Source organism: Amphibalanus amphitrite, unplaced genomic scaffold (genome assembly GCF_019059575.1).
Source record: "Amphibalanus amphitrite isolate SeventyFive unplaced genomic scaffold, NRLGWU_Aamphi_draft 002033F_arrow, whole genome shotgun sequence".
In the NCBI taxonomy this organism is placed as follows: Eukaryota; Metazoa; Arthropoda; class Thecostraca; order Balanomorpha; family Balanidae; genus Amphibalanus; species Amphibalanus amphitrite.
In genome coordinates this window covers 6,561-75,037 of record NW_024883526.1, presented here as the reverse complement: position 1 = coordinate 75,037, position 68,477 = coordinate 6,561, and the positions used below count along the sequence as shown (strand labels likewise).

The 68,477-nt window shown below is 49.2% G+C and overlaps 3 protein-coding genes across 4 annotated transcripts in view; 1 reads left to right on the top strand and 2 right to left on the bottom strand.

Annotated features, from left to right (window-relative positions):
• The first annotated feature begins 8,106 nt into the window (after positions 1–8,106).
• Positions 8,107–56,701, top strand: LOC122376152 (rabphilin-3A-like). Its single transcript, XM_043355868.1, has 15 exons — positions 8,107–8,198; positions 19,147–19,290; positions 22,354–22,483; positions 23,384–23,666; positions 30,004–30,310; positions 31,929–31,990; positions 36,215–36,305; positions 37,015–37,184; positions 38,634–38,716; positions 39,435–39,506; positions 44,754–44,877; positions 48,853–48,962; positions 53,910–54,052; positions 54,702–54,871; positions 55,546–56,701. Exons 1-15 carry the CDS (start codon positions 8,113–8,115, stop codon positions 55,677–55,679), a joined length of 2,109 nt encoding a protein of 702 aa, XP_043211803.1. The 5' UTR covers positions 8,107–8,112; the 3' UTR covers positions 55,680–56,701.
• Positions 24,869–29,052, bottom strand: LOC122376153. Its single transcript, XM_043355869.1, has 3 exons — positions 28,946–29,052; positions 28,330–28,612; positions 24,869–27,110 (listed from the first exon to the last, which is right to left on the bottom strand). Exons 1-3 carry the CDS (start codon positions 29,035–29,037, stop codon positions 25,917–25,919), a joined length of 1,569 nt encoding a protein of 522 aa, XP_043211804.1. The 5' UTR covers positions 29,038–29,052; the 3' UTR covers positions 24,869–25,916.
• Positions 56,702–65,021: 8,320 nt separating the features above from the next.
• Positions 65,022–68,477, bottom strand: part of LOC122376154 (F-box/LRR-repeat protein 7-like) — a 6,542-nt gene continuing 3,086 nt past the window's right edge. For both annotated transcript variants that reach the window (XM_043355870.1, XM_043355871.1), the window contains exons 2-5: positions 67,709–67,804; positions 67,141–67,343; positions 66,761–66,831; positions 65,022–66,555 (exon numbers count right to left, since the gene is read on the bottom strand). In XM_043355870.1, the coding sequence (XP_043211805.1) occupies positions 65,314–66,555; positions 66,761–66,831; positions 67,141–67,343; positions 67,709–67,803 (1,611 nt within the window). In that variant the 5' untranslated portion in view covers position 67,804 and the 3' untranslated portion in view covers positions 65,022–65,313. The remainder of the gene's footprint in view (positions 66,556–66,760; positions 66,832–67,140; positions 67,344–67,708; positions 67,805–68,477) is intronic.

Genomic DNA, 68,477 nt, shown 5'->3' with positions numbered 1-68,477 from the left:
GCCGTATTCAAATATCACTGCCGGAGCAACAGAAAGTCCAAAAATTCCATTATATCTAATGGTGAACATGGAAGAAGTTATGTATAAGTCTACTGCTAAGTGTTTTATAAGATGTTTTCAGAGCCCGCCGCTTTTGCATTATCCTGTTGCTGCTAGAATCGTGCCTCTCACTCTCTCAAGTGCATTGAGGAAGTGAAAACAAACGACTTTGTTTTTCAACTTTTATAGTGCAACATGGCTTAGCCCTTTACCCGGCAGTTCTTCGATGGCGTGCTTTTAAGCAGATCTTGCGAAACTGCAGCTGCACGGCAATTCCGCCGGGAAATCATGCAATATTAGTTTCTATCCGAGATATAGCGTCTCGCCAACTACAGTTTTATTTCTTGCCGCCATTTGGGACCGAACAGCAGCGAGACCTGTTATTTGTCTTTGATACCTCATCAGACACTTTATGTTTACACAGGGATGTTTTACCCCTCCCGTCCGATGTGGAGGACTTTTGCCATTCTGCAACGCATACATAGAATGCTGAGCTTTCAATTTCAACACACCGGGTATTCGCCCACCAAGGTTCCTGATGCTGTTTGCCTATTCTTTTGAATTACCAATATAGCTGAACATATCCAGGCCTAAACGGTTATGCGTTTCAACAGCCATCCAAAACAACCCTCACCCTCTCCCCCCTTCCCCCAGACCTCAAATTCTATAACAGCGTTGACCTCCACAAACAAAGACTCCAATCCGACCCATCCCGTTCCTGTGTGTCTGTGAGACTGCGAACGGCTTTTGGACGCGGCCGTCTGTTCAGGCGAGCTGTTTTGGCCGCGTTGAGAGCAGCTGTCGGAATGTGCGTTTCACATTAGCTGCTGATGGACGGGCCATTTGTAGCCTGGTCTGTCTCCCGTACAAACAGCGGCACGTAACGCTGCTCGACTTCACAAAACAGCCATGATGGAAATGTCTTCAAACGCGGCTGCTCGCTGCGATAACAAGCAAACATTATTTCTGCAATGTATTGCGATATAACCAGCAAGTTTCAGCCATTTTTTACCGTCTGCCTGCCCGAGAGGAGAGTATGCCCACTTTAACTGGCGCTTAGCGACTTAAGCTCTTGTTTTTCAACGTGCATTTACCAATGAAGTTCCAACACAGTTGCTTTCATATGAAAAAGGACGTTAAAATTGCGACGATATGAAATGCTTCAGCTGATCAAACGTTGGATAGCTGCAACGGCAATAAATAACGCAAATATAAAAAACAATTTCGTAATGATTTTTGTACAATATATAATATATGATATATGATATAATATATGATATCATATATTCCCTAAGCATATCTAGTCCCTCAAGTAAGGTGCCCTGGGCAGGGTAAGTGGGGCGAATGTATTGACTTTGCAGCGCGCGCCACCCTCCTCGTGGTCGTTCGAGCCAGTTTACGACGTGGCCTGCTTACTCAACAGCACGCGTCCGAGGCGGTCTGAGTTGGACAGTGTGCTGCAGGACTCACCTGGTGCTGGCGGCGTGCTGGGCTTTGACCGGAGTGTTGGTATGCTGGAACTGAACCGGTCCAATGTCGATAGTATGTATGTCAGAGGCCATAGTCCGCCTGTTGCTGAGTGGCACACAACTGATCCGGTGTCGACAGAAACATCATTATGATCTATTTTTGTCTAAATATTACCCGGCGGTATGCTGATATCTCGCGCAAAATTTGGAGCTGACCTTTGCCGGCGCATGTCAGAACTGACCCAGTGCCGGCAGCATGACTGTAACATGCCGGGGCCGACACAGTGACGGTAGAATGTCGGCAACATGTCGAGCTGACCCAGTGTCGACAGAATGCCGGTAATAAGTTGGGGCAGTGCCGACAGGCGGACGGCTAATGGCCTCATAAATCGACTGGGTGGCGGGCGAGCAGCTTGCACGGAACTGACCTGACACGGCCAGACAGCCAGAGGCGCCCCCCACACAATGGCTGCGTCAGAAACAGGCAGAGCTCACCTGCTAACAGCACCGGAAACTTCTCAGAGCAGAAGTAGGCCGGCAAATCTAGGTCTCATATGCCGAGAAGTGATAGCGACGTTTTCTTGACAGCTCTCAAATTTCCACGGAAAATTGATGGTCAGGAAAAGAGCACTAAGTACGCTGGAACAGTTCCGTGTACTATAGCACAGCTGTGTTTCGGGCCGCAGTGACACTCACCGGCCCTTCAGCCTGGTCGTGCTCGAGTGTTTGTGAGCTCTGCCACCTCCTGCAGTTCCGACGGCTACTCGGTAACGCAGCACCTGACAATTCCGCTAACCGCTTAACGATGACTGCACAGTGGACCATTCCGTAACGATTGGCGAAAGTTGAAAATGGTGGATATATTCAACTAACCAAAGTAAGTAGCTGAGCCATCGGCAGGATACCTTCCAAAGATGCCAGTTATAATTGAAAAAATGAAGTCAACCAGTTTGCGTCAAAAAGTTTTGCTTCAAATTAAACTTACAAATTATTCGGGACACACAGTCTCTTATTCGGCATCCTAAAGGATGCCTATTTTTATTCACACTTCGCTGTATTGAAAAATCCTTTTAGATGACTTCCTTTCACCTTGTTGGTGACCTGTTTACCATGTATTTTCCTTGAACTGGTGATAAACAAGGGACAAAAATTGGATGTGCAAAGCTATAATCAAAAGCTTAATGCATTGATCGCTGTTAAACTTGTTAGCACAACTAAATGAATGGAAGCTTAATGACGACAAATTTCCCAGCGGCTATTCACACGGGCATAAAGCAAACGCAACGAAACATGGTGTCTGCTTCATATAGATGTAGTTTTGCTAGCTGGGAGATATTAAATGCTCAACAGACTCTGATCGAGCATGAAATCATAGACCATCAGAGTCAACGATAAAAGTGACAATCACGTGCACTCCAAGTGCACATCCTGCTCCGATTAGCAGCGTATCTGTCTAGTGTCTATTCTACAATTGTTCGAAATTATTCCGTGGTCAGCATAGATAACGATCACTAACCGTCAGCTAAGGTATTTCACTCGTGCTGGCGAAAACTCGGCTCGTGGACATTTCGTTCGTAGTGTTAATCCGTGCCGCCGGTGCTAACTTTATGGGTCGATTCCCGGTTCCCCGTCACACTGTCGACAGAGCAAATAGAGAAAGCTGAATAGGATGTCGTGGAATGTAAGTTAGACGGATTAGATGTCATTTGTGACAGGACATGGAACACTGTTTGAATCATATCATTATGTGTGTGGATTTGCGCAGATTAGAAGCTCACATATTCCCTTTTTATTAAATAAGCACGCAAAATGCAATGTTACAATACCAGTAAAACGCCTTTTGGGCGAAGAACGAGCGAGCGAGATAGTGAGCCCTGCACGTGCAGAAGGGCGAGAGGGTACTTCCAACGGGCTTGTGCAAAGCACCCTTCTAACCGGTCGCTAGCGGTGTACCAAATTTGAACGCAATCGGCCCAGCCGTTCCTGAGATCTGGAAACGGCATTCTGCACGTGCGCACGTGCAAACGGGGTCCAAAATGACTTTTGCACGGCACCCTACTAACCGGTCCCCAACCGTGTACCAAATTTGAGCGCAATCGGCCCAGCCGTTCTCGAGATCTGGAAACGCCCCCTGCACGTGCGCACGTGCAGTAGCACCCTAACCGCAACACATGGGAATGCATTGCCTGGTGGGTGCCTACCTGTATGCCAAGTTTCAGCGAAATCGCCCCATTAATTACCGAGTTACTGAAATGGGAACAAATTTGGCACCTCTTATTGTTGTATTTTGCACGTGCAGTGGGGGTCACTCACATAGATCAGGAGTATCCGACCTTTGGTAGAAGGGATGCAGCTACCCTATAAAAATGACCGCAAGACAATCGCTCAAGCCGCTGCTGAGATATGAGCCTCTCAAAATCATTACTTTTGCAAAACTGCTTGAACACCCTTGACTTTTCACGTGGCACGTGCCACGGCGGTCACTGAGACACTGGCGGATCCAGACTTGCGTTTTGGGGGGGGGCCAACTCGTGCAAGGAGCCAAACCTAGGGTACCCCCAAATCCTGTTTTCTCATCGGATTTAGGCCACTTATTTTTCGTCACAGCCCTGAAACGATAATTTTTTTAAACTAAAAAAAAATAGAGAGAGAAATGGTAGCCCACTCAACCCGTGCCTTAATATTACTTTGAAAACACTTCAAATTGCTTTTGTCGACCACCGCTCCGGGTCGGTGCTTGGCGCAGCCTTCGCGGGCTGGGAGGTGTCGGTTGAACCTCTCTGCCGTTCGGCCCCTGATCAAGCTAGAGCTCGCGGAAAAAACGAGTGTGTTGCCTGTGAGTGACGAGAGGAAGCCGATGATACCCGATTTTAAGTTCCTTGGTCATTGGTTGACCTTCCAGGGCGGTGTTTCACGATCGCGCTGCCAGCCGCTGCCAGCGCATTCCGCGAGCTAAGGTCAACCTTCGGTAGTGTTGTAGGTATAGGCTAGTTGATGTCTCCATAGAAACCAAAAGTGCCAACAGCGCTGGCAGCGTGCCGTGAAACACCGCCCAGGTCAGGTCACAGACCCAAAAGACGGGAAAATCAGGGCCTATCAGAACCTCCTAAAGTAAGGCTGTAATAGATTTTTTGTGCTGATCACGAATGTCATGCATTAGTTTGGATCATAGATGATGTCTTCATGCCTTTAGGCCATGTCGGGGCAGGCCAGGTCAGGTCAACCAGGTCAACCAGTACTTATGGGCGTCCGTGTAGCAGGTGTCCGACTACCACTGGCAGCTACGTAACATGATACGAAGGCATCAAAACTACTTCGTAAATGTTCAAATGGTTGCTAAATGCTAAATTCAAAATCAGCTAAACGAAACTATCCTAGAAACATGTTTAACTCGGAAAAGTGCACCGAGGTCATCAAAGGTCAATGACCTGACTTGACCCTAAGGTGACATTGACACCTACCACAATGGTTGGGACCAACATCATTTCACATGTTTGAGCGTTTTAAACCACGAAAAGACTGTAAACGAGCGGATAATGTGAGCCGACATACGCGGAATCGCGATTCCGGCCAAACATGGCCTCAAACATGGCCAAACATATGGTGCGTTCGGAGAGGCACATTCCACGTGGAATCCGTGGAATACTCCATGCGCGCGGAACATTCCCTGAGATTGGCCGTTCAGAGAGATACGCCTCCGAACGCGGCACGGGGAATATTCCAGGGGACGGTGAATATTCCATGCTCTCCGAACGCACGGATAGTCTCGAGAAATAGGCCACAGGTCAAAGGTCACTTGGGTCAGGGTCATGAAATTTTCAGACTTTGTCAACATGAGGGTGCTAAAGTTTCGTCGCGATCGGATTCATGATAACTTACACGATAACTTCACGCGTCGATCGAGAGGTAAAGTATGCAATAAGAACTTCTTGGGTGAAGACGAGACCAACACTCAAGCTCACATATTTTTAATGATACGGTAGTTTCTACCTACTACGCTACTTTCTCACATTCATATTTCTTAAGTGTTTTTGGGGGCCAAAATACATGTTGCCCCCTTTCAGGCTTGGGGGCATGACCCCGTGGCCCCCCTGGATCCGCTAGGCCGAAACTAACTAGGCCGTTTTCAAACGGTCTGATGCCAGGCCGTTTGCAAACGGACAATTTTCATACGGCCTGTAACATATATTCATATTTCACCATCTGTCGCAGCATCAAATGCTGATGTGGTGCACTCAAAAGCCGGAATTGGTCCTTGGATGCCGTAAGGACCCTTTTAAGAAATAAGTGACCCCTTACTGACCCCTTAGAGATTGGCCTGAGCTCTGACCGAAATAAGTCTTTTACCGTTTCACGGGAAGGGACAAAAAGGTCCCTGATATGCTTCTTGTACAATTACCAAACAAAACAAGCTTTTCAACGCCAACTCAGTGAGTGTTCCTAAAAAAATTATTGCGCATATTCCGTGAATGAAAAATTGCCGGGTCATGTCAGGTCAGGCTGCCAGAGCAAGTTTGTCTTGACAGTTCAATCGATATGTATGCAATAAGACCTTCTCGGGTGACGACAAGACATGACGACACTTTATGAAGGAAGCTAGTAAACCAGGTAGTTTCTCCATAGGCGCGGGAACCGGGGCAGTGGGGACAGCTTGCCCACCCCCCAACCATGGGGCCGTGGGGGCGGTGCCCCCACAACTTTCAGACGGAATACCCCATTTTTTGCAAATGTTTTCTTTTTTTGTTGAAAAAAGCCAAGGGATGAAAAATAAGTGGCCCAAAACCGGTGAGAAAACTAGATTCGGGGGGACCCTAGGTTGATCTCTGTTATGGTGTGCCCCCCCCCCAGTCTGAAAGTAGTTCCCGCACCCCTGAGTTTCTCTACGCTATTGAATCACGCCGGTGATTCTAACTTTTAGGTATCTACTACGCAACCTTCTCACATTAATTTTTCTTCAAGCGTTTTGGGAGGGGGGCCAAAAGATATGTTGGCCCCCCTTTCAGGCTTTTGGGGGGCCATGGCCCCGGTGGCCCCCTCCCTGAATCCACCAGTGGGGGGCGGTGCCACCACAACTTTCAGACGGAATACCGCCCTTTTTGCAAATGTTTTCTTTTTTTGTTGAAAAAGCCAAGAGATGAAAAATAAGTGGCCTAAAACCGGTGAGAAACTAGATTTGGGGGGACCCTAGGTTGATCTCTATTATGGTGTGCCCCCCCCCCCAGTCTGAAAGTAGTTCCCGCACCCCTGACTTTCTCTACGCTATTGAATCACGCTGCTGATTCTAGTAGGTATCTACTACGCAACCATCTCACATTAATTTTTCTTCAAGCGTTTTGGGGGGGGGCCAAAAGATATGTTGGCCCCCCCTTTCAGGCTTTTGGGGGGGCCATGGCCCCGGTGGCCCCCCCCCCCCCCTGGATCCGCCAGTGCACTGAGATGTATCAAAAGTAGTCAATTACGGGGTAGAAGGGATGGGGCTACCCAGCAAAAAAGACCGCAGGCCATTCGGTCCAGCGGTTGCTGAGATATAAGCCTCTCAAAAGCGTTACAGGCCGGGCCGGGCCGGGCCGGGCCGGGCCGGGCCGCTCATACTGAGATTTTTCCGTTATATTGAAAAGACTTCGCTTCGCTCGCTGCGCTCGCTCGCTCGTAATAAAACACGAGCAAATGCAGATGTCGCTTTCAAAACGCCAGGAGAAGGCGTCTATTTCGTACAATGCGACGTGTCCTTCTTTCAAGCATCACCTTCCAACGTCGTCCAATACCTCACGCCGGCGACCATACGAGGTTCATCTTCTCACTCCAGCGCGAACCGATAGCCACTGGCGCTTAGAGTGTGCCGCAATACTTGCCGGCGCTGCGGCTCAGTCTATCTCGCCAGGGCCCACAGCTCAGCAATCCCCTTTCACCGAAGCTCGGCTGAGCTGCCGCGGAGCCGCTTCGATCTGGTCGGCTTACGGTCTGCGGCGGGTCCACCTTTCGACAGGAGCAGCGGCGAGAACTTTATATAGCTCTAATAATGATGGTAGGCAGCCTGCCATTCAAGCGAGTGGAACTCAAAGACGGGTGACGTCTGAGACTGTGGCGAGACATTTTCAAAATTCAAACGGTATCTGCCGGTGAAAACTGAGCGGCTGGATGGTACTTGGCAAGGATATAAGGCTGCTTGTTTTAATATTGCTTTGTTGACATTATATTCAAAGGAATTTGACCTGCACTTGTCTCAACGGTCGGCACAGATGAAAATGTTGTAGCATTAGAAACAATTCTTAAACCTAAACAACACAACATAATGCACTACAAAACTACATTTATAATGGATAATGTCAACACTGTCAGTGGCACCATTACAATTCTGTATGCCCTTTAGGAAATACGGAGCTAACCATCTACCGCGCCTGACTTCTGACGTGCGACATTTCTATCTATAGGATCATTGTGCAGCGTCTCGGACTGATCTCTGTGCCCGAGGGATATCCGGCGGCGTCAAAGGCACTCCCAATCAGTGCACTCCCCTACCCCTCCCCCGGTCACATGACCACCTCTGACGTCACGTTCCCGTTGACCAATGGAGTGACGCGCTGTCTGTGCCGCAGGAGCGGCAATGTCGTCCCAAGTGAGAGGACACCGGCCGGCCGGCGATAACCCGTGGGTGTGCCCCAACGACCGGCAGCTGGCGCTCCGGGCCAAGTGAGTCGATCATGGCGCACCGGTGGCGGCCGTGACGCGCGTCCGGCTGACCCCTGCAGCCCCCGCCCCCTCGCCGGTGCCGCATGGGGACTGAATGTCGCGGACGACGCCCACGCAGCCGGGGTTCTATCGGGAGGAGAAACCTGTGCCTGTGTGTAACCTGCTTCCACTACTAGGGCAAGGCTACTGGCTATTTCGAACAAGGATATGAACTTTGGAAAAAGGTATGCAGAAGGAATTCATGTTCACTGCTGAGTATAAGTAAATTGGTACTGACTGGGCCTAACCAATTATTATGAATAGTAGTTAGTAAGGACCTACATCAATACAGGTTATTAGCCTCTGCAAAGTTGTGTGAAATAGCAATGCGTGAATTTGAGAACTGCCTTTCGTTGCGAGCCCTTTGATCAGTGAACTGGTATCGAGGACCAGCTGTTGGAGGTTAGGGCTTTTTTTATGCATTTTTCACAGCTGACATCCACCAAGCACCGCATTTAACTGATTGCTGGTTACGATGTAACGCTTATTGAGAAGCATGGAGCTATGCAGACCCAGGCATCATAGAGTTAGTAGGTCTCCTTCAGGTACGGCTGCTATTGAACAGTTTTTTTTCTGCGATAAACAAGGTGCCTGTCACTAGTCCCCTGAAAAACATGTGATGCCGACTTATGCGTTCGTAAATGTAATTTCAACTAGAAAGATGCAGTGCTGGTGTTGAAATGAACGCACACACGACGCACGCGACCTGCCCGATCAGTCACTGCACCGCCGCTTTGGCGACAAGCATCAAAGCGGTATCGCTCACCGAACCACTCCCCGACACTTCGCTTTATACAGCCGTGCAAAGTGCCTTGTAAGTGCTTTTCATTCACCGGGTACTCAGGGGCTCTGCTTTTTTGGTGCCCTAGAGAGTCCTTTCACACCTCCCGCGGCATATGTCAAGTAAAGACGGAACTGCTCTGACACAGTCTGCTATCAATTCGTGCACTGACACTGGTCTACTAATTATGGATAAAAGGCCATGAACAAAATTTAATCGACTCAACAGTATGTTTCCCGTCGCTAGCTTGAAACGCTTCCATAGTGCTCACGCCCGTTCCAAATCGTACTAGCTTTGTGATGATCAATGAATGCTTCTTGGTTGAAAGATTGTCGCCCTGGTCTTATCCCGTTGATAAAATCAACATTACATGTATGCCGATAACTACTTCTTAAGAAGTCAACCCCTGTTTTCCTTACTTTTTGGTATGGCTCCGCATTTCTTGATGAAGTGCAAATGACGAAACACAACCAAGTGAAAATTTGTTTGCGGGTATTTTTCCACATCCAATTTCAATTTGATCTCTATGGAGATTAGATTTTGCTATTTGCATGGTGGTGACGGTGTCCCAGGACGTGAAATGACCTGTTTTAGTTCTCTCATCCAGATGTTCCTCGTTCCATCTATTTTGGCCTATAGATGTGTCAAAAGTTTGCCCAGCGTAAAATTTACGGTCAAACTTTCAAACCCTTGACTGGTCCCAAGGGTTACACACACCTATGCCTCGAAAGTGAGCAGCGATCGGTAAGGTGACAGCTACTAACCGAAGCGTGAAACAGCATCGATCGAATGAACTAGCGTGGGTCTAAAGTGATAATTGGTCAGTAGTAAAAATCCTATAATCCTGTTGCATTGTTTATTGTTTGGACTTTGCGTTCTTGCGCGTTTCTGTGACGTTAAAAGGCTGTTTCGTATAAAAATTGTTTTTATTCGAGAAAAAAAAAACGAAGAATTCGTCAATTCTGGACGCTGAGGTTGGCAGTGGGAAAAGTCCAGCATCAACCATTATTCAGAACCTGCACTTGTACCGATTAATGCTGAATTGTTCAGAGTTTGCTGTCCAGAGCCATTGAGCTCACTTTGTTACTGAGTGTTCTCAGGAACTATAAATGATGCCTTGTATCTTATCCAGCGGGAAGCAGGGCGCTTCAGACGCCGCTAATTGATGCTTAGTCGTCAAGTTAGGCATAGTTTGATGTAGCGTAGGTGAATCGTCTTTACTTCTAGACATTGCAACTTCCTTGTTATTAGGACTTGAAAGATGGATGTGTCCCCATCAACAGGATGATTCTCTGGATCCAATGATTTCACTGGATAACACACAATGTATGTGCTTGTGCTCCGTTCCGACTCAATACCAAAACAATGGTTTTAATGGTTAAAACTGATTATACTGAAAACAATCATCGGTCTTATATCTCTCCCCAGAAGGTACGAAAAGTCCTTAACCCGGCACCGCCTGGGCTATTTCCGTACCCACGACAGCCTGGGGGGGGGGGGTCGGATCCGACCCCCCCCCCCCTGTTATCTCGAGAACCAATGGTCGTATCGAGCTCCGCGAGGCGGCGTTCGAAAGGTCTCTACGAGACCTTCCCAAAGCACTCTTAAGATTTCAAGATTGAGGTCAACTTTCGGGTCAAGGTCAGGTCAAAGGTCAAATTCAGGGGTTTTGCATGATTAGGCTTACGGACAGCGGAATCGATAGCTGCTGCTCGAAACTCACCAAAATGACCTCAAAGGCCTAGTGAAGGTACCATGTGCGTATAGGGGTCATACAAGTACGGGTCAAGGTCAGGTCAGGTCACGAAAGGTCACGGTTTTCACATTCTGCTACATGGGTGTGCGACACATGTTTTATGGCTTATTTTTCACTCTTAATCCGATGGTAATGGTTATATGTGACCCCAAGTCACTGTGCTGGTGATAAGTGTGCATTGAAAGCATAAAAAATCGTTTATACCATACGTAACTGAACGAGGGCTAAGAAAAAAAGTCAATTTTTCAACTTTTTATTTTTGACATAAAAATGCATTTTTCTAGACGAGCTTTGTCCCAGGAATCTAGTGGTGCTATTTGTTTTCACATGCGATGTTCACAAATGCCTCTAATTCACGAAAATACTTATGACGTCACCATGCCCTATGCATGTCAGGAACTCAGCCCGACTGTTCGATTCCCCTCTCGCCTCTGGCCTTTGTCCAAATCAAATCTAACCAAAAGACTGTGGATTTGGCTCCTCACGTCTTATTGCCACGATAAGTCAATCAAACAGACAAACAAAACTGTGCAATGCAATGACTTGATATTACAACGTGACTCGAATGCAACATGAGCGCAGTCGCTACCCGTAAATTGCCTCCTTGAAACCACGGTGAGGCCATGGGTACGAGTTAATTGCCGCAAACATGTAAATTAAATTCCGGTAGCCAAAAGAGGATCATGTTAGAGGTAGGACTGCAGTCCCACCTCTTAAGATTTTGGCTGTTCGGCGCAATTTAGTTGGTGGGCTTCAAACAGGACAGCAGTCCCATTCTCAACAGCGTGCAACAAATTACGCCGAACACGTCACCACGGAGCGAGCTGACAAAGCCGGCACATCAGTCCGACTCCGAGAGCCACACCACATGGACAACGCTCCGGTTCCGCCCGAATCTCCTGCGAGAGTGCGCTGCCGCCGCGGCACCGGCCCCACATCACCGCCAGTCACGTGATCCACGGGTCACCAATCAGCGACTGCGCCGCGCGGCGCGGCCGAGCGCCCGCCGGGTAGACTGCGCCGCAGCGCTGCTCGCTGCAGCAGCGGCGGCCAGCCGGACGGCCCGGCGGCCGTAAAGATGTAACAAATACTAACATTTCTCCCCACCAAAATGTGGGAACTCTAAAGTTAACACATTTTCAACAAAAACGCGCACACATTTACATGCAGGCACACTTCACTTCACTGGCCGCACGCGAACTTGGTTGCGGCTGTCGTTGCGGGCCTCGTCAGTCCTCCCGCAGCTGACCCTGGGCTCCTGGACCGGAGGCCAGCGTCATCGGCTGCGTCCTCTTCTTCCTCCTCTTCCACAGGCGTGGGAACGCTGGGAAGTGATGCGGTGCTGCCGGTGGTGCAGGCGTCCTCCAGCTCAGGCTCCACCTCTGTCTTGGGCCGTGGCTCCTCCAGCGGCTCCGAAGACGTCGTCTTTTCGGAGATGGCTGCCGGCAGCCTCCCAGTTTCGGCGTTGACGGGCACCGCCGGGGCCGCCGGGGTGCTTCAGCACACCATTGGCTGCGGCCCACTGCAGCATTGGCAGATGACGGGGCGGTCTCCCCATGGAGAGACGAGGAGGGCTTTAGACTCCGGGCCACAGCCCAGAAGTCGCGTTTGCCCGGCGACAGCCCGGCTCCATCCTCGCCTTTGTGCTTTGGGTCATCATTTGTCCCCCTGGCGGAGAGAGTCATCTCCCCGTCTTTATTTGTCAATGTTTTATGCTGCTCACCGCTCAGGGGAGACTTTTCTGCATTGAGCAGATCTGGCATGGGCAAGGTTCGCGCCTTAACGGAACCATGATCGGATGGTGAGAGTTCATCCGACTTCAAGGTCATAATCGTCACCTTGGGACGGCCCTCTGGCTCGTTCCTGTGTGGTTCAGGCGGTACGTCACCTTCCACATCAATGGCCTCATTTTGGCCGACCTTCATTTCAGCCAGACTTCTCACCTGTCTCAGCTGACGACAGTGGGAATTCTGGTGACCGGGCTGATTCAGCGAATCATTGCCGTGGTACCCGTGAAGCGCGTAGCCAAAGACCGTGTCTATGGCCCGCAGACCCTCTCCGATCTCAATCTGCCTCCACAACACGACACGATACAAATAATCGATGCCGATTAGGAGATCCACCTCCCCACCGTCAAAATCGTCGGCCATCAAATCCGGCAGTCCGGAAGGCCAAGTGGGTGGTGAGGTGGCTGGGAGGGGTGAGCACAGCAACTCTGTGCTCCACATCTTCAGCGTCACGGGATCGCCACCGAACCGACTTCGGAGCGTCACTTGTACCTGATCATACGGTCTAGCTGCTTCCGTCCGTTCCTGGAAGCCGGAACAGGCAAACATGCCCGTACCTGTTACAGGGAGTCCCAGCTCCTTGGCCAGAGAATCTCTGACATAGGAGGTATCTGAACCTCCATCAATGAGGAGGCGTGCCTTTCGCTTGCCTTCCGGTCCCTCGACATCAACCAATGCCGTCAGGAAAAACGTTTCTTTTCCAGAGATGCCTGTGGCATTGTAACATCTGTGGCTCTGGGAACCTGAGTCACCAGCTTCGGCATCGGACTGACCACCCTCAGTTGTGGCCTCCACAGGGCAGAAAGGTGGAGCCTCGAGCGACAGCTCGGGCCTCTCTTCACCGATCTCCTCATGTGGGGCAGCCCTCGCAAAGTGAAGCAGCGAGTGGTGCCTGTTGCCACAGATGGCACACGAGTCGCCACGACAGACTCCGGCCACATGACCCATCCTGAGGCACTGATAGCAGGCTTTGGAAGCCCTGGCGCTCTTCCATCGGACCTCCACTGAGAGCTCCTGGAACTCAGCGCACTGGTCCAGCCGGTGGGAGCCGCGCCCGCAGCATCCGCACACAGGCCCACCGGGCTCGTTCCCTGGGCTCGCCATGCTTTGGGCGTGCAGACTCCTGAAAGCAGACGGCGCCGAGATCAGAGTGTCGGATGAACCGGCATTATCCTTGCCTCCCCTGGCCGACTCTCGGATTCGAATCTCATGTTGCAGGAATTCCAGAAACTCGGAGAAGTCGCTGCTCTGTCGTCTGGCCCACTCGAGACGCCAGCTTTCTGGGATTTTGTCTCTCACGACCGGCAGCATCAGACTAGAGAAACTGTCAGAACTGACTCCCAGGGTACTCAGCGCGCGAGTATGCGCCATCAAATGATCTATGAGAGACCTCATCGCCTTCAGGTCATTTTGGGGGACCGACGGCATGCTCAACATGTCTCTCATTAAGGTCTCTCGGACCAGGTCATCACGCTTGAAGCGCTCTTTGAGAGCTGAGACAGCTTCAGCGTACCCGCCACCTGAGACGGGTATGCCCTCAACGCATCTCAGAGCCACTCCAGCCAAGTGCGATTTAAGCACCACAAATCTCTGGATATCCGCGAAGCCAGGATTGTTGTGGACCGAGATTTCAAATAGTTCCCAGAACTCAGACCATTTCATGATGTCCCCGTGAAAAGTAGGAATTTTCACGGAGATGGAAGACTTAAAATCAGCGTTTCCCGACACAGTCGGTGGCTCAGCCCTTTCCTTGGCTTCCTCAGCCCTTTCAAGGCGGGTGAGGAGGCGAGAGCCAAGAAACACCTCATCCTCCATGGTCTGCATGTGACCAGAATCATCTACCTGCCCTAGCTTGTCGAGCTCAGCCTGTGTGCTGTGCAGCTCGCTCTGCAACTTCTGAACATGGTGGAGCTTGAGGGCAAGTAGGTCTGGGTCCAAGTTTTTACGATCACCTTCTCGGTAAATTCGAAGCTCATTGCACAGTTTCGTGGCCTTTGAACGAAGTTTTGTTCTCGTACTCAAAAGTTCATCCATGATAAGACAGGCTTCAAAATTCAACTTAAATTCAAGTACCAAGTGGACTGTATGTTAAACAAATTATAGCAAAACCATCTAACCGGACATCAATCCGATCGAGCGGAAAAACCTCAATTTCACGAGAGGAGAATTACAGCAAAGTAGGAATCGAAAGTCAGTCCAATCGCCAAGACGGTAGTCCCAACGAAGGCCAGCCCAATCGCCAGGACAGAAGTCCCAACAAAGCCAGTCCAATCGCCAAGACGGAAGTCCCAACGAAAGAAAAGACGATCCGGCCCCGGTGGACTTATGTCAGGAACTCAGCCCGACTGTTCGATTCCCCTCTCGCCTCTGGCCTTTGTCCAAATCAAATCTAACCAAAAGACTGTGGATTTGGCTCCTCACGTCTTATTGCCACGATAAGTCAATCAAACAGACAAACAAAACTGTGCAATGCAATGACTTGATATTACAACGTGACTCGAATGCAACATGAGCGCAGTCGCTACCCGTAAATTGCCTCCTTGAAACCACGGTGAGGCCATGGGTACGAGTTAATTGCCGCAAACATGTAAATTAAATTCCGGTAGCCAAAAGAGGATCATGTTAGAGGTAGGACTGCAGTCCCACCTCTTAAGATTTTGGCTGTTCGGCGCAATTTAGTTGGTGGGCTTCAAACAGGACAGCAGTCCCATTCTCAACAGCGTGCAACAAATTACGCCGAACACGTCACCACGGAGCGAGCTGACAAAGCCGGCACATCAGTCCGACTCCGAGAGCCACACCACATGGACAACGCTCCGGTTCCGCCCGAATCTCCTGCGAGAGTGCGCTGCCGCCGCGGCACCGGCCCCACATCACCGCCAGTCACGTGATCCACGGGTCACCAATCAGCGACTGCGCCGCGCGGCGCGGCCGAGCGCCCGCCGGGTAGACTGCGCCGCAGCGCTGCTCGCTGCAGCAGCGGCGGCCAGCCGGACGGCCCGGCGGCCGTAAAGATGTAACAAATACTAACAATGCATGTTGGAGCTATTTTTTACAATTTGGGGGTAAAAAATCAAGATAGAAAGTTGAAATTTGGGGCATCTAATGTTCTAATAGAGCTCTACAATATATACCGTTTTTTGGAAATTCCCAAAATTTTGGATTTTATTAGCTATTTTCCAAAAAATATAGTTTTTTGAATTTTTAGGGGTGAAAAAAGCATTTTATGGAAAATCTGAGATAGCCATTTTAAAGAACTTGTTGAGCTGCGTCTTCTCATGTCCTTAATTTGCAATTTGCTTTAAACCCTGATTTTTGGCGATTTTTTTAACATTTACCACTTTTTGACTAAAAACGCCATGTAGTTACATCACTAAAATCGATATATCTAAAAAAAATTGGAAATTTTTTCTTAAAAATTGCACAGGAGACGTCAAATTGATGGGGGAGAAGGTATGTCAAGTTTCAAGTAGATAGCGAAAGTGGTTCATGAGTTATTCAAGAAAAACAGAGGGGGGTCGGATCCGACCCCCCCCCCAGGCGGTCGCGGGTTAATGGATTTCAAAAACCTTGTAACAAGCTTATGTTACCAGCACATTGCATTACATGAATTTTGTGGCATGCATCAGCTTCAAAGTCTATCCGCAGTAAAGCATCCTGAAACGTCGTTCCAAATCCGGAAAGTCGGCCATTCTTTAACAAGTGGGGAATAATTTGAAAGGCGTCGAACTATGCTGACAGTCCACAGATCTGCCGAGACAGCGTTCCAGATGAGGTCCTGATGTGCCCGCTGATAGCCTCTCTGCCCTGGGGGAGGGGTGGTGGTGGGGGGGGGGGGGTGATCGCGGCGACGGTGGTCGCGGAGTCCATCGGAAATGTCGTCGCTGCTCACCGCCGGGAGATCGGGCCGGGGCGACACCGGCACCGACGGTCGATACGCCCGGCCGATGTCGCGCGGAGGGCGACAGAGTCCCCGAGCGTCCGTCAGACGGGACTCAGAGTCCGTCAGACGAGTCTCAGAGTCTGTGTCAATTAGGAGTCGATCCAACGTGACTCAGAGTGCGTCAGATTAGAGTCCGTCAGTGGTGAACTCACCGTCCGTCAGATGTGACTTTGGCGACGATATAAGTGGAACATCTCTTGACGCTCACCTCCTGAGCTATAAGCCCATTGTCAGACATTTCCTAGTCTCTCTTATACGGCCTTGGTCTCACCTACCGTCAAACATCCCTTGACCGCCGTCTGCCAGATGTTCGTCAAATATCTAGTAGACTCCCTCGCACCTTCGGTTGTCTGCCACACATTTCTCACTGGTTAACCGATGCCTTTAGCTGACTTGGCAAACCGACCGATCCGACACCTCTCAGTGAGTGTTTAGCCGTCTCAGCAGCCATCCGTCGTCTCTCAGTACGGCAGCTGCCTCTGTTGCATGCTGTCGCCACTCGCCAGCCACCAGCCACGTTTCATGAGCCAGCTGACACTTCAATGGACGTCTGTGACATTGACAGCACCCGTCTGATGTTTTACCGGTGGTTTTATACCTTAACTGGGCCTCATCTCGTGTTTCTGCGACTGTTTGACGTCTCGTCGCGTGGCACTATAACGATCATCTGGCGTCTCGTCTAGGCTCTCAATGATCCTCTGACGTCGTCTCGTCTCGTCTTTCATAAAATCATCATAACGTCTTGTCTTTATCTCAGCTCCGTCTGCGCCATTTTTCACAGACCGGCCGATGTAAGACCGGTCTTTTGCAGAACCGAGCGACCACACTTCATCTTTTGATTGGTCCAGGGGAGCACCTTGTTTCCAATCCTGACATTTTACCATGGTAACGTGCAGAAGAGGACCGAGAAGCGCCATAACCGTGATACGGACTCCGGAGATGCGTGTACCAGTCACATGAGAGAAATAGCGTCTATTTTCATAGCACCCTAACGTAACATATCCATAATGACAGATGCTAAGAGAAAATGACAATAAAAAATTATGGTAACACATTTTACAGTAAACGCCTTGCAGTATGCAGCCCTTACAAACAATTAAAGTGCAATAGAATATGCCTATCAAAGATAATAGCAATCATAATACATTTAGCTATTATTCTATAGCACGTCTAAATGACAAATCCAATGCAATGCACCGGAAATGGACTACATCGATTGATCTCAGTTATCAGGAGCCGCAACAAACCTGTCGCGTTTTATTGGAGCCATGACACAAGTTCCCAAGAGAGCTCTGCACCATATGGTGCTGAAATTCCGAGCTCCGCGAGCGGAAACGCAGTATCGTTTCTGCAGCGATGGGTCTCGCGTTATGAACAAATGACCGGGCCTCTCTAGCGCCGGGAGGGCAGCGGAATATGGAGGGCGCCGCCTCACTCCAGGCACGTTCTAGATTGCCTTTGTGATGCTGGAGATTGGACGGGGTTTTATAAGCTCTCGTATGATGGAGTACACGATTCGCGGCCTTTCTGGTAAGACAGTCTAATGAAGGTGGTGGGGAAATGAAATTAATTGACTGGCGGTTCAGGGATGCATTTTACCTTACCTAGTAGCTGACATGAATATTTACCTAGATAACTTCTGCATAGTTAAGTAGTTGTTCCTCTAAGTGTGCTGAGAAGTTTTAACAACCATCTGAGAACACACGATGCGGCGTGTCGTGTTTTGTTATTGAAGCAATAATTGAAAAATAACATGCATGTGAGCCTTCTTGTCCCACTACTCAAAGGTGAGTCCATCTGTCTCATGCTCTTGCCGCTGGCAAGAGCACACTTGCTGAATTGTGTGCATTATATACATACATTGTGTGTGCTGAATTATGCAGTTTTATGGATGCACGATGTTTGACCAATCCCCGTAAATGTCTAAATAAGTGACCAAAATAATCAAGAAAATAGGAATTGTTCTCGGCGTTTGACGTCAGCCTCTGAACACATACAATAACTGCTATTCAGTTACATTAAACGGACAATTAGCTATCTCGGGTCGGCATTTGTTGGTGACGTTAATGTCCCACGGAGTGAGCGATCGCGGAGACTAATGCCGCCGTTTGCTGCCGGCTGGCAGTGGTAAGCCTATAACTGCCTCTGACCGTGGGTTAAGCCGAGACCGGGACAGTGACCGATGTGGGGCTCCCGGAACTCAGACAGTCACTAAAAGACTAAAGGAAAGATACGGTCCGATCGCTGCATGGCTGAAAGCTGGACACTGGACAATGGACAATGGACAATGGACAATGGACAATGGACATGCCATCAGATGGTCAGACGATGGTCAGCTGTAAGCGGAAAGTTGATGAAACTCAGTGATTGATGATAATCGTATGATTGTCTAGCTGGTATAGCTCATGAAATAAAATTGGTCAGGATGTAGTCTATAAAGCAGCCCACATAAAATCTGTATCAATCCAGACCTTCTTATTCGTAATGGATGAGCTGCACGTACCACAGTCCCTTACTCTCGCTAATTACAACATAATGTAATACTGCGATAGGTACTGACCAGTGGCCCTCCCCATGCGCGCCGTGCATTCCTTTTGGGACCAGTGTTCCACATTTTGACGTTTGTCTGTTTGTTCTCGCAGACTGAAGTCGGGCTGGTCGGTCAAGACCAGCAGCCTACAGCAATACCGGAAGCCGGCACCGCTCAACGAGCGCGAGCAGCACGTCATCGTCAACGTCATTCAAAAGGCAGAGTCGTTCGAGAAAAAGGAACAGATGAGGGTTGGGTGAGTATCGAGAGAGTCGCCACCCCAGAGCCGGCCCGAAATATTTCACCATGCAGGCGATAGTGTCCAGTGGGTAATTGTAGGGATTTGGTTGCGGGAAGTTCACTGCACATCAGTATTCAGTTATTCAAATGGAGGGCGGTATGTGAACTGCCACGCCTCGGTTATAGATACAGCCACTCATCTGAATACCGCATGACGTCCGCTGAAAGCTCGTAGCACTTGGTCGACTATGGATCCTGTGGGACGTGGCGCTAATAATGAACCGTGGCACCATGAGCTGGTGACCCTGAGCTCTGACGGCTCCCGAACACTGCACTGCACCAGAAGCTGCCGCGTCGGACGGTCGTTGTCGTGGCTTCATCTGTCGCTGGTTTTTTATTGCTTTTGATCAACACCTCTTTCCTTTCACCGATTCCAATGTCTTCATCGGCGGCGTTTTTATGACTTCACTATTAGCTCCACCACCGTCAGTATCTTGAATCATCTGCACAAAGTCTCCACCGTCACTACTGTCATCAGTCACCACTCTAACAACCACCAGCACAACACCAACTAGCCTCCATCACCCCACAGACGCCTTCACGTCCGGCGGACGGCAGCCCACGGTCCGTACCGGCCCGTCCGCAGAGCCGTTATCTCTCTGAGCACGCGCTCCGGCCGCGGCGGCAGTGTCGTCAGCGGCGGCTGTTTGCCGACCAAACAGCGCCGGCTCATCTGAGCGGGACCCTCCCGGCCACCTCGTCTGACCCCCGGCTCAGCCCGTTCCACTCTGAGCACCCCATCAGTGCAGGGTCAAGCGCGCTGGGGCGGCGGGACTCTATTACCTACCAGTGGGGCGCGGCCTGGAAAGCACTGCTCTTGCCGAGACGAATCGGATCATGCCTTATGTTTGGTGGGGAAGGGACGAGATGAAATACAATAATGCCAGGTCAAGGACCGGGAGAGGAGCTTTGACTTGGAGGACCTTGGCTTAGACCGACGTTGGACTACTCTTCCACCGACAATTTCTTGTTTCTATGCGTGCAATTGAGGGTAATTCGATGAAAGGATAGTGTCATGCATGCTTACGAGTAATGCAAACGATTCAACGCAGACGCAACCTTCTCAACATCAGCTTCTCAACATTCGGTTGCATAAAATAAAGTGTTTGTTACTTAAGTCAGACAATTAACTTCGTACATCGATTATTGTTGGGTTTTTCTTCACTCCTACATGCAAATGATGAATTGACACCTATACTTTTGCCTGCATCGACTACCTACTTATGTAATTACCCTTGACGGTACTCTAGCACCTATGTCAAGCCTCAGCGCGATCGATTCAGCTGTGCAACTGATATCTGGGTCAGGGGCGGTACGATATGCGGAAAGGATTTGCATCAAGCGCTGCAACAACGAAAGGACGAACTCCTTCAGCTCTCTTTTGTTACCAGCTTTGCTGAGTGGAAGCTGTATCTAAGTGATTGTACCTATGAGACCGAATTCAGACGAGATAAGGTTTCAGATCAAATGCGGTTACCGTGGGGAAGAGATTTGCTAAAGCATACACTGTAAAATAATGTCTGGTCTTTTTAATTCTGCAGCACGAAACGCGGCGTACCTCTAGCATACATATGAGCTAAAGGCCGGCGCTGCCTCTCTCCTGCACACCACACCGGAACAGTCACGGAACTGCGCCGCGGGCGGCTTCCTCAGCAGACCCGGAACAGGCACGGAACTACGTCTCGGGCGGCCTCCTCAGCAGACCCAGCTCCTCTCAATTATTAAAACTTGTTTGCACCTTGCATATCTTTGCAAGTCTAAGCTCTTTGTGGCGACTTCCTCTAAAACTGCAACAAAGCCTGCTTACTTGCAAACGCTTGCAACAGAGCCTTTCTTTATTCAGTACAATATCAAGCTTTCCTGACACGATTTCCACGACTCGAATGCCTAGTGGTAGGTCAAGAAGCTAAAAGGAAGAATACTACCATGGGGTCAATTTCATCCGCTCGTTTATTTGTATGTTCGCGTCCCATCGTCAGGTGCTTCTGAAGGCAATAGCCGTTTTTACTTTTCACGACGGCCATCTGGTGCACATTTGGTGCAGATTAGGTGCAGATTTGGTGCAGTTTTCGTCAATTTAAGTTCAGTGTGTTGTTAAAAGTTATCAGTTTGGGCTGCACAGATGCTTATATACCTCATGTTTTTTTCAAATTATCAGACGTTATTTTCGATTAAAACAATGAAATAAATTCATGATACGAGGATATTTATTATAAAAGAGATTTTGTGCAGTTTTGGTCAAATTAGGTGCATTCGCCAGGTAGCCCGCCGTGAAAACGGCTAATATTAGTCGTTTTCACGACAGCCATCTGGAACACATTTGGTGCAGATCGGGTGCAGATTTAGTGCAGATTTGGTCAAATTAGGTTCGGTGTGTTTCCTAAAAGTTATCAGTTAGGGTTGCACAGATGCTTATATACCTTATTTTTCAATATGATACTTTATTTTCGATAAAAATACTGAAATAAATCCACGATATGAAGATATTTCCAGTAAAAGAGATTTAGTGCAGCTTTGGTCAAATAAGATGCATTCGCTAGATAGCCCGTCGCGTAAACGTCTATTGTCTCATTATGAGAAATATTTATTGAAGACGTAGCGCCCTTCTCAAATTGGCTTCCTGTCGCAAGTACCATGCCGGTGGATTGCTTCCTTCTAGGCCATCTGGAATGGGTACGCACCTGGATACAATATATATTACGATAAAAACTGATTGTATGCGAATGGAACTTTTCGGGGAATACAACTTAGGAAATGCCTGTTATTTTCTTAGCACGATAACCATGTCGGCAAGATCTGCCTCGTGAGAGTATCTAGGCACGGTGCAAAGAATATCTGAATCCTAATGTGTTTTGAAGAAGTGGCCCATATTTTCAAGCATCCTTATTTGTCTCCGTTCACCCTGTTTTGCTAGGAGCCGATATATTTGTGATGCTGTATGATTGTGATATCTATGACCACCGTGTGACGTCAGGTGACGTTGGCCGTCTGACGTGCTACACCGCTGATTGTGCCGCAGAAAACTGGTGGAGCGGCTGGACAACATGCGGCGACACGCAGTCGGTAACGGCGCCAGCACCTGCGTCCTCTGCGGCGAAAAGTTCGGCCTGCTCGCCAGCTCCAAGCTCAAGTGCAAGGACTGCCATAAGGTACGTTACGGTCCAGCGGCGCGGGGGCGGCTGGACGAACCCAGGAGCCAGGCTGGTCACCGGGTGGCTCTGTTCGAATTCCAACTCATTCCTTGGAAAGGTTATTGGATCTGCGAAGGTCGTCTATTGTAGAGCCGATGAGCTCTGTCTGACAGCGAGCTCGGTGGATGGAGGAGCTGACCTGTCACCTTGGTAGGGTGGGTAGGGGGGAGGGGATGACAGCCATCAGTGGGAGAGTTGACAGTCACCAGGGGGGCGGGGGGGGACTCTGCCGATATAGGGACAGCGGCTGTTTGTACTCATGACCAACACATTACCATCATCATTGGCCGGTTGCGTGATCGGCGATCGGCGGATTTCGTGTGTGGCGTTAATCCCATCCAAACTAGTGAGTCCATCAGGACTGTTTGGAGGGAAACAGGTCAAGATAGCAGGTGGTAATGAGTTTATCGCCAGGATAGGCCAACACAGAACTAGTTTTGACACCCTACATGCCACTCCTTCTCTCCGTGTCGCTGTAACTTCATAAGTTTTGTAAGTTACGGTTGAACGCTGTATTGTTGCCTAATTTCAATTTGTTATCCTAATTCGGAATGTCACAGATCCATCTGCTGTGTCCTCGTCTACGCCGCTAAACCGCAATATTCTCTTTCACGCTCAACGCCATGTTCTCAAATACCGCTGCTCCTTTCGGTTGCATTCGCGGTGTTGTCTTTTCCTTATTTGTCACGGTCTGCCCCTACCATTTTCCATGTCACCTGCCTTGACCAATTATGATCTATCACGCTAATATACTGACTGATTACCAAACAACTCGCGGTGGTGACCCACGGGCCTCGCCTGACGGACTGACCTGTATCCGACCTGACCTGGACTGACCTGTGTCTCTGTATCCGACAGGCGGTATGCCACAAATGCGTGGTGGACACATCCTCCACCGCCGGCGAGCAGTGGCTGCTCTGTAAAATCTGCGCCGAGACAAGGGAGGTGTGGAAAAAGTCCGGCGCCTGGTTCTTCAAAGGAATGCCTCGTTACGTGATGCCCGACCCGAAGCGGCCGCCGCTGGCGAATGGAGCGGGTTCGCGGCGGCGCGCCGCCTCGGCCGAGAACCCCGGCTCACCGTCCGGCTCCACCCGCTCGGCCCGCTACAGCTGGGCCAAACACGTGCAGAATAGCGCTAACGGTGAGTGACGGGGAGGCTCCGGGGACCGGGACCACTGCCGTGTCAACAGTAATTAGCCGAGACCGCACGGCTGGGCTGAGTCACGCCGGGCGACATACAGGCGCCGGCCGCGTCGGGGACGGGGCGTCCGGTGACGGAGGGTTTGGGAGGATTGGGAACCGAGCGTCCGCCGGCTGTGGGATTAGGAGGTAGGGTTTGCCGTGTGGTGGCAGGTAATATTTGAAAAGCGGTCCGTCTCATAACAGCGGGTTTTTTTTGGACAGGTTGGTGGGGTAATTAATGGGCAAACAGCCTGGAACTTGCACCAGTATAACGCCTTTTGGGGCGACTAACGGAGCGAGCGAGAGGGTGGGCCTTGCACGTGCGAAATTGCGAGGGGGTACCTCCAACTAACTTGTGCACGGCACCCTACTATCGGCCCAGCCGTTCTCGAGATCTGGAAGCGGCACCCTGCACGTGCGCACGTGCAAAATGGGTCCCAACTGACTTGTGCACGGCACCCTACTAACCGGTCCCTAACTGTGTACCAAATTTGAGCGCAATCGGTCGAGCCGTTCTCGAGATCTGGAAACGACCCCTGCACGTGCGCACGCGCAGCAGCACCCCAACTCTGGCACATGGATATGTAGTGCCTAGTGGGTGCCTACCTACATGCCAACTTTCAGCGCAATCGGCCAAGTAGTTACCGAGATATTGCAACAATTACAAAACGGACACCTCTTCGTTTTGCACGTGGCACGTGCATAAGGGGTCACCCACATGCATCAGGAATAGTCCAATACTTGGTAGAAGGAATGAAGCTACCCTACAAAAATTACCGGGTGTAAATCGGTCAAGTGGTTGCTGAGATATAAGCCTCGCAAAAGCGTGACCACGGCCGGCCGGCCGGCCGGCCGGCCGGCCGCTCATACTCAGAAATTTCCGTTAATCTAAGGAAAGACTCCGCTCGCTTCGCTCGCTCCGTAATAACAGTTTGTGTTTACGGGCCTAGCCTGACAGGAAGTATCAGTTGGCGAGTGGATCCACTGACTCTTCGTACAGGTAGAGCCTGTAAAACAGCCCATTACAGTCGAGCACCCATCGAGCGTCTCGCTCACCCAATACGACTGGCGCCGATAGCAGTCGATGGCCTGTATAGCCAACTACCATAAACCTGTTTACATCCGCTTGAGCAGCAGGACTAATGGATAGGCTCGAAACAATTGGGAGCAATGTTGATTTATTACTAACGCTACCTCTCCGGCGCTTCTAATGCATTGTTGAATAAATGATACCGTACAGCTAGTGGAGCCATATTTACTCAGTAACAGCGTCTTCTGACATCAACAAATAGCGTGAGTGCAGGTTCAATCCACTAACATTGAAGCGTTCAAAGCGCTATTCGTCAACGGCTCGAGCCGTTGCTGACACCGCGTTTGCGTTTATTGTATGTATAGCGCTGATCTGCCTGAGACATGCATCCGCCGTATATCGTTATAAATGTCAGCGAGGTCGGTCCTGTGCCACCGGTTGAACCGGGCCAGCTGCACGCGCTGCCCACAGCCGGTGGTCGCAGCTGCTCACCGCTGCGCCAGCCATCTATCAACCCCTGTCACGGGCCGTAGTTTATTGCCGGGAATACCTTACCCAGAACCAATGCAATTTCCACTGTGTTTGCCTCATAGCGCGGCGTCTCCACCTCGAAACGAATGATGGCCTGTGATGAAATTGACCATGTGTTACGGCCGAATTTCATGCTGCTGTAGCCTGACACATCCACCTGTCTTACGTCCGACATGGGCTCTTGCTGATGCTGATTTATCTTGGAGTTTAATTTCAAACCCTGATGCATGGCGCCGCTCCAATATTGACCTGTCCGACTTAGGTATCTGACAGCTGAGCACTGCGCCTCCCGGTTCAGGCAGGTTCAGTCCCGCTGGAATTAGATTCACGTTTCTACGAATCTCTGGATGGGTGAGGATTTATACACGTTCTGCAGGTCGGCTGTATTCCCTGGCGACTGGGTAGTCTCCAGGAACTGAAATTCACTTCCTGGCTGCCAGTACGTGTTCGGTCGGCAATAAAATAGAATTGACAATGTACTGGCCTATACACCTGTCTACATTTGACAATGATATTCACAATAGCGTCGATTTACACCATTATAATTACCTACTGTCATGCAATGCATACGCTCCGTGCCAAAGACTTCAGCTGCAAGCTATAGCGCCTTCGACCTTTCGCTCGCTGTATTGTGGGGGCCATGCAGCACTAGGCACTGTGGTGACCGCCGCTGCCGTCGCCCGTGCTGCTGCTCGGACCGGCGGACGCCCCGCTGCCGGCCCGTCCCACGGACAGTCCGCTGCTGGTCCGTCGGTCCGGCCCGCCGCTGGTCCGCCGGTCCGGGCCGCTGGCCGTCCGGCGACCTGCCGAGCGGTCCGCAGTCATCGACTCGCCGCTGCTGCTGTCGGTGAGGGCGGCGTGCGCCACTCGCCGGCGCCGCGGCCCGTCCGGCGGCGCCGTGAGCTCGTCACTGCTGGCTGTGGTGCTCCAGTCGGAGCCGGTGCCGGTGCCGGTGCTGGAGCCGCTGCCGGCAGAGCTGGACTGACTGCCCAGTCGGCGGCGCGCCTCGTCCATCAGAGAGCTGATGGTGGAGCTCGTCGAGTCGGCTCTCTTCTCCGCGTCCCTCACCAGCTGACGGGCCTCCTCCTCGGCGGTCGTCACGCGCCCGGCCGCGCTGGACACGATGGACCTGACTGACGTGGCCACCCGCTGAGCGGAGCGGAGCACCTCTCGTACCACGTCCGCGCTCCGCTCTCTGACATCGAACGGCGGTGGAGCGAGTTCAGACGGAGGCTGCGGCCGCTCCGGCTCCCCGATCAAATCCTCCAACCGGAGCTCCTCTGGCAGCTCCGGGGACTCCTTGGAGTGTCCTCCGTGGAACACCAGAGGTGCCAGGTCCTGGTGAAGCTCCTCACGGCGACCCATGAACGTATCTCCACCGCGCCGGCAGCGGGACATGATCCACTGGTGGTCGTCGTCAGTCACGACGCGCTTGATCTTGCGCCGATCGCCGTAGTCGTACACGGTGCGACACTTGGGATCGTACACGCCGTCCCCGGCGTCAAACATGCCCGCTGGCACGTCAACGGCCGGGTGGTCGTCGTCGCGGTCAGTGAGCTGGGAGCGGCCGGCGGGCCGAATGCCGAACTGGATCTCGGACCAGTAGCGCCGGTCCGGGTACTGGCAGTACTTCCAGTTCTGGTCGGAGAAGCTCAGACCGTCGGCGAACGTGTACAGACCGGTGGTGCAGACGCCGCGGTCCCATTGTCCCTCGTACTGGCTGCCAGAGGGGAAGTGCAGCGTTCCCGTACCGTGGAACCGGCCGTCCCGAAACTGGCCCTCATAGCGGACCCCCGAGGGCAGCGTCAGGCTGCCGAGACCTTCCCATCGCCAGCCGAGCACCTGTCGCGGAGAAGAAGGGAGAGTTGAGCCGCGGCAAGAGCTGGGTTTGAACACAGCAGAGGAAGGGGTTGCTGTACCTTTACAGTAATAACTGGAAAGGTACAGTAATCTAAAGTTACCCTCATAGTTGAAGCCATGGCTACTTAGCGGTGCACTTTTCATCAGAAATGAGTCGCCTCTACCGCTCTCTCGGAAAATGAGGAAGTTTCTGCGTTTCTCAGGCAAAGTGTCGATGGCATTGATCTCTCTACACTCAGGAGTGGGTCGTTTCGGTCTCCGGGGCCGGATAAGTGGGGCTGTTAGTGTTCCATCACGTCCGGATGGGTCGGTCGATTCTGTCTCCCATATGGACTGCAGACTGCTGCGGAGGTCACAGCTCAGCCGCATGGCAGACGGATTATTAGCGAGAAATCGACCGGGCGCCTGCGGTGGCGATAAAGTAGTGCTGACCGCGAGTATATACCGCAGCTAAAACGACATGCCGCTTTATTCATGGGAGGATAGCTAGAATGTTATCATTCGGTTTATCGCTTCACGTCATTTGCTTATGAAAGCCTTGAGACCCTCGAGGGTGTTTACGTTTCCTGGAAGTGAGTTCAACGTTGTTTGCTCGGAGAAGATAAGGGTGAATTCAATTACAATGTTTCTCCCACAGGATCATAGAGTGGAAAACAGTACACAAGCTAAATATTCAACAGCAGAGAGTACATATTTGAAAGAAAATGCTTTGGGTTCAAAAAATTGTATGCTTAACTAGCCATACTTTTGTCACATTGTCGTCCCCGATCGTCCGCTAAGCTCCATAAATTTTCAAGTACCCACCCGTATCGAGCCAGCACGCCCACTGGCACCTCGTATTACAGTCAATAAAACGGCTTTCAATGTACCGACAAAATGAGTGCTGCAGTTGATAGCCGTCACACATGCAACGAAACGCTGTGGGCATCGGCACCCGTTAACCCCGAAAAATTGCCCCCATTATCGGACATTGTAGTATTGGCGTGGTAGCCTCTCTGACCTTTCCCTGGTAGTGGTGACCTCGCTCTGACCTGTCCCTGGTAACAGTGTCCCTCTGATGATCTGCCCCTGGTGGTGGTGAACCCCTCATCTGACCTGCCCTACGCCTCTGCTCAGTCCATCTAACTTGTCCCTTGTAGCGGTGACCTCCCTCTAACCTGTCCCTGTTGCCCATCTGACCTGTCCCTGTTTCCCATCTGACCTGTCCCTGGTAGCGGTCGCCGGTCGGAGTGTTCTCAGTGATCTGCAGCGGACAGTTGGGCTCGGGCCGCTCCGACTCGGGTGCCACCAGCAGCCGTCCCGTGTCGGGGTCAGACAGCTGCACCGACTCAGGTTTCAGACACGGCGGCGGCGGCTGGTCCGGCTGGTAGGACAGATACTCCATCGGAGCGAGTGGAGCTGCTCCGTCGGGCTCGATGGCGCCGCTCCGTCGACCTCGATTGTGCCGCTCTCCGGGGAGGTGCCGACAACAAAACACGCCCACTCTGCGGCACACGGCGGCTTGTCGGCGGACAGAGGAGAGAGGGAGAGAGGGAGGGAGGAACGGAACTGCAGCTGAGCCCGACGGCAGCTGACGATGAGGTCAGGTATCCCGGAGAACAAACACCGCCCAAAGTAGCCGGAATGGAGAAACTGCCGCCACCCGTTACCTGTGCGTGGCCGCGCAGGAATTGTGTTTACCACATTTACGTTGGGTATACAATGTTTCGCAAGGATGAAATAGACGTTATCCAATATACGCAAAATGGCAAAAAATGCGTAAGAATGACTAAAATGTAGATGACGAGACATATCGTAAAGGAAAAGATCTTGCCCACCTTGATCGTCTCCTTCTTGATCTTCGTGCAGGAATTTCAGCAGCCACCAACAGCGCAACGGACGGTACTTCTTTGTTCTCGTGACTGGTCATTTCCCACTTCCACTCTCTAAAGAAACAGCTCCTTAACTTTTCGCTAGCTCTGAAAAGCTTCTTGAGTAACTGGAAACTTTGTACTGAATAAAACACGCGGAAAGTGAATAATGAAGGCTAATTGAATGGAAGATGGCAGATGAGAGAAACAAGGACGCTGAATTGGAAAAGAAATTAGGTTACGGTAGGAGATAGATTTTGGAGATGTTAGAGTAAAAAGATGACATTATTTTATGAAAGGGTTGGAGAGAATTAGAACGGGATGAAGGAAATAAGGGAGGGATAAAAAGTAGAGATAGAAACGATTGATGTGCTCACCTTTGTTGTCGTTCCGGATGATGTCCTGATGTCTGTTTCTGTTCCAACTGACGTGATATAACGTTTGCTTTCGTTCCGACTGATGCGCTGTAACATCAGCCCTCGCTCCGACCGACGTTCGGACGTTTGCTCATACACCGTGGTGTTGATAGCCGTCCAGTTGCGGTGGATTGCCGGCTCCGTTAGTACCGGGGCCAGTAAACACGGAGTGAGTAGTGTGTGGCCGGTACACGGGCCGGCCGCAGGTCCCCACCCGGCCGTCCCGAGTGTCATTGAGCGCTCTATTGGTCTCGTAATGACCGACTGTTGGGTAATGTCTCGCATGGCTGTTCCAACGGCACGTGCCGCGGTCGTTCCCACGTGGGTAATACTGTTACGGCTCCCAGCTCATGTTTCTCGGTATGTTCTTTGGCGTATTCACCTGGCAGCACGGTGTGATCAATGCCGCGTGAACTGATCTCTCTCTCTCTCTCTCTCTCTCTCTCTCTCTCTCTCTCTCTCTCTCTCTCTCTCTCTCTCTCTCTCTCTCTCTCTCTCTCTCTCTCTCTCTCTCTCTCTCTCTCTCTCTCTCTCTCTCTCTCTCTCTCTCTTTCTCTCTCTCTTTCTCTCTCTCTCTCTCTCTCTCTCTCTCTCTCCCTCTCTCCCCAGGTGATCCCTCCAGCCCCGGCTCGGACGCACGGTCGGCGCCCCCGCTCTCCGGCCGCGCCAGTCCTGCCGTGGAGCGCCGCACCGGACCCCCGGACCGCACCACCAGCCTGGGGTCACAGCGCAGCTCCAGTCTGGGCTCGGAGAGGGGCGCTAGCGTGGAGTCGGGCCGCGGACCGAGTCTGGAGTCGGATCGCGGAGTCAGCCCGGCGCGGACCGTCGACTCCAGCTCGGAGGATGAGGACGCGCCACGGCGGTCGGCCGTGCGCCGGGTCACCACCTACGAGCGCGTACCTCCGCAGATGGTCAGGTGAGCCGAGGCTCGCCGCTGTGTGTCAGAGCTCAGAGGTTCCTGCAGTAGTTGGGGTGGGGTTAGTAGAGCTCTTCCTGCTGCCTGAGCTTATTTTGTACCATGCTGGAACGTGAGTTCACTTATCACTGGCTGCCTGGCTGTCTCAGAGGACCATCTGGCTCACCAGCTAGTCAGCTGAGCTCACTGACTAGTCTGGTGGAGTCATTGGCCCATCAGGCTCCTCAGGACGGTATTGTGTCGGTGCCTTTGATCAAAGACAGACCAGCGGCACGTCACCAGTGTGGTTTGACGTCACTGCTACCACTGCACCTCACAGCATCCAGGACTGATGTGCATGTGTGTGCCAACTGTGCCTGTCTGCCATGACGTAGAACCCACAGTGCCGAGAACTTCAGTAGCTGGAGCATGCAGCCCCTCCCTGTAGAGCCCAACAGAACAGCTAGCAATATGCCTTGCCGTGTTTTGTATTTGTCTTGAGTGAAAAGAAGAACAACGCTCGAGACGATATGAACATCACTGCGCGTACGATGAGAGCACGCCCTTACAGCTGTGACACAGTCTATCATGTGCTGTTTGCCTTTTGTTTGATTGTTTCAACAACACATGACGTTGTTACAACAGTCCAGAGCTTTTTGACCATGTGCTTTTTCCGGTAGTTGAAAATGAAATAGACTTAGGAACCAATTGATGCGTACCAATATAGCAATGTGCTCGTATGCCGTAAATATAACATGTGAGTGTTGCACTCGCTTGGTAAATATTTGCCCCACCAGTGGCTTTCATCACCCAATTTGCACAACACATGCATGAGTGCACTGCTCTGTTGCCGAATACATGTTTTTGAGCTTGATGTCTTTATTTTCGCCTCCAGCACGACCTCGTAGTAGTTAGTTTGTGTTCATCCTAGCGTGTTTGTAGTGTGGAAGGTCGTGGCTTTTAATTAGGAACTTGTTGAAATTCACTTAAAAATGAGTCAATTATGTGAACTCAAAGTACGGACGACAGCTGCTAACGTTGACACAGATATCTAGCATGGCAGCACAGATTTGTCGCTTCTTAGCTCACGAGCGTGGCATGTTTAACAGTCGCCACCATAATCAGTCAGCCAGTCTGCTAAAACGGTTTCATCGTAGCTAAATCGAGTGGCTCTGTCTCTAGCTCGGTCAGCGTCGTAGCATGTTGAGCTCGTCAGCGAGTGATGACGGGAGATTGTCGGACGTGCGCCAGCGACCCTGACAGACGCCGTGTACCAGCGGACCCCTCCCGTCCCTCTCTCTCTCTCTCTCTCTCTCTCTCTCTCTCTCTCTCTCTCTCTCTCTCTCTCTCTCTCTCTCTCTCTCTCTCTCTCTCTCTCTCTCTCTCTCTTTCTCTCTCTCTCTCTCTCTCTCTCTCTCTCTTTCTCTCTCTCTCTCTCTCTCTCTCTCACTCTCTCTCTCTCTCTCTCTCCCGCTCCCTCTCTCTTTCTTCCCCTCTCTCTTTCTTTCACTCTCTCATTCTCCTCTCTCTCCCTCTCTTTTGCCCTTCCTCCCCGCGACTCTTTCCCTCCCTCCCTCTCCCCGCCTCTCGCCTCTCGCCCTGGTCGTGAGGTGAATTCGGTCCACTGCTCTATATGCAGCCCAGCCGAGGAGCAGGCGGAGACGCGGCCGGAAACGACAACCAACGGCGACGCACCACAAGGTAAGGCTCTCGGGCGTCCCGGGATTACCGATATAGATTAGCCGCGTGAGGCACAAACTCAAGAGTAAATGTGCATGCAAGCACGTGTTCATACATGCACAAGCGTATCTCAAAATAGCTCAGAAAATGAATGATTGTTATGGCTAGCCGTATTCGAATGTCTGTTTCCACAAACAATTTCCTCTTCCCAACGAACAGCCCAACTTGCAGATTGTCTCAGCTCTTACTTTTAGTTACCGACGTAGCGCTGTGCTTTTGTACTGCACGGATGTTTTCGTTTCTTTGTTTTAGTGGTCTTGAGAAACTTTGCCGGGGTGTCGCTTAGAAGAAGTTTCACAAGCTGAGTAAGCAGTAAAACAAAATCAATGAAACGGAAAACAGTGGGTAAAGGGAGCAGCATCCGAATATTGTTGGACCCCATCTAAGTTGATGTATCCTAAGTTATTTTGAGGGATTTTTCTATAAAAATGCATAATGTTTTCAAAATAACAGTTCGTATTTAGTTGGAGTACAGTTGCATGTTTCTTTCATTTACCTACCTGTAAGGAGCCATGTATTAACTTCTTTAGAACAGTGCATAAATCCTGCAATGCTTAGTATACAATAATATTTGTACTGAAAAGACCAACAGCTTATTATGAAAGAGGAGTTTACGCTCAAGCAAAGTTGTCATGAATCTTCCCCGCTCGCTCTTTCGCCGCTAAATATTCCTCGATCCTCATAGTAAGAGCCTGATCCATGCTGTGCCGCAGCGCCTAGTAGTTTTCTACTTTGCCGCTAGATGTCCCTAGCAGTCTAGCGCCTGAGTAATGCTGTGCCGCAAGGCAGCTGCTCAGCCTGCATCATAGTGAAGCTGCCTTCATGGCTGCATCCTACCTTACTGAGAGGCGCTACGTTGTAGATTATGTTTGTGCGATAAGAGACAGCTGTGCTGCAGTATGAAATGCATGCCGGAGGGCCCGATCAAGTCAATCGGCCTATAATCGATGCATGGACTTAATGACGGCATGAGCAAATACGGTCTCTCGGGAGCTCATGAAATAAAAGGCAGTCGGGATATCATTGTACCCATTCCATGAATAATGACACTCGACACCATATGTCTTTAGTCTTTATCATGCTTATATTTATCTGCAAACGTTGCTCACACTGTGCACAATAAGACATTTGTTTGAAATGTAAAGCACTTTGAATTCGTGTCAGATACACTTTATTGTGCTTAATCTAATAATGTAAGCAATATCTTTTCGAGGTCTCTCAGATAAACTTATACATTCAGAGATGTTACAAGTGTGAGGAAAGGCCCTATAGAAGATGATCGTGCCACTGAATCGTCTTCTCGCATCCAAGTAACTGAATCATATTTCGAATTTCGATATATCTTGTTGTGTTGCATTTTGACGTGACACAACGCATTCATTATTCAATCACACCTAATAACTCAACTGTAGACAACTTGCACACCGGATTCTATTTGGTGACTATTTCCAATCATCCCCCATCGGAGGAGCCTCGGGTGGCGTGTCACGTAATTTGCCTTGTGATTCGCGTGCCCTCCGTGACCTTATCCCTATTCAACGCGTGACCTCGTGCTCATGACCGACCGGGAATCGAAGCTCAGGGCGGGGGGAGGGTCGGCACGCTACTGTCTCGGCTGGGGAGGGGAGGAGGGGATGGGAGGTCAAACGAGCGCTGCCATCAGTGCCCGGGGGAAAATCACCGGCCAGGGCGGCCGTCCAGCGTCGCCGGCTGTGACGTATGCGGTGTCGGCAGTGGACAGATCTGGACGGCAGGTTTGCTGTGAGGTGGCTTCACGTATAAAAAAAGTAACTGTAACTGTTTAGCGTGTGACAGTCTCATAGATAAGTCATTCATGTTTCTGAGAAACGGGCAATATCGTGGGAAAATATGAGACTGCAGAACATCCTGTGGACTGTGGTATTGGACAGCTCGGAAGCTCGGAGATAGGTAAGTAAAGAAGACACGCAGTTTTCGAGCAAGCACATTACAAGCTCACACTTATGCCATGCCACTTTTTCTTTTGAAGACGTGCTGACAAAAACACGCACACCCTGTACAATTGAGTGTGACGAGTTCTGTCTGGCTAAAGGAGTATCTAAAACTGCAAATAATGCCAATAAAGTAAATGCATGTGAGGCTCCATGATTTATGTTTACCTTTATTACCAAGGCACTGACCTTTGGAAATGGGACTTCTGGCCGGCAACCCTTTGACGCTCTCGTTTCACCTCCTGGGAAGACCTATAGGTATAGAGTAGCAACGGTAACAGCAATCAAAGATCAGCTAGTTACATCCATATAGTCGGACCATTTCAGATTGACCGTGAGTGGGATGCGTCTTTCCGGCCAAAACATGCATTATGCATCTAAGGGGTTATCCTGCAGATGCTGTAAGCTGATTGAGACGCGCCGCGTTGAGTCTCTAAATATAACTGCATACGTTCCAGTTACCCCGACTGACGCATTATGCAACTGCTGAAAATTAGATGCAGCTGTTTTGAGAACATTAGCAATGTTCTGTAGCGTATTCAAACGAGATAAAAGCGAAAGTGTAATGCCAGCATTATTGCTATGTTTCATATTTGGTGAAGTAATAATTAAAAAGCACGGCGAATGGAATGGATACCCAAGCAAAGTGAAGAATAGAAGTGGCTTTAACATCAACATGTATGTATGTCTGTGATGCGTAAAATTATGAAACTTAAATCGGCCTAAAACAGACTTTGCAACAATCGAAAAAAGAAGTCGAATGCTTCTGTGGTTTCTGTTTTAGCGTCGGCCATTCATCTGTAACTCTGGTCCTAAAGGCCGTCAAACTTTGCAACATAGGCATCATTGTTACAACACCCGGCAATTTGGTCCCGGGGTCAGTCAATACAGTGTCCGACAGCCTTTTAGCAGCTGACATTTACGCAGGTAATGGATGCCTTTGAGGAGGCATAATTTTGTACAATATTTTGATTGGTATTTTATATACAATATTTGTATTCTGATACGGACTAAGTGACATCGTTATAAATAATAGGATCGAGCACTTCAATGTGCAAGTCAGGCTTTTCATAGATTTTCAGCATAAACGTTTCAAAGCTCGCTGCACTTTTTTGATATTACGCCTGAATTGAATAGGTGGGTAATTAGAGATTACGTAATGAGATACCTAATTACTAGGGCACGTAAGATTCTACTTTCGGATATCGCATCGTCTCATTTGCTGGCATATAAAGAATATGAGACATTTGTATTTCTTTGAAGGTCAACTGTCTCCAAGTGATTGTCCTGACAACGCAATCTGCATAATGGCAATTCTTGAATAATAAGGGAGCCATATCCAAAGAACGTAAGAGAGAGAGAGAGAGAGAGAGAGAGAGAGAGAGGGAGAGAGAGAGAGATAGAGAGAGAGAGAGAGAGAGAGAGAGAGAGAGAGAGAGAGAGAGAGAGAGAGAGAGAGAGAGAGAGAGAGAGACGAAGAAAGAAAGATCACTACATCCGTGTAATTACACAATGTTCTTGTTTGCCGTATGTGAGGAATAGGACGAATTTAACAAAAATGCATGCTGTGACTCAGTGCAACTCTGGCTTGTTGATAGGCGAATAAAATCATGCACATAAATATGATTACTTCAATTTTGTTGAAAATTCTTGCTTGCCAATGGCCTTTGTCGCCGAGGCGTTCTTAAACTGATACAATCGTAAGGCTCTCAATAATCTTCACCTTTTAAAGGAAGTATTGCAGCTCATGTGTATGATATACTACGGTTCGCGTTTTGCTGTTCAGTGCTCCTGTTGACTCTGCTGACACCACTACTGGTCTGTTCCACAGCTGACCGTACCGAGACGACAGTGAGGAGGAGCTGGTCCGGTCTGCTGACACCACTGCTGGTCTGTTCCACAGCTGACCGTACCGAGACGACTGTGAGGAGGAGCTGGTCCGGTCTGCCTCTGCTGACACCACTGCTGGTCTGTTCCACAGCCGACCGTACCGAGACGACTGTGAGGAGGAGCTGGTCCGGTCTGACTCTGCTGACACCACTGCTGGTCTGTTTAACAGCTGACCGTACCGAGACGACTGTGAGGAGGAGCTGGTCCGGTCTGACTCTGCTGACACCACTGCTGGTCTGTTCCACAGCTGACCGTACCGAGACGACTGTGAGGAGGAGCTGGTCCGGTCTGACTCTGCTGACACCACTGCTGGTCTGTTCCACAGCTGACCGTACCGAGACGACTGTGAGGAGGAGCTGGTCCGGTCTGCCGGCACCCCACCGGACCAAACGGGGATCACTGCCGGGCAGCGACGGGTGAGGGCCACCGACACACAAGTACTAATTACACAGCAGTGATACGACGCTTACATTCCAGCACGCACGTCACATGTATGCCATTGAATTGATCGGCTTCATTTAATTACATGTCGTATCTAGGTTTCTCAAAGGAGCATTTAATGCACGGGTTTCAGATCGAATAAGCCCAGCCCTAATAGCCGCGCTGAATCAATGTCTCGGGAATCAGATTGAAGCCTAGTTGGGCAATGTTTAACGTTCGTGTTCAGTTGGTTAGCCACCGATAACGAGACGGCCAGCGTCTGTAAATATCACAGTCGAACTCAGTTCCGAGGCGTCCGCTCAGCCGCGAAAAGCAGCGAGCCTCAGTGTGGAGGCAAACACCCAGCCGAGCGGAAAATTCGACCCACTTCGGAACTGCCGTTTGCACAATTGTAACGCCGTACTGACAACATAGAACTCTTGTAGCGTGATAGAGAGGCAATCCATTTTATGAAGAAACCCGCGAAGAACTGAACAAATGAACATCAAAGTGTAGCAAAAATGTTACTACCTGTATCTATCTCATATTTCATTGGGATACGACCTTATCCGTTTATAAATTCATGACCGATCGATTTCACTGGATTGAACCAAGTGGCACATGATTAGCGACGCGTGACACTTCTGTTGCACACTGGCGCTTCAGTGTGTCCTGATCCGACCCTACCTCTGCATCTCTCCCCAGGCCTACCGGCGACTGTTCGACGAGCCGGTCCTGCGTCGGTTCACCTCGGTCTACGGCCGCGCCGGGGGCGGGGGCGGGGGCGGGGGCGGGGGCGGCTGGTCGCAGGCGGGCCAGCATCAGTGGTGGGCGGAGTGGACTCTACTGCTCTCCCAGCCACAGTTCCAGACACGGTGAGAGGGGAGAATGAGAGAGAGAGGGAGGGACGGAGTGATGAAGGGAAAGAGAGATAGAGAGAGAGGGAGGAAGGAAGGAAAAAGGGAGGGAACAAGGAAGACGGAGAGGCAGAGAGGAAGAGGAAGAAAGGAGAAAGAGAGATGGAGAGAGAGAGAGAGTGAGTGAGTGAGTGAGTGAGTGAGTGACTGAGTGAGTGGGTGAGTGAGCGAGTGAGTGAGTGAGTGAGTGAGTGAGTGAATGAGTGAGTGAGTGAGTGAGTGAGTAAGACAGAGGGAGGGAGGAAGACGGTTCGGTCCGGCCGGGACGGGCTCACCGCCGCGCCGTCCAGACGTGCGGACCTTCTCGTTCTGGTCGTGATTTCCCAGGGCGCCTGCTTTATCCTGAGTAACGATTACAGTATACTTGTCCCCGTGGGTCTCTAATTAAACAAATGGCCGTGTGAGACGGTGCTCTAGCAAGTGCCGCGAATACTAGATCACGGAACTTTCGGCAGGCTACCATATTTTGGTCTGAATAATCTGCTTCCAGTCGGCACAGTACCAAATGTGGATTTCTGCTCCATTTAGCAAGTAGAACAATGTAATAGTGACAATAATGCATTGCGCAGCAATCTGCCACACTATTGGTATTTACCTACCGCATGTTATTACGGTAGTTGAGTAAATTGTGTCGGGTTCATTAGCCTGATGCAAGTATGTTCCCTGGAGACTGCTCGCGTGCCATAAGGGCGAGTGTATGCGAAAAAAGACAATACGATCTGCGCGCATCCGTGCTGCGACATCGCGTCCCGTCCCCTGTACTGCTCCCGGACGCAGGACGGCGTTTAATTAGCTCATCTGGGCTTTACGGCCATATGTGTGGAGTGATAGCGCGCTTCATCAGGCTTCTCTCTTTCCTCGCAGTTTTTAGCAGTCTTATCAGAGCTGACACGCCGAATGAGTTCCTATTTCTCCCGCTGATTCTGACGGGTCGGATGAGCCTCTATCTCTCCGGACGTCTCGTCGTATGTTTTTGTTGATGTTCCTGATGACATCAGCGGGAGCGCGCCGTGCTAAAGCTGATAACGGAGAGCTGTGCTGATGCCGAGCCTTATAACAGTGCTGAGGCTGAGCGCCATGCTGTGGCTGACCACACGGTGCGGAGCTGCAGGCTGGGGCTGGTCAAGACGACTGCAGTGTTTTGTCAGCCCACTAACCCCTCATCCGTCCCACTGTGTCGTCCCACCACCCACCGTCCCACTGTGTCGTCCTACCACCCACCGCCCGTCCGTCAGTCCCACTGTCGTCCCGGCATTCTCACCACCCAACGTCCGTCCCACTGTTAATTGATCACCAACTGTCAGCCCCACTGTCGATCCCATCACCCTCCGTACATCCATCCCACCGTGTAGTCCCACCGCTCACCCACTGCTGCCCCACCATCACCCACTGTCCCACTGTCGACAGGTGGGAGCGCCGGCACCGCCGAGTTCTCAGTCATGGTCGACCCGGCGGTGGAATCAATACACTGTTGCGTCCACAGAGTACGGGTAAGCTCCCTCGGCGTGACAGAGGCCAGGAGACAGTGCGGGTGTCTGTTGTGGCCGGGAGGTGGGTGGTGCTGGCGGTATGGTGCTGGGTGGTGCTGGCGGTATGGTGCTGGGTGGTGCTGGCGGTATGGTGCTAGATGGTGCTGACGGTGTGGTGCTGGGTGGTGTGTGTTGTTGAGTGGTGCTGGAAGGTGTGTAGCATTGAGTCATGGTGGGTTGTGTGTAGCAACGAGTAGTGGTGGGTTGTGTGGTGTGGTGTTTTGTGGTGATGGGTTATGCAGTGGTGTAGCATATGCTATCGTATGGTGCGTGGTTACGTCTGGTGCTGCAGTCGTTGTGTTCTGCTGCTTTGTGTAATGCTGAGTTACGGCGTCGTATGGTGGTGTACAAAAGTTGTTTTTGTAGGGGGCTGACCAAATGTGCTTGTGATGAGTCATTATACCTAATGATACTAAGCCAGACCGAGTTAACTGACTTGTCATTTCATCAGTTATCCCGTCTTCTAAGGAAACAGTTATCTTTTTGCAGTTGAGTGTTTCCTATGCATTACACTGTAATTCACCCATCAAGCATCCCATGTGAAGATTTCTGTTGAGACGTTTCTTTGTGGTCGCTGAACGGATTAGCAAAGTGACGTAATGCATTAGCTGACGGGTTAATTACTGACACTATATTAAATATGTTTCATTGTGTATTATCTCCCGGTCTCTTGTTACAGGGTTTGTGTCCGCTGGACGGAGAGATTGTAAACGCCTACGTAAAACTGCATCTGGTGCCTGGTTTGCATAAGGTAAGAAGGTGACGGCCTTCGTGCAACAACACGTATCCCAAAAATGCCTCCGTCATGTTGATAGGGGCATCCGGTTTATCCATGCAAAAACATTCAATGTATCGATGTAAGAACTCATCATTGAGAGCTTTTGGTCAAGGATTTTTCAAGGGGATAGACGTGTTTAAAGATGCTCCGCTATTTACCGTGTTTCATGCGGAAGGGATTCTAGTTTAGTGTTAAAATGTGTATGTAAATGTTGTTAATTTAACGTAGATTATTTATATTGTTTTGTTTTAGCACAAAAGTGAAAGCTGTGCCTGCTCTAACTCTTCAAAAATTGCATTTTTCTTACTTAAGAACATATTTTCGTATTTGTCGAGGTGGGCAGCTTGCTCTTGATTTTTAATCTGCACACTCGTGCACTCAGCAAGTCGAGGCACTTCTGCGCCTCTTGCTCTACTTTTTGAAATGGCAGCAAATGTCAAAACAGGTTGTGCTATAAGCACAATCAATCTATCTGACGACGACTCGGATGACTCCATTGGAGGATATGACATGGACAGTAAGCAATGGATCATTGCTAGAAAATCGAAGAAAAACAAGAAAAAGATCGTTGGATCCATACAGTCGCCTAGCAGCGAACCTGAGACAGTTGAATATGCTAATGGTGAAGAGATTAAAACGTGCAAAGGAGGATCTGATAAGCGTTGTGGGAAGCCGATAGAAGATGACAGTGGTGCGCTCTGTGTTACTTGCGGCTTTCTGTTCCATGCAGACTGTCAACAAATATGCGGGCCAGCTATGCAGGCACTACAAAAGTACAGTGTCCTATCCTTTGTCTGCAGCTTCTGTAAAACTGGCAAGATAACTCAGGACAAGATGAGGCAGAACTGCACCGCCATCGAAACCAAGATTGCAAACTTGGAGCAAGCTATTGAGAGCAACACGAAAGCTCTCAACAAATTATTATCAGCCCACGAGCATGAAGTCAAGCAGGCAGTCTCTGCAGAAGCGCCCACACTGCAAGCAAAAACGTATGCTGAAACAGTTCGAGGAACTTGTGACCAAGTTCTCAAGACAGTTACAGACAAGCTCAAAACCCTGACCAAGGAAGATCAGTGGAAGAGAGAAGAAAACATTATTTTGCACAACATTCCGGAAAGTAGGGCAGCTGACCCAGCGGCGAGACAGAGATACGACGAGGACAGCTTCGCAAACATAGTTCATGCTTTGCTAGGGGAATACCAAGATATCCAGACTGTCAATGATTTAGACTCGGCCGAAGGAATGACGCGGGTCAAGTTAGAAGAGATGGAACCCACACAGTCAACACGACAAAACCGAGACTACTTCTTGTAAAGCTGACAAGCAAAGACGACGTGGAGCGACTGATGAAATTGAGATACTTTCTCAAGAACTCAGGCTTCGCGAACATTTATATGAGTCGCGACCTCCCACCTGAGGAACGTGAAATTCAACGCAAATTAAGGGAAGAGCTGAACGTGAAAGGGAAGACCACCCACCGTATATTTCGGGGGCGTGTTGTCCCCAAAGACCAAAGAGGAGAGGAGCTCTTTGAAGAAAGACAAGGAAGACGTTAAAGGAAGACAAGAAAGGGTCTGTGACAGCTTAGATAAAGACCCTGATGGTTGCAAAAATGTTCAAAGCTCAAGATTATCTTTCAAACTCAAAGTTGCTTTCACAAATGCTGATGGGATTGGTAACAAGTTACCTGAATTACATCTGTACCTGGAATCCTTTAAGCCCGACATACTAGCAATTGTTGAGAGTAACTGCAATATTGACCTGCCAAACACACTGTTAAGGAAACATGGGTTTCAAATTCATCGCCAGGATAATTTGGAAGAAAGACGTGGTGGAATACTGGCGTTCGTAAAAGACGGGCTTGAAATGAAAACTTGTCACGAACTTGACGATTATGCAAGTCAATTCAAAGAATCTTGTTGGGTCTGGATAAAGGTGTCAAGAACCACCAGAATGCTTTTGGGTATTGTGTACAGAAAACCAAACAGCTGCCGAAGAAATGATGAAATCTTGATAGAATTGATTACCAAAGCCTCAACGTTAACAAACAACCCGTTAATATGTGGTGATTTCAACCTTCCTGAGATTTCGTGGAACGACTCGTCGTCTAAGAATAAAAACAATGAGGGTTTCAACACACCAGTTGAAGTGCTGAACGTATTGCAAACAAATGGACTACACCAGCACATCAGGCACTTTACCAGAGCAAGGGGATCAAATCAACCCAGTCTTTTGGACCTACTGATAACAAGTCGAGCAGATGACATTGAAGGCGCGGAGGTATTACCTCCCTTCGGCAAAAGCGATCACGGCGTCATACAAGCAGACCTACTTATTCCTGATGTCAGATGTTTGAAAAATAATCAGCCTCTAAAAACGGTGTGGAACTACATGAAGGGAGACTATGAAAAGGCAAGGAACATGGCTTCCCAAGTTAACTGGACTGCCATGCTGTCAAACAAAAGTAGCGATGAGCAGTATGATTTACTGGTTGAACACCTAATGCAAATCCGGAAAGAATGTGTTCCTGTGAAAACGATGTGTAGGGGCAGAGATAATAATAAAATGTGGTTTAACAATGAAGCAAAAAGGAAGATTGCAAAGAAACACCGTGCTTGGAATGCCTACATGAGGGCAGAGAGGTTAAAGCTACCAGAGTTGGAAAGGTATAGAAAGAAATACATCAAGGCAAGAAAAAAGGCTCATTATGGTCTACGTAACATCAAAACAAAGCACGAAGAAAAACTTTTTCATCAGATCAAAACTAATCCCAAGCTGTTTTATGCGTACTGTAACTCCAAAAACAAAGTTCGAGAGCCAGTAGGGCAAGTTACCAAGGCAGACGGAACCCCATCATCAACATACGAAGAAACTGCCGCTGCCCTCAACCAACACTTCAAGAATGTGTTCACGTTAGAAGATGACTCTGACTTGATTTACGCCAACGAATTCTTCTCCTCACTGTCAGACGAGCAAATGTGTCCTTTCACCCACTGTCGGCATCCAGATGTACCCGAATTACATTCAGTTGAAATGCCTCTTCAACATATCATCAAGCTACTGAAAGAGCTTAAGTCCTACAAGTCACCAGGGCCAGATGATCTTCACCCACGTCTCCTAGCTGAACTCGCAGAAAATGTAGCAGTACCTTTGAGGATCATATTCAAAAACTCGATGGACACTGGACATGTCCCTCGTCTATGGAAAATGGCATACGTCACAGCAGTCCATAAGAAGGGATCAAGAACTGAAGCCCAAAACTACCGCCCAATTAGTTTAACCTGCATATGCAGTAAAGTGATGGAAAGAATCGTCAATGAACAAATAATGAGTCATATTTTGCAGAACGACATTTTGAACCCACGCCAACACGGATTTGTTTCCGGAAGGTCGTGTTTAACAAACCTCCTCTCCACTTTGGAAGACTGCAGCCGCAGCCTTGATGAAAAGGTACCTACAGACATTGTCTATCTAGACTTTGCAAAAGCTTTTGACACCGTACCACATGCAAGACTTTGTCATAAATTATACCGATCAGGGATTGGCGGTCAGCTGCTTAACTGGCTTGAAGACTTCCTCTACGATAGGAAACAGAGAGTTGTAGTCAACGGAGCCCACTCAAGCTGGGCAAAGGTAGCAAGTGGCGTCCCACAGGGCTCAGTGATCGGTCCCACACTGTTCCTTCTGTTTATTAATGACATGCCGGATCAAATAGTTAGCCAGGTGCAAATTTTTGCTGATGATAGTAAAATCTACCGACACATCAAGTCACATGAAGATGTGGAGCGCTTACAAGGGGATCTCCAAGAGATTGAGCACTGGTCTCGTCAATGGAAACTATGCTGCAATGCTTCTAAGTGCCAGACCCTTCGAATCGGCACCAAACAAATGATGTCCGACAGACCAGTCTACATGCTCGGTGGTACTAAGCTGGAGAACACCAACGAACAAAGAGACCTGGGTGTTATTGTTGACTCCTCGCTCGAGTTCAACAAACATATCAACAAATGCACCCAACGAGCATATGCCAGTTGGGGCATGGTAAGGAGAACCTTTGAAAAGCTGAGGCCGGCAATGTTTAATCTCACATACAAAACATTTGTTCGCCCTCACATTGAATTCTGTCCCCAAGTGTGGTCTCCATATAAGAAATATAATATCAAGAAGATTGAAACAGTTCAAAGAGCAGCTACAAGAAGAGTTGTGGGACTGCAAGGGTTAAATTATCCAGAGCGGCTGAGACAGCTTAAGCTTACCACCCTAGAAGAGAGAAGAGAACGGGGAGACTTACTTGAGACCCACAAAATCCTCCATCAGCTCCACGAGTGTGACCTCACCCAATTATTTAACGTTAGAAACCGAACAGAGCGAGATTACCTCAAACTGTACAAGCCCCACCACCGGACGTTGAAGAGAGGAAGATTTTTCTCACAAAGAGTTATAAATAAATGGAATTTGTTAAGCTCTCACACCAAGATGGCAAAAACATCTAACCAATTTAAGTCAAGATACGACAAACATCGGGCAGACAGACAAGACTGACCGAAGAGAAATCAAACTGATATAGAAAAACGCGTGATTCAAAAAAGAAATGGGCTACAACATAGACCTCGACGTCTTCTTCCAGAGCCCAAACAACCTTGATTCTTGATTCTTGATTCTTTTCCGACTGCTCTTGCGTCCTCAAAACATGCTTTGTTTCTTTGTATACGATGATTTATCACATACCCGCAGGCTCAAGTCTTTCATGGAGACTCGTGCATCCTTGCGTTGTGTCGTGGATCCTTCTTATAACCCGCGACAGTAAATCAATATGGGCTCAGTATTCTGTGTATTCAGTATTCCCGGTATTCTGCCCCTCGCTTTGATGCCGCGCTACGGCAGAACTGGCTATCATTTATATTTGTTTGTTATAGTCTTTGTTGCTGAAAATGTTAAGTGCGGGTCATTTGAGTCATTTTATGCGGTGCCTTGTGGTCAATCATACGTCAAGTGCAAGCAGTAAATCGAATTACCTTTCTCTTTTTGCTGGGGAGCGAGGTACACATGTTTTTATTCGGCCCGCAATAATGACTAAAAACTTGTATGTTTTCGTATACATGGCCAAAACATCTAAAATCGCCGAATGCCGTATAATTGGATTTATAGTTAGAGACAGTGCGTGTTTTCAGAACATTGTTGCCGTAAAGCACGGCCCACTCTCACTGTTGATAATTTCAGACGAACAAGCTTCGGACGCGAACGGTGTCGGGCTCCTCAGACGCCGAGTTTAACGAAACTCTCACCTACTGCAACGTTCACTCAGATGTGGTGGCCAGCAGCACTCTGTGGGTGTCGGTACTCGGTGAGTTCCAGGGGCACTCTGTGGGTGTCGGTACTCGGTGAGTTCCAGGGGCACTCTGTGGGTGTCAGTTAGAGCACTTCATGGGCCGGATAAATCCGTTATCCACGGATAAATCCGCGGACCGGATAGGATTGGATTCTAAATTTGTTGAAAAAGAACGGATATGGGCGGGCCGGATTTGGGAATTGAAGGTTGAACCCGGATCAAAACGGATCAAAATTTTAACATTCAACATTGAAGTTAAAAATTAACCTAATGTGTTTGATTAGGCAGCAGAGGTTTGATTAAAGTAATAGGCATCATTTTATGACACTCACTTGTCACAAGACTTGTCTTCAAGTGGATAATGTATGCAATGTACCGTAAACCGGGGTGAGTTGATATGGGGTGGTGAGTTGATATAAATTGCTCGAAAAATGTTAAAATGTGTGCTGCTCATCCATTTGTAAACCAATTTTCAGTTTTATTTTTCTGTGAAGTGAAGCAACCAATAAGTGATGCATATAGCTGAGAAAGGCATGCATGTGGTGCAGTGCCTTCTTAACACATTACTTTTTTCAAAATCCTTTTTTTCTTCTGATTTTGAAACTAAGGAAAAGTCCCCACCCTACAGCAAAGACGGTGGATATTCATGGAACAACGTGCACTGGGAAAGAAACTACCATCAATTTACTGTTGATCCCAGGTAGTTTTGGGTTTCACCTATAACAACGCTTTTTTATAATTTTGAGAAAAGTGACAGGTGGTGAGTTGATATGCCATCAAGTGGTGAGTTGATATGCATGATAAAAGCTGATACTAGGCTGGTATGCATGCAAATTAGCATGAAATACGGGTCTGCAGGTAAGACAAAGTCAATTAGACCAACTCTTCTCCTTTTCTTTCCCCACATCATTCCATCAACCCCCAAAAGCTTTAGTTTTTTTTTCTGAATGCTTGAGACGAGACCTGTTAGTATCACTGATGTTTGTTGTCGGACTTTCGTCACCGTCTTGAGTTGAGATGTTAGTTTCACAACGTTTGAGCCAGTAACTTCTCCGGCCATAGTCAAATCTGCCTCGATAGTGGAGTGGTTACAACCGTGGACCATTACCGGGGAAACCCGAGTTCGATTCCCGCTGACTACAGGAGCTTTCGAACTGTTTGACGTGTACGGCGCAACGCCACCAACAACCAGGTCCTTCTGAGTGTCAAAGCACACCTGACGAGTGACGACGGCCGGAGAGTAACTGGCCGAAACGTTGTAAAACTAACATCTCAACTCAAGACGGGGACGAAGGTCCGACAACTAACATCAGTAATTCCGAAGTTTTTTCTGTGGACATACCTACCTAACATGCAAAAGGCACAGCACAACTCCCTGTCAAGTCTCAAGATGGCTCCCTACAAGCTACAAAGGAACACTATAGAACACCTATGTCCTATATACATACAGATTAAAAAAAACTGTTATAATTATTCGTAGTTTCGAAAATGACAGAACTGTCGTTTCTGTATGACTAACAGCGCGGGAATTCTGATCTCGTGAAACTGATTAGTTTTCCTGCTTGGCAGTTGCCAACCGAGAATGAGTGACAAAATGAAATGGAACAAACAATATAAAGAAATTGACTGGTGTTTTAGCCCTGGCCCGTATTCGTGTTTTGCCAGCGTTTAACGTATGGGGGGGGGGGGGGGTCCGTTGGAATCCCATCGTCGTTTGGCCCTGGTGGAGCTAGAGCTTCGCGGAAAAAATGAGCGTGTTGCCCGAGACGCGAGGAAGCCGATGATAACCAACTTTAAGGTCCTAGGTCATTGGTTAACTTTCCCGGCCAGGTCAATTACCCAGAAGTCGGGAAAATAGGGGGTTATTTGAAGTTCGTAAAGCGAGTTTATTATTTTTTGGCTGTTGCTGATCACGAATGTCATGTTAGTTTTGATCACAGATGTCTTCGTACATTTAGGCCAGGTCAGGTCAGGTCAGGTCAACTAGTAGGTGTCCTGCCGGCTATCATAGGGAGTGTCAAGTGTCAACTACCACTGACGGTGTCGTAACATGTTACGAAGGCACTAAAACTACTTCATAAATGATCAAATGCATGTTAAATTCGAAATCGGCCCGAAAAAAACTACCCTAGATAAAACTCCAAAAAGTGAACCGAGGTCACCAAAGGTCAATGACCTGACCTGACCTTCAGGTGACCTTGACAGTTGACACCCACAATACTGCGTGGGACCAACATCATTTACATGTTTGGACGTTACAATCACAAAAAGACTGGAAATGCGCGGATAATGTGAGCCGACTAAGCCAAATCGCGATTCCGGCCAAGCATGGTCTCGAGAATCAGGTTACAAGTCAAAAACCATTTGAGTCAGGGTCATGAAATCTTTAGAACATGTGTAAAATTGATAAACTCGAGAGGTACTGAAAGTTTCGTCGTGATCGGCCGCTTTTTGCGCGAGTTATGTGCGAAAAGCCGAGGTGGTCCGTTCGCCCGCCTATAAGTGCGAGGGTTAATTTTGGCTTTTGATGCCGAATTCTTTTTTATGTCGCTTATTTCACCTTATAGAATACAGTCCGAATTAGATTCGCTTTACTTCACTTCATTAATATTTTGTTGACTACCAGTCAACAAAAGCTCAGAAGTATATGTATTCTTTCATTTCAATCCATTATCTCTGTCAGAGGCATATCAACCTTGACCCGCAACTGACAATGTGTTTTAATTACAAGAAAATACACTTGTAATTCCAAAATATATTGCCAGTTTTGATACCGTTGGCTTGAGGACACGTAACTAGCCAAGTTCAGAATGTTCTAAGTAAAACTAAGTATCATAAAGCGAAAAAATGATGCTGCTAAAATCAAGCCATTTTGATAGCGCTGTGTTGGACATGATTGCGTTTTCATCAATGTGAGGTCTGCTGCCAAACTACTACCATTTTTCTGATGGTTTCTTTTAAGATGTGTTCTCACATCCTTTTTTTAAACACTGGCATTTTATCAACTCACCTCTGAGCTTCTTTAGCCGAAAAAATTTTGAAAAATCCAAAACCATATCAACTCACCACCCTCCAGGGGGTGAGTTGATATGAACTTTGGCGTTTTAAAAAAAGGGGCATAATATATTCATATTTATTCATTTTTGCTGATTGCCTCCCCAAGGCATGTGGCATGAAACTGGCACAAAAAGAATTCCGTAAATGAATGTGACTTTTAAAGAAATCTAGAAAAACCTCAAAATCCATATCAACTCACCCCGGTTTACGGTATGCATGGTTTTTGGAACCATGATGGTCTATGAGATGTATGGCTGTCTGGTCCCTTAGACTGAATTTGTTAGTCCAGTTTTGGGTGAAACCAGTTATTGGTGAAACGGATTATTACGGATATTTTTTGGAAGTTTGGCTGCAATACGGGCCATGGGTGGGCCGGATTCTGATATTCAAAGAAAGGCGGATAATGGGCGGATCTGGATATGACTTGCCGGATATGGGCCGGGCCGGATCCTAAAAAGCCTATCCGTGAAGTGCTCTAGTGTCAGTACTCGGTGAGTTCCCCATGCAGCACTCTGTGGGTGCCGGTACTCGGTGAGTTCCAGGGGCACTCTGTGGGTGTCGGCACTCGGTGAGCTCCAGGGGCACTCTGTGGGTGTCGGTACTCGGTGAGTTCCCCATGCAGCACTCTGTGGGTGTCGGTACTCAGCTAGTTCAACGGACACTCTGTGAGTCAACACGAAATGTCTCGCTGCGATCCTTTCACTTTATGTTAAACGCCGCAAATGACTGTTCTCTACTCATTTCAACTTGGCCATTATCCGCCTCCAATTGATGTAGAATATTTCACCGTTGTAATCTTTCCTAGAAATGTCGAGGTTAGTATCAGAATTACAGCGGCAGAAATAATCACACCCCGCCCTGCAGATTACATACAGGCCGGCGCGGCGGTGACCGCCCTTCACGCTCACTCCCCCCCCCCCCGCGTCCCCGCAGATGAGAACCCGAACGGCCACGACATCCTGGGTGAGACGCTGGTGCGGCTGGCTGACATCCCTCCGCACCGGCTGCACTTCTTCTGCAAACCCCTGCTCCCCATAGGCAGCGTAAGTCGCACACACTGCTAAAGATTGGCACAACAGGATAACGATAGGCAGTGTACCTAAAGCGCACACACTGGTAACGACAGGCAGTATAAGTCTACTTCACTGCTAACGATAGGCACGACAGGATAACGATAGGCAATGTTCTTCCTGCAGTGCTAACGATAGGTGCGGCCAAATTCTCGACCCACTTGCGAAAGACAGGCACTGTCAGTGTCATTCTATTTCATGGTTCCATATATGTATAGATAGAAGATAGATAGATAGATAGATAGATAGTTTATTAAATGCCTCCACTGGCATGGATTTTGTGGCATGCACGTCAATCACACAAGATATAAGGTAAAATACATGACAATCAAGCCGGTAAACGACATTGAACACACCATTGTAAACATGCGTAAAAGGAGATAAAAACAAAATGCTATAACACTAAAAACACAAATAAAAGTAGATACACTACACAACACACGACCATAAATCATCTATTGTTCCATGTAGGCAATGTATACCCCGTAACTTCTGTATAGTTAGCTTTAGCCCTTCCCCACGGAACAGTTCCTAAGTATGCCGTCCACGGCCCTGTTTTTGCACTCTCGGCAACCAAAGCTAGCCTTGATGAGAATATCGAATGAAAGGTGAATCGTAATCAACCTCGCCGTCTCTGCCTAACAACATTAAGCTACTCCAAATAAACATCCGAATCTCGTCATTGAGGCGCATAGATAGGCTATGCAATCAGAGGATGATTAATTCAATGAATGACAGGGTCTGGGGAAAAATATCAAGGCCAGTAATTTGATATTGATGCGTGCGCATCTAAATGCTCGCCGGATGACTTCCATATTATTACCTATATGTGACCAAAGAAGTGAAAAACCTGTTACGTTTTCGGCACACATGTACAATTATAGCAATGTAGGGAGCTGGTTAGGTGCATGCCCTTTCTCCTGGTCGTGTCGAAGGTACCAGCATGCAGGAATAAATTAGCAATACGAATATCTTTAAAGCCAGTAACAGGTATACAACACTACACTGTAAAAAAAAGTTTAGCACCATAGAGGTACTTTTCAATTGACTAATTTTCAGTACCCTAGCGGTGCTAAGCTAAGCATTTTATTCGTACTTAACTGAGATCTAGTTTAGTATCAAAGTGCTAATATAAGTACCCATATTTGTTTAGCACCCGTGTACTAAATGTAGTACCCTACACCTGCTAGACCAATTTTCAGTACCCTAGCGGTGCTAAACTTTAAAAGGTGCTAAGAATAGCATGCAGTTAGTACCTTCCGTACTCACATATGAATCGTGTTAGCGCTATTGTTACCCCACGACAAGTAGAATAATGCTAACGAAAGCATTGGGGCTGAAAGTAGAATATCTATACTAGTTAAAGCTGCTGCATGAAAAGTTCGCAAAAACTGCTTTCTTTAGCAGCACATACTTTCACTAGTTACTGCAAAAAGGACTAATCAATTACCAAAAAGGAAATTGTGTAAGGCCGAAAAGACGTGCAAAAAAGGTTATATCCTAGATAAGTGATAACTACAAGTCTCAATGATTGTGTTTTGCATTCTGCAATATTCCCGTGTAAGTGCATCTTTCAAGCATCCAACACATTATAAAATTAGAAAATAATAATGGAACATTTATTAACATTTCATATCATCTGCATGAAAAACAAATGTAAATATATACACAAACAAACGCACGGGAAATAACGAAAGGTCGCTCATATACCTGCACACTCGCAGTGACCGACGATTAACGCGAGATCGACTGGGGGAGGCGGGGGGGGGGGGGGGTCGTTGAACCGACGTTCCGTTCATGGCCATAAGTTCGACCTCATCCACGACCAGACGGCGTTTAGTGATAGACGGAACCGGAGACCCCGTGTTGTTGTCGTAGTTGTCCTCCATTGTAAGTGGTAGTCGACGGAAGAACTGACCAGGCCCCATGCCTGGAGCAAAAAAAAAACTGGATCAGTTCCAAGATTTTTTTCTGTTGGGAGCTATTTTTGCAAACAACACAACTTTCCTTCAGACCAAGAAGCGCGATTTGCCAAAGTCGGAATATGAAGCACTTAAACAATATAAGATGTCAAAAGATCCAACGTGTCAGACTCACCAAAGTCGATCAACGTCGGTGTCGGTGGCATGTGTCGGTGGCCAATGCTCATGTACCACCCGGCCCCGGAGCACTTCACTTCACTTCACTGCACTGCTGCACTGCACTTCCCTCCACCTCACTGCCTCCCGGAGCAGGGGCACGCACTCCCATGCCACGCACGACGGATTCCACCGATAATAGCTGATTTAAGCTATCATTCCAGAGCTATCACTCGGTGGCATGTGCCCGGAGCACTTCACTTCACTTCATTTCACTTCATATACCGGAGCACGTGCACACACTCCCACCACGACCAACGGACTCCACTAAAATGGCGCAACACGTGGCCGGAAACAGCTGGCACGCGCATGCGCATATCGCTCTGCGCCGTCAAAACGTGCTAAAGGGCTGGTGATAAGACTCCCAGAGATTTGTAAAGCAGGGCTTAGCTACTTTCTATTGGCGCCAATTTCAAATTTGTTTCCTCTGTAAGCATGTCCGGTTCTATTGTGATACTAACGTAAGCACCATATTCAGCATTACCAACTTCTAAAACACTTAAAATGGTTCTAATTAGAAATCCAGCTTGAAAGAGCACTCACTGATGGACTGGGTACTAGCAGAAGTAGACGTTAAGCTCAGTAGAAGAATAGGTGATCTAAACTTATAATATTTGATGGGAATGTTAGCTATCATTAGCACAGTATTAGCACCATGCTTCTTTGTAAATACGTCGTATAAGGGTCCTTTTGAGGCTAAAAGGTGCTACGAATAGCAGTCTTTAGCAGGGGCGGATCCAAGGGGGGGGGGTCACATGGGTCATGGCCCCCCCCCTTGAGGCCCGGGGGCCCAAAGACCTGCCAGGGGCACCACCGGCCTATCAGGGGTATCACAGTCCTGACAGGGGCACCACAGGACCGCCAGGGGCACCACAGGCCTAGCAGGGACACCACGGGCCTGGTGCCCCTGGGCCCTGACAGGACTGTAACGCCCCTGACAAGCCTGAAGTGTCCCCGGTAGGCACGTGGTGCCCCTGACAGGCCTGAGGTGCCCCTGCAAGGGCGGTGGTGCCCCTGGCAGTCCTGTGGTGTCCATGGCAGGCCTGTGGTGCCCTTGCTAGGCCTCTGGTGCCCCTGACAGGCTTGTAATGCCCCTGGAAGGACTGTGGTGCCCCTGGGCCCTGACAAGCCTGAGGTGCACCTAACAGGCCAGTGGTGCCCTTGCTAGGCCTGTGGTGCCCCTGGCAGGCCTCTGGTGCCCCTGACAGGCTTGCGGTGGCCTTGGAAGGACTGTGGTGTCCCTGGGCCCTGACAAGCCTGAGGTGCCCCTGACAGGCCCGTGGTGCCCTTGTTAGGCCTGTGGTGCCCCTGGCAGGCCTCTGGTGCCCTTGCTAGGCCGCTGGTGCCCCTGGCAGGCCTCTGGTGCCCTTGCTAGGCCGCTGGTACCCCTGCGCCCGGAGAGGACTGGTGCCCCTGAAAAGTCTGAAGTGCCCCTCGGCAGGCCCGTGGTGCCCCTGACAGGCCCAAGGTGCCCCTGCGAGGCCGGTGGTGCCCCTGGCAGACCTCTGGTGCCCCTGGCAGGTCTGTGGTGCCCCTGGCAGGTCTGTGGCGCCCCTGGCAGACCTGTGTTGACTGGTGCCCCTGCTAGGTCGCTGGTGCCCCTCACAGACCTGTGGTGCCCCTGGGCCTTGACAAGCCTGAGATGCCTGGCTATGACAGGCTCGTGGTGCCCCTGATAGACCAGTGGTGCCCTTGCTAGGCCTGTAGTGCCCCTGGCAGGCCTCTGGTGCCCCTGCTACCCCTGCGCCCGGAGAGGACTATGGTGCCCCTGAAAAGCCTGAAGTGCCTCTCGACAGGCCCGTGGTGCCCCTGGCCCCTGACAGGCCCAAGTTACCCCTGCGAGGTCGGTGGTGCTCCTGGCAGACCTCTGGTGCCCCTTGCAGGTCTGTGGTGCCCCTGGCAGGCCTGTGTTGACTGGTGCCCCTGCTAGGCCGCTGGTGCCCCTCACAGGCCTGCGGTGCCCCTGGAAGGACTGTGGTGCCCCTGCCCCTAGGGGTGCTCATGGGCCCAACAGGTCCGTTGTGCCCCTGACAGGCCTGTCGTGTATACTTGCTAGACCTTTGGTGCCCCTACTTCCTGGCAGGCCTGTGGTGCCCCTGGCGGGCCTGTGGCGCCCCTACAAGGCCGTAGGTGCCCCTGAAAGGTTTGTGGTGTCCCTGGAAGGACTTTGGTGCCCCTGACAAGCCTGAAGTGTCAAGGACAGACCCTTTAGACGCCAGGGTCAAGTTCGTCGGACTGACAACGATTTGCTTACCTGATAACGTTCCTGGTAAGTACTCACTACTCAGCGTCCACAACATATATACACAGCACATTCATATATACTTGCTTACAATTGGTAAATGTGGTTGTGGCTAAGAGTTAAGATACTGACTAAAAATAAAAAATAAAAAGAAAAAAACTGAAAATGGGGGCAACACCAAAATGAAGTGGACGAAATCCGTTGAGTTTTTAATTTTGGGTATAGGTAGGGGCACCACTTCGATTCATGACCCTCCCCTTGGAGTTTTCCTGGATCCGCCCCTGGTCTTTAGTACCCCAAATGCTAAACTTTTTTTTACAGTGTATAATATATTTTCACTTAGGTTAAATCAAACAATTGTCGTCCTTTGTAGGCAGGGGCTCCCGATGACCAGTTATTTGTGTAGAACCCAATTCGGCTTGACATCGCAGTGTCCAGCCCGCGATATCTTTAGCCAGCACGTCGTCCCGTATCGCCGAAATGGTCCGATGACGTCAGCAGTGTGGCCGCCGCTGATTGGTGGTCCGGGCCGGTTCACAGGGCGACTGCGACTCGTACCAGGGCCGGATATTGTTGTCTCTGAAGTACGTCACCACCCGGCGAGTCCTGGTGGTCGGCGTGGTCCGCTGTGTCGACCTGCCCGCCCCGGACGGCAATGGAGTGCCCGACCCCTTCGTCAAAGTGTGAGTTTCTATTCGCATTTAAGATCTAGGTCTGATGTTCGTTATCGTACAGCGGGTTTTGCAAGTGTCCTCATAAAATTCGCATTTTGTGTGTTTGGTTGGACTTGGAATCAGTCGCTTATTTTATTTTGCCATGGCTGTCGACACTCGACAGTCTGCGTTTGGCTGTTTTGGAAAGAGATGCTGTGCCGCAGTGCAGCCATGCTCGGCGGGTCAGTCTACCCACCAGTAATTCAGCCGGCGACGGCAAGCGCCGGACCAGTGCAGCGAAGAAAGACTGAAACGTTTTGGTTCTCGAGTGGGGTCTAATTGATACGGATAACGAAACACCTGATATTGTTATCTTTTCGAGTTCTTGTCATGGGTAATGTAAATCATCATAAAAGAAACGTATACCTTAGAAGACTTTGCAACATAACATATCCTACCTCAGCCTGGCGACCAAGGAATATTGCCAGGGTAACGTTCAACTTCAATCTGTACGAAATTGCTCGTTCGAATGATTCACTGTCGGCTAGTCGCTCGTTGTCCCGGGTGTCGACTGACACCAAATATCACGACAAATGTCAACCTGACCCGGCTGGTAAATCCCCGGTGACCCCGCTGACATCCAGACCTAATTCTCTGACCTGTCACCGTCTGGCCTCAGCCAACTGCGACCGGCGCCGGGTCAGTTCCGGACAGCCATCTGCTGGAAAAGTCCCAACCCAAAGTTCAACGAGGAGTTCTGCTTCCGGTGCCGCCGCTCGGAGCTGCCCAGACACACCCTGGACCTACGCATCTACGACAAAGATATCAGCAAAAGCAACGACTTCATCGGTAGGCGGGGCGGGACAATGACCCGGGCCCGGCCTGACCTGATTTTGACGGTCGGGCGCCCGATGTGTGTGCGTGTATGTGTGTCTCTGTGTGTGTTTTCGAGGACACGGGCTCCGCCCCGATATTGGATGTCGGTCAGTTCCACTGCTGTCCCAGGCGGCAGCGACATATCATGTTCAGAGAGAGGCGGTTGAGCTCGTTGGATTACCTCGGTCAACGAAATGGCCCATCACAAAATGAAATATAGCGTCGGGACCTGTGTGCTGTAACCGAGGGTCATTGGTCGGAGCCCATAATACCAGAACCCGACATCGATTCAATGTTTGGTTCGGGGAAGCCATATTACGCGCAGTTAAATTCCAGTATCGAGTTTCAAAACACGTCAATTTGATAACCCTTGATGTTTTCATGTTGGTATTGATATTGCGATCAAACCATTTATAACGGTAGTTTGATGTGAAATCAAATCCTTTGATGCCAATGTAAGATCTGAAGTATTTACACTGCTTTGCAATGATTGAGCTTACATTGGCCAATATCTCGTCTATTATCCAAAAGACAAAGATGTTGAATTTAGGAGGGAGAACAGCTTTTCAGTTCATAAGCATTGAAGCCATTTCAAGAACCTTAATACCACTCTGAATTGACGTCAGTTGCCTTTCACTCTCCCGCAGGCAGTCTCCAACTGAGCATAGACTCGCACGGGGCGAGATTACGTCATTGGTTCGACGCCCTCAATTACGTGGACACGCGGCACGACCGGTGGCATGAGCTGAGCGCCACCCTTCCCGGTCCGCCGCCTTCCTGAGGCCGGGGGTCGAGTCGGAACTCAACCAGCGAGGACTGCCAATCATTCGACAGAAAACGATCGTGTTTGCCAAACAAGTGCCGATGTTCCCAGTTCCTTGAAGTGGTTGTTTTGCCTGGAACAGTAGCGTAGCAATGAGTTTGATGAAATGGAAATGATTGAAAACCGGCTAACACATGTTTATGTCACGCTCTACCTATACCTATTTATGTCAAACGCTTGAATACCAACTTTAGCCTTGAGCTCACATAATTGAAAATATGTCAGCGATTGGTCAGGCCAGGCAGACATAGAACATCGAACAGGAGCACACCGTAAACATGCGGCACGGGCTGCCCTGCGTTCGGGATCAGGCGCAGAACTATTAATCTTTCATTGCTATTTTCCCTGTGTTTCAAAAGTAGCCCCAATATGCGTGTACCTCAGATAGGCTCGACACGTTATCTCGATTATAATGAGCAATGGTATGTGAAGACGCAATTTCGACTGCAACGATAATGACATGCTGTAGGTTAATCGATTCACGTTTGACTTCATATGAGTATTAGCATTCGGAAACATGAGCTCATGAATCGTATATCTCTTGTGAGTCTTGTGACTCATAATTAACGAAGAAGTCACACCAAACCGTCATCGAATCCATCTACCTGTTACCTAATTAGGTACTAATAGGACTCAGACCGCGAGTCCGAGGCCCGAGCTGTATGTACCATCTCTTCGTTGTGATGCGATGCTTAGCGATTTGTAGGATCATACTTACAAACTTTGGCATTTCTAATCACGAAAACATTCTCTCTGTGTGTGCAGCCTATCTGAATGTGGACGGATATCCTTGACAACGTATCGCGCTGGCCGCTGCCGTGGTTGTTAGTTGCCGTTCCCATGGCAACATGCCAACAAGCATATCCGTTATTGTGTGTTGAGTAGCTACGTGTTGTTACGTATATTTTATACTCATGTCGAGCGATGGTGGAGGGAGCAGGCAGGTCATTCCTGTGAATCAATACATTTGGATGTTGGCATTGTTATGTTGTGGAACGTGGAACACAAATTACCTACCCATCGCAGATCGCTCATATCATAATAGAATCAAATATGACAGCACAACACTCCACTTTCACAGTCTATCATGGGTCGGCTGTGATGTTTTTCCCTTTATACTTAACGAAGTGTCAGTGACAAATCACGCCACGCCGCTCCCAACCACCAAAGATGAAATAGTAGGTAGGTAAAGCGTTATCACAGGCGTGTTTCGGTGGCCGATGTGAGGCTGCTTCCCGCGAATCAAAGTCAGACTCGTGCCGAAGACAAGAGAGCTGCGACAGGGGAGAGGAGAGAACCCTTTACCAGTTCTCATGTCGAGAGCTGAAGGAAATTAGCCCGCGCTGTGCTGCAGTGGCCTGAGTTTCCCGTGTCGTGCTGGAGTGGGGTGGGGGCGTTTTCACGCACCCCGTCTAACTCGGCTCCTGGGCTACGTAGCGACACGCGGTAAGCGGCGATCGAAAGAGCGTCAAAAATAATGACAGAAACCCTTCGGACATTTTTTAGGTCAGATCAAAGGTCATGTCGCCAGAGGTTATCAAAGGTCAAATTTAGTCAATTTCAACAATTTTGGAAACTGCCAACGGCTAACTCTGGAACCAATAGAGCTAAAGCGCCGCGGAAAAGCGCATTCGATAGCCCTTCTACAGACCTTTCTGAGTATTGTTCTCAGATTTGACCTCCGGTCAAAGGATTCGCCTCCAGGGGGCAAAAACTCAAAAAAATAGCAGTTTTCACGAAAACTATTTTTCTGTAATAACTTTTGACTCAAGAGAGCCACGATATTGATTTTGGCAGCATCATGTTCCTCTCGTCGAAACGCGTCGAATGAACTATACGTTGGCCTTGAAAAGCAATTTTGAAAATTTGACCTCAGGTCAAAGTCATGACCTGACCGGAAAGGGTCATGTTGCATATTAGTCGATCCGTATCGTCGAGCTGAACACATCTGACATGTTTTCACCGTTCTAGCACGTCTTTACCAAAAGTTATAGTAAAAAAAAACTGCTGGTGAGTTTACCCTCGCATGTGTGCGGCGTTTGCCAGCTTCTAAGTTCTAATGTGTAGGGAGGGGGGGGGGGGGTCGGTTGGACCCCCCTTGCCGTTTGGCCCCTGATTGAGCTAGAGCTTCGCGAAAAAAACGAGCGTGTTGCCCGTGACGAGAGGAAGCCGATGATACCCAATTTTGAGGTCCTAGGTCATTGGTTGACCTTCCAGGTCAGGACAATGACCCAAAAGTCGGGAAAATCGGGACCTCCTAGAAAGTCGTAAAGTGAGGCTACTAAGGGGTTTTCGGGGTGCTGATCACGCATATCGTGTTAGTTTTGATCACAGATGATGTCTTTAAGCATTTAGACCAGGTCGGGTCAGGTCAGGTCAGGTCAACCAGTAGGGTTCGTGACGGGTATTCGTAGTACGTGTCAACCGCTTCTGGCAGCTTCGTAACATGTTACGAAGGCACCAAAACTACTTTAATGTTCAAATAGTTTCTAAATTCGAATTCAGCTCCAAAAACTAGCCTAGAAACATGTAAAGCTCGAAAAAGTGAGCCGAGGTCACCAAAGGTGACCTCGTGACCTGACCTAACCTTTAGGTGATCTTGACATCGACCCAAATGCATGGGAGCAACATCAAATCATATGTTTGAACGTTCGAAACCACGAGAAGCTTGCAAACGCGCGGTAATGTGAGCCGGCATATGCCGAATCGCGATTCCGGCCAAACATGGGTTCGAGAAATAGGTCACAGGTCAAAGGTCACTTGGGTCAGGGTCATGAAATTTTCAGAGTAGGTGTAAAATTGATCAACTCGAGGGTACTGACTACTGAAAGCTTCGTCGGGATCAGCCGCTTTTTACGCGAGTTATTCGCGAAAAACCATGGGGGTCCATCCGACCCCCCTACACATGCGAGGGTTTTACCTGAGATGACCTCAGGGTCACACAAAGGGGTCACAGGTGTATTTTTACGATTCAGTGTGTCTATTTACCTATGAACCGATGTTTGAGAGGGTTTAAAACAACATTCGTCCAAAAGAGGCGCATTTCAATTTTCTCCCATTGACTTATACCTATGTAATGGAGAGGTCGCAAAATCGACCTGACCTTAGGTAACAGCAGATATAAAAAAATCCGAGATATAGATTTTATACATGCTGTTACTCTTATCAATCGCTGAAAGTTTCAAATTGATTCTTCAGGTGGTGAAGCTATAGCCAGCCTTTGAACTTTTTCGGGGGTAATGTCACTTGACGTGACCTGGTGACCGGACCTTGAAAGACCCGGTTCTGAAATTGTCACATTATGTGCGGAAAAGCGATATTAATTGGTGTACCAAAAACGGCGGCGTTGCGCGCCGCCGTTATTCGCGAGATATTCGCGAAAAACCTGAGGGGAGGCATGAAAACGCATCCCCCAAGCACGGCGCTGGTTAATACCTATCAGACGTCAAGGCAGAACGCTCTGCTCTCATTATGCTCAGCTCAGTACCTATCTTATCAGAAGTTATCAGCACTCGTGGTGTAACAATTGAAAATCGGCCATTGTAATGCACTCACCAATTGCGTTAATCAAATGTCAGTCCACCTGGCAGCGGCACGCGCGAACCTACGTGTTGACTCCCGGTCCCGGTCGTTCCATTGTCGCGTCATTTGCTATTGACGGCGCTCGCAAACACCTCACCGGATTCAATCTAGCCAATCAGTGGCGTCACAGGCCCGCGGAATATGGCTGCTGTCGGGCTAATGCGCCGTACAAAGTCGCCACAGTGCTGTTTACCACACACAGAGTCCCGCTTGCCTGCTGCCGGCATCGGTTTGGGCGAAAACAGCCGGCTCGTTTTCGAACGACGCTGCACGTCGGTATTCCTCCGACAGCGTCCCAATACCATCCCGAGACGCCGCCGGGCAGCGGTGTTCGAGCGCGCCGCTCTCTGTTTGCCAGAGTGCCGAAACAAAGGCAACGGCGTGTCGAAACAAAGGCAACGGCGTGCCATTGAGATGCACACACACACACACACACACACGGAGTTTATTGGCATAGTACATGAGGTACATCGAGTACGTATCACGGAGAGTTGGCGCAAAAGCCATGGGCTTATCTCGAGGCGCCAAATCTCGACCTCTTCACTATCTCCAGTATCACTACCACTACCGCCGCCGCCGTGTCTCGGATTGTCTCGCGCAGCCAGCCGCCCCCACGCGTGCCCAGCGACGGGCGCGGGCCCACCCGGCTCAGCGAACAGAATAGGTAATTTAGTATCCACCGGTAAATCTACCTGACTCTTGCAAAAATTTTTGGAAGTGCCAAGCCACCAGCCGACCGCCCCCGCCACCGAGTCCACGGCCGTGCAGGAGGACTTCAAGTTGGTATGATTTGGGTTTTTGTTTAAGGTCAAAGTTAAGGATGCGACGCAGGTTGTTGTAGAGTATGTCTCTTTGTTGGTCGTAGTTTGGACATGAAAATATAAAGTGTGTTACGTTTTCTTGGGAATTGCCACATGAGCATTTAGGATTATCTGTCTTTTGTATTTTGTACTTATGTTCGTTTAGTATCGTCATATTAAGTCGTATTCTTGTATGCATTGTGTTAAGTGTCGTGGTGCCGTATGAGTAGTAAAGAGGAGGTTTGTTCATGCACATGAGCTCTTTGATCTCATTTCTGAAGTCTTTGTAGGGAAGATGCTTAATTGAGTTTGGTAGTTGATTCCATTGTTTTCCTGTGAGTGTTATAAATGTGCGTTGGTGTTTGGTTGTGCGTACATGTGGCTGGGAATGGTGGGCGGCGTTCCTTAGCGTCCTTTGTGTGGCTTGTTGTCGTGAATTTGGTAGAAGAGAGGTGACATAAGAGGGTAAATTTTGACGTCCGGGTGTTGATAGTTTGTGGTAAAGTAGTAGTCGGTGAAGTTGTCGTCTGGTTTTTAGTTTGTCCCATCCTAATTCATAACGTAATTTGTCAGAAGAGGTCCTGAAAAGTGCTCCTGTTATTAGTCTTGCTACCCTGTTTTGGAATGTCTCTAGTCTCATGGTGTCGTGAATAGTAATGTGTCCGTCGTAAATAGTGTCGCAGTAGTCTAGATGTGGTCGAATATACGTCTTGTAGATTGCGTCGAGAGTGTTTCGGGGAAGGAATCGTGCTATGGGATATAATGGACTGAGGGATTTGTTAGCTTTTGTAAGGATGGCGTTTATGTGTTCGTGGAATCTTAGGTCTTTAGAAAAGGTCAATCCAAGGTGCCTGTGTGTTTTTGTTATGGGTATTGGAAGTCCTCCGAAAGTGAGTTTTGGTGATGTATTGTTTGGTTTGTGGGAAAATGTTTGTTGTACTGTTTTGGAATCGTTGAATTTGATGGCCCATTCTTGTCCGTATTTTTTAATTTCGTCAAGGTCGAGTTGCAAAGAATTTTGAATGGAATTCAATGTTTTGCATGTATGGGAAGCGTAAAGTGATGTATCATCGGCGAAAAATAAAATGTCATTTTTTGTACGAGTTGAGAGGTCATTGAGGTATAAAAGTGCAAGTAAAGGGCCGAGAACTGATCCCTGTGGGCAGCCAGCGTTTATCTTACGGGGAGCTGAGAACGAATTTTGAATTTTAACTATCTGTATTCTGTCGGATAGATATGATTTTAGCCAATTGAGAAGTGTTCCTGAAAGTCCAAATTCGTTTTCACATTTGTAAATTAACCCTTTGTGCCAAATTTTATCAAAGTATTTACTGATGTCCAAGTATATCGCTGTAAAATCTCCGCCATCGTCTAAAGATTTATAGAGATTTTGTGTCAGATATTGAAGCTGTAATTCGGTGCTGTGACCTCCTCTGTAGCCGCTTTGTTTATCTGTTAATAGATTGTGATCAGTTAAATGTTTATATATATTTTTAAAGACTACTTTTTCGAATATTTTTGATACGACTGAAAGGATGCTGATTGGTCGGTAGTTTGAAATGTCTGATGGTGACCCTTTGTTCTTAAATATTGGTTTAATATGTGCTGTTTTAAACTCAGTTGGATACACTCCGAGAGAAAGTGATTTATTGAACAACTGTGATAGGGGTTTCGCAATAAGAATTGCCGTAAGTTTAAGAAATCGAGTCGGTAAACCATCTGGGCCTGTCGATTTATTTGCATCTAGTGAATTTAGGATTTGAAGTATTTCTTGTTCACTGGTTGTAAAGTTCTGTAGTTGTGGAATGTTTGCATTTGTCCTGTTCGTGTCTGGAAGTGGATGAGCGTCAGATACGTCTAAAGTTGATTGAGAAGCAAAGTAGTCGTTGAAAAGTGTCGCTTTTTCCATGTTGTCAGTAATCACGTTGTCGGTTTGTGTCAGCAGTGGTGGGATGTCTTTGTCAGTAGATCTGCCTATGACGGTACGTAATGTTTTATGATACTTGTACGGGTTTTGTCTTTGCTCGATCAGTTTTTCAACTTGATTCTTAATAAATTCGTTTTTAACCCTATTCCTGGCGGGCTCCGCCGGGACAAGAAACTGGCGGGGGGGGGGGCCGATTCGGCCCCCCCTGAGATCTCGAGAACGAAGCAAGATAGCGACAAGCGGTAAACGGCATCGGATACGCACGGCCAAGATCTACAATTTTTACAAAGGTCATTTTCAGGTCAGGTCAAAGATGACGTCACAGGGGTCGAAAAAGTCAAAATGGCGGCACTAGATATGGAGAGAGTTTTTCTCGAATAACTTTCGAATTAGTCAAGATAGGAACAAACTAAGGGCATCATCGTGATCCTCTCGTCAATCCGCATCGAATGATATATATGTTGACCTCGAAAGGTCAAGGTCAAAGGTTGACCTCAGGTCACGTGACCTCGAGGTCATCATGTATATCATTCGATGCGTCTTGACGAGCTGAACACAATGAGACCATCCACGCGTCTGTATCTTGTTCCTGTACGGAGTTATTGGCCAAAAACCTTTGGTGACCTTTGATGACGTCACATGACCTCACAGCTGCCCAACAGCAAAACAGACCTCAAGGTAGTGAAGGTTGATCGTATATGAAGTCATGTATGGTATATGGGGCCATTCCGACCCGTTTTAGTGGTAAAAACAGGGAGTTGATTTTTCCCCCATTGACTTATAATGGGGAGGTCGCGAAATTGACCTGACCTTAGGTCACCGATATCAAAATTCCGAGATATACAAATTGCACATACTGGTACCCTAACTAAACCCTGAAGAGAAGAAATTGATCGGTCAAAAACTCTAGCTCTGGCGTGATTGCAAACTTTTCTGAGGTAGCGTCACTAAACCGCCTCTGGTGACCTGACCTGAGGTCAGATCAACTCAAAATTTTCAGACATGTTGCGTAGAAGCCTTTTAGGAAAAGTCAGAAAATTTGAGCTTCCTAGCTCAACGCGTTTGGGAGATATAACCAAAAAACCTCAGGGGGGGGCTCCTGAGGCCCCCCCCCCGCCAGGAATAGGGTTAAGTTGTCTGCTCATTGTAGTGACTAAATTGCGCTGATATCGCCACCTCGTCCAGTTGAAGTCAGTTTGTGTTTGTTTTGCAAGCTTGAAGAGTCTGTCCCTTTTTCTAATGTTGCGTTTTAAGTTGCTTGTTATCCATGGCTTGTCTTTGCGCTTTTGTCTGATGACTATTTTTGGTATTGATCCTGTTGCCGCGTCTTGTAGTTTGGTAATGAATTGTGAGGTGGCTGTGTCAATGTCTTGTTCAATTATGTCATTCCAGTTAGTATCGGCAAGTGTCGTGGTCAAGAGGTCAATGTTTATTTTCCTATATTCCCAAATAACAATTGGTGGTTTCTCGACATTGTCGATTATTGTTGTGTCTAGTTCGGTGAAAATGGGGAAATGATCAAGGTTTGCAAATGATGACAGTGTGCCGCTGTTTTGAATTATGTCCGTGTTGCTTGTGAAGATTAGGTCTCTTAAATTTGCGACATCATACGTTACTCTGGTTGGCTCATCAATTAATTGGTTAAAGTTGAGCATGTCAGCTGTTTCCTTAATTTTGTAGTCAAATGAGGTTATGCCACTGTGCTGATTAAAGGACCTGTCAAGGTATATGTTTCCCGTGTTAAAGTCCCCTAGTGTTATAACGGCTGTCGGTGAGTGAGTTTGTGCTAAACAGGCTGCTTCGGTAAACGTGTCGATAAATGTCTGCAGTCGGTCCGATGGTAGGTCGTCTGCAGTCGGTCAGAGGTCGTTCGAAAGGTGTTGGACAATTGCGTCCACAAATTCGCAGATAGGCGTGTTGAAAACATGCACCATAGTCATGATTTATTAGGCTAAATGTCAATCGTGTTTGTGTAGCACGGTTTCTAAATTCTAAGCGACTGCCGACTTTGAGCAGTGTGGAGGAGGACGGAGCTGAGCTCAGACGATTGTGGATCAAAGTGAAAGAAAAGTTGACGAACCAGAAAATCATGGCCTTATCTCCATATCGACTTCCATTCTGTGAAAGAACAAAGAGGCTGGAAGCATGTAAAACGGATACACTTCATCCGTGAGCTGCGAGTTATACGCAGCTTCCAAGCACATGTCCGTTTCTCGCATCGTATTTTGCCTGCGTACGTAGGCTGTCCCGCAGTGCGCGTATGCCGAGCGGCACAGTCTACCGAGTCTGGCTACTGTTAAAGGCCGGGAGATTCATGAACAATTTATAATGTATCTCAGTACACATTTTGTCTCTGAGTCGGAACCCGTCCAACGCTTGTGGAAGACGATAACGGAGCGCGGGAGTCAGCGTTAAAACGGCGAGGACGTGAGCATACTGAATAACTGAAGTGGTAACTGGTGGACCCAGTGCCTCCATCAGTAACTTTTGGTGAATGGTGTAGCGCCCGTTTCACCAGGAAACCTCGGTTGTGATGTTGATTGTTAGTGAGGTGATCCAGCCACCAATGGCGCTCTCAAAACTCGGTGCCCAGACCTCTTTAGGGCTCCTTCTGTAGCCAGATGACAGTGAGCGTATAAGAGGTTCATGGCCTTCCAACCGGCCCCAGAAGCATCGGCCAACAAAGACATCGAAGCACTTTAAAGCGGTGCTAATGAAAATCGAAACAACACCGTCAGTCGATTATCTAGTTCGATGAACCAGCAGTTCTAGCCGCGTTTACATAGGGGTTGTTATGAGCCATTAGCTTCGTCCAAAAATTTGCAAAATACGTCAATAGCGCTTTGCAATTTATAAAATGACCTTATTCAGCGATACGAAGAGCACTTCATCAAAATTATCGCAGAATATATGAGCTAGACCCTCGTCAAAAAACCTTTGTAACCAGGCATAATTACTCCTAACGCCCTCTCGCAAATACGGTTGCTGTTCCATATAAATATATGTAGCAGATACATGGTGCAACGCATCATCCATTTTACGAAGCAATTATCACTACATCGATCTTAGATCACTGAAGATGAAAACATCTGAACCACACTTCATCACAAACACTGAACTGGGAGAGGCCGTTGCGACCGATTTAGCGAGTCTCAGTCGACGGTGCTGCCACCAATGGTAATATCTGTGCGATCGAGGCGCCAGCTGCGCTCCAACAGCGACTCCCGGCACCCGCCCAGACGGGTCCTGCCCTATCTCTCCCGTTCGAGATCAATCCCAGTCTCTACTCCGGGGTGTCTGGCACACCATCCCCGACTGGCCGTGGGGACGGCTCTGCCTCCTCCCTCTCTCCTCCCGTCGCCCGGTCCTCCTCCCTCTCCCCACCTACCTCCACCGGTCCAGCCCCGTCCAATCCCGCCGCCCCAGCGCCGCCCTCCTCAGCCTCTGCCCCTCTCTCATCCTCCTCTACCACTCCCTCATTATCTACCCCTCCCTCGCCTTCCTCTACCACTCCCACCTCCTCTGCCCTTCCCTCCCCTGCTACTACCCCTCCATCATCCTCCCCTACCCCTCCCGCCTGCCCGTTACCCGCCTCCCGCCCACCACCCACCGCGTTTTCGGCGTTCGCCTGAGCTCCGTTAATCCTCCACCGGCCGTCAAACAAGTTCACCACGATCACTCCGGGCTGGTTCTCAAGCTCCTCGTCCAGAGCATCCTCCTCCTGCTCCTCGTCCTCCTGAGGAGAGTCCTCACCGTCCTCCATTTCGCCGTCCTCACAGCCGGCACACTGGCAGCGCTGGAGGCGGCGCCGCTTCGCTGCCGGTGGCCCGTCCTCGTCGGCTGTGGGGGAGGGCGAGCGGCGGCGGCGGCGGCTCGCCACCGCCCCCGGCCCGGACTCCGGGTCCGGTTTGGACTCATGGCAGCTGACGGCACAGCCGGGCAGCTGGTCGGCCAGCCAGCCGAGCCGCTCGCTGGACACGCCGCAGCCGGTCAGGTCGAGCTGCTCCAGGTTGGGGAGCAGCTGCGGCAGACGCTCCACCGACTGCTCGCGGAGCCGCGTACGGCGCAGCGCGAGCCGGCGCAGCTGCGCGCCGCAGTGTGCGCCCAGGGAGCTGATGGCCGTGTCTCCGTCCAAGTGACCGTGCCGCCGCGGCTCGAGCAGCAGCTCGGTAAGCCGCGGCAGCTGACAGAAGCCGCTCACGTCACAGTCAGCCACCTGGGTGCGGCGCACGTCCAGCGCGCGCAGCTCGCGGAACCCCAGCATGCAGGAGATGCTGCTGTAGGCGATCTCGCCGCCCAGCCGGCGGCAGTGGCGCAGCGAGAGCCGCTGGAGGCTGGCCAGCTTGCTGAGTGGCAGCAGCGCGTGGCTGTCGACCCAGCCGCACTCGGAGAGGTCGAGCTCGGTCAGACGCGGCGCAAACTCCCAGAAGCGGCTGAAGTAGGACCGGCCAGCCGGCCGGTGCGTGACCTCACTGCCGCGCAGACTCAGGTACAGCAGCGACTTGGGCAGCAGCTCTAGCGGCAGCTGGCGGAACGAGCACGGAGGTCAGAGGGTGACACGAGGGTCGGCAGGGGAAACAAAGGTCGCTTCGACGGGAGCATTATTACACGGTTCTAATGCCGATGTAACTCTCATACAACCATGCGTAAGATTTCAATATAACCGTATTCAACTAGCGTGTTTGAACGGGACGACCAACAGCCCGTCGTCAGAGCCGCTCGGTTCTTACCTCCGTGGCGTTCAGAAGGCACCGCTCCAGTCTCAGGTCCACCAAGCTAGACTCGCATCGCGCTTTGATATCTGTGGACAGCGAAGAAACAAATGACCGCGTAAGTCAAGAGTCATGGGATAAACTGTAAAGATCGTCCCGTGACGTGTTACCTACACAGTACACAAGTTTTGCTGACAAAGTCTTGTTGTTGTTTGCTTGTTTCGATTTTGCATTCGTCGCTACTACTCAAAGTTCTACCGGGCAGCACAAACGTACTGTCACCACCGCCACTGCGCAGGTGCTACACCTGTAACATTGCATGGTATCAACACTTCTCTACACCAAACGAACACAAAGACGAACTATTGAACCGAGTGAGTCGCCCCGTGCTCACTCACCGGTGAGAATGCGCGCGGTGAGCAGCGGGGGCCGCACCGGCCTCCCGCGCTCCACGTGCCCGGCTACACAGACCCGGCGCGTCTCGTTATGAAGGTGACGCAGCAGGCGGGCCAGCTGCCGCGCACGCAGTCGGCTCTGCCGTAGGTCCACCTCGTACCACAGAGAGCGGTCCGAGAGCAGGCCACAGAGGCGCCGGCACGTCCTGAGGGGGGGGGGGGAAGGGGTCAGCGGGCCGCACAGCCGCCGACACGTCCTGAGGGGGGGGGAAGGGGCAGCCACTGCAGCCGCCGGTAGGTATGTCCTAACCCCTGAGAGGGGGTGGGGCTACACAGACGCTGGCACGACCTGACAGGAAGGGGAGGGGTCAGCGGGGCAATATCATCAGATGGAGGATCAGGATGAGAAATAATCTTTGTAAGATGCTTGATTGAACAAAGAAACGTCTCATCATTGAATATGTTAGTTAGAAGCATAAGTTGATTAGATAGCATGACATAAACAAAGATGTGCTTTTTAATGAGTCTTCAAATGATAAATACTGATATGTGAATCTGGACAGTTGCTTACCTGGCTAGTAGCAAGATATCTGATGTTGTGAGGTGGGACATTACTTGCAGCAGGAGCTCATCCGGCAGGTCAACCAATGAAGGTTCTGGTGACATTCTGGTGAGAAGAAGGTCCGAGTCTTAGCAGAAACATCACAATGAGCTTAGTTGACTAGGTACCTACCCAACTTATACCTAATAGGGTGAGCATTTCATCAAGCAAAGGTGGAAAGTCTTCCAATATACCTTAGCTACTTACAATTGCAGTGAGAATTTTTAACACCACATGCACAATAATCACTCATCCCTTTGAAAGCCCCTCTGGGCTGTAATGCACAACAGATGGCTATTATTTGCATGTAAGATGTAAAATGTAAGATGAATAGATAAAACTTCATTTTCAAGTTACCCTGAATTGCACGACTGGATGGTAGGGGTCTGGGCCTATGCAACAAACCCAGCTTAGGTGGGCTCTGGCTGTCAATCTGTCCATTCAAGCTCCAAATCAATCCAATAAATCATCCAAAACCAATTTTAGAGCTAGCTGGATCCTCTGGTGATAACTGTATTCAGTAAATCAGTACCTATTGCAGTTGGGGAAACTACAAGGAGCCAAACAAAAATTGGATCAGCCAATCAACAGCTGGAGTGGGCAGGGCAATGACCATATATGGTAATAAAATCAGACAACTTCATCTTTTCAATGCATCCTAGCATTCCAATGAAAAATAAGGCATAAAAATGTTTTTTAACCACAGAAGGCCTTCACTCACTCGGTGCACAATTAACTG

What these genes read in the sequence shown, in the direction of transcription:
- LOC122376152 (XM_043355868.1), top strand. Translation starts at nt 8,113, where the DNA reads ATGTCGTCCCAAGTGAGAGGACACCGGCCGGCCGGCGATAACCCGTGG. An exon ending in AAGGAACAGATGAGGGTTGG is followed by an intron (nt 19,291 to 22,353) that starts GTGAGTATCGAG and finishes ATTGTGCCGCAG; the next exon opens with AAAACTGGTGGAGCGGCTGG. An exon ending in CAGCCACAGTTCCAGACACG is followed by an intron (nt 37,185 to 38,633) that starts GTGAGAGGGGAG and finishes CACTGTCGACAG; the next exon opens with GTGGGAGCGCCGGCACCGCC.
- LOC122376153 (XM_043355869.1), bottom strand. Translation starts at nt 29,037, where the DNA reads ATGACCAGTCACGAGAACAAAGAAGTACCGTCCGTTGCGCTGTTGGTG. An exon ending in TCAAGAAGGAGACGATCAAG is followed by an intron (nt 28,613 to 28,945) that starts GTGGGCAAGATC and finishes CGTGTGCCGCAG; the next exon opens with AGTGGGCGTGTTTTGTTGTC. An exon ending in GCGACCGCTACCAGGGACAG is followed by an intron (nt 27,111 to 28,329) that starts GTCAGATGGGAA and finishes TCTCCGCGACAG; the next exon opens with GTGCTCGGCTGGCGATGGGA.